We start from the raw sequence: 71,234 nt of genomic DNA, 5'->3' as shown, positions 1-71,234 counted from the left end.
AATGAAGGTCTTGCTGAAAAGCTGATATTTGAACAAAGACTTGAGGATAGGGAGGAAACCATGCTCTTCATGGGGAACATTACACATGTCAGGAACAGCAAGTGCAAAGTTCCTGTGGCAGGAATGTGCCCAGGTTTTTTGAAAGGCAGCAGGGAGGCCTGGGTGACCCTGAGTTTATTGGCCTATTTGTCCCAACAAGCTTAGATGTAGCTTGCTGCTTCTTGTGATGTCAGATTTGTTTTTTTTTTTTTTTTTTTTTTTTGGGTGGTAAGGGAGTTGGAGAGAAGGAAGGACAGGAAACTGTCACAGATAGCCCAGTGATCAAACTTAGTGTCACAAAATAGCACAAACCTACACAATGGGCCTCCTGATATGATATAATGGGAAATAGATAACAAAGCCTATGTAATATGGTTACCAAAAGCGACTTGCCTGAATATAACCATGAATAATAAACAGGACAAATTCCAATTGTGGGACCTCTTACAAGACAACTGCCTGGATTCTTTAAAAATGTCATGAAAGAAAAAATGATGTGAACATTGATTGGCTCTTGGATCACAAATAAAACCACAGCTACGCAGGATATAAATGAGACAACGGGACATTTGAGTATGTGTCGGTGAGGTAATAGCATTATATCAAGGTTGAGCTTTTTAAGTGTGATAATGGCATTGCGGTTGCCTACAGAGATACAGGCTGAAGTATTCAGGGATGAAGTGTCAGGATGTCTCCAAGTAACTCTCAAATGGTGCAGTCAAGAAAATAAAAATACAAATGAAATGCGTGGCAAAATGTGTTGACAATTGATGAATCCAAATGGGAGAAATAAGGGTGTTTGTTGATTGAGCGATTTTAAAGCATTTCTGTGGGTATGAAGTTTTTCAAAATAATTAGTTGCGAGGAAAAACTAACACTTTGCCCGTGGAGATGCTGGCTGCTCCTGCATCCCACCACGGGCCCCTTAGATGTGTGGATTTGCGGGTCTCCTGTTTCATGTATGTATTTATTTATTTAGAGATGGAGTTTCGCTCTTTCGGCCAGTCTGAAGTGAAGTGGCAATTCTTCTGCCTCAGCCTCCTGAGTAGCTGGGATTATACCCGCCTGCCACCACGCCCGGCTAATTTTTGTATTTTTGGTAAAGACAGGGTTTCGCCATGTTGGCCAGGCTGGTCTCGAACTCCTGACCTCAGGTGATCCACCCACCTCGGCCTCCCAAAGTGTTAGGATTACAGGCGCGAGCCAGCGCACCCGGCCAGGTCTCATTATTTCTGACACTCAACCTGATCCCTGCTGTCGCCGGGTGCCCCAAATCTCTTCATCTCGCGTACAGGACCTGTGACCTGTGGATGGACATCGCCGAGGGCAGGTATCTTATCAGAGAAGGAGAAATTCCAGCATCGTTTAAAGGAGGGAAGGGAGAAAAGAAGGAAGAAAAGGAGAGGAAGCCAGACAAGCTTGCCTCTTGCAGGCTCCGTGCGGCAGGGCGGCTACGGGCTCTGCAGTCCTGGGAGCCCTTCATGGTGCGTCACCGCCCCCCAGTGGCCACCAGGCAAGCACGCGGCGCCCGGCAGGGAGGTGGAAGGGGTCCTGTAACCCTCGCTCCTGGAGGCTCCCGGGAGAGCTCCTGGCAGGCCAGCGCCCCCACAATCCTAGCCTGTTCACCTTGGGTTAGCACATTATAAAAAGCAACTACTATGAGCTGAGCACGGTGCAGGTGCAGGTGCTCTGTAGCTATTAACTCACTTAATCCTCACATCAGCTTTAATAGGTGAGATTATGGTAGCCTCCATTTTACAGAAAAACTCAGGCTCAGAAAGGGAATGCAGATTGCCCAGGCTGGTCTTGAACTCCTGGCCTCAAGGGATCCTCCTGCCTTGGCCTCCCAAAGTCCTGGGATCCCAGGTGTGAGCCACCTCACCTGGCCTGGGGCCTGTGTTTTAACTGGCAAAGACTGCACAGCTAGAGTTGCAGCTTCTAACTCCAGGTCCAATGCATGGCCCACCACAGTACACCTGTTTTTTGTTTGTTTGTTTGTTTACTTTCCACGTGATGACGATAACAAAATAATAGCAAGACACATCTATAGTGCTGACCATGGGCCACACATAGTGCAACATATTAACCCATTTAATCTGCAACAGCCCTACAGGTTAGGTTCTATTAATATGGCCGTTTTACCATTGAGGAAACTTAAGTACAGAGAGCTTAAGAAATTTGCTGGACACGGTGGCTCACATCTATAGTCCTAGCTACTCAAGGGCTGAGGCAGAAGGATGGCTTGAGCTCAAGAGTTTGAGACCAGCCTGGGCAATATAGTGAGACCCTTGTCTCTATAAAAAATAAAACATTAGCCAGGAACGGTGGCAGTACCTGTAGTCCCAGCTACTTGGGAGTCAGAGCTAGGAGAATCACTTGAGCCTGGGGAGGTCGAGGCTGCAGTGAGCCGTGATTACGCCACTGCACCCCAGCCTGGGTGACAAGAGTGAGACCCTGTCTCTAAAAAAAGAAAGAAAGTTTTGTCCCAGGTCACTCAGAGAGCAAGGAGTATTGACTGGAAAGGTATTGAGCAATGCTGGGATTGTCTGTACTGAGCAATGCTGGGATTGTCTGTTTATTCCGTTTATAAATGTTTATTGAACACCTACTAAGTGCAAGACCCTGAACTAAGACCTCAGCGTGCAGGGAGGGAGAAAGACGACAAACAATGCTATTGAATTGAAAAATGAAAAATGCAACGAGCAAACCTAATGTAATTACAAAGGTGTTACTGGAAATAAGATCCTTAATGTGGAGAATGGAATGGTTTAAGATAATTTAGAAATAAAAGTAAACGTGAACAGCTGACTACTGGGGGCGAGGAGGAGTGACGGCTTAAGTGAATAAACACCCTTTCACTGCAATCCACCAGCAGAAGTAACACACCGGTAAGTCCTAATTTAAGGCTTGGCTGAATATTTATTTTGACGACAAAAGAATGAGCTGCCATTTTCCTGAGAAATTAAGAAAAGGGGTAGCTTTTAAAAACTGTATTGAAAGTCCTACTCTTAATAAACAGAATCTAGTGATTCAATCTGACTTTCAGAGAATGCCAGTTAGCTACCACTTGCAATCACCTACTCCCACTTCAAGCCTCTGGCCTCACGCAGAGCACCTTGTGGCAGCACCAGGTACTCAGTCCCCTCCTGGGTCGGAGGAAGTCCATCCACCTAGCTCTTGTCAGGCCACCCCCTCTCTTCTGTACCTCTCAGGCCCACTGCTGCACCATGTTTCTTTGGAAGGCCTCAGACTTGGGCCTGCTAACCGTCATCAGAGACTCACTCCTTCCTTACCTGGGTGGGCAAAACCCCAGGGAGAAGCGGCCTTCCCAGGGGGCTCCATCCACAGACTTACTGTGACTGCGCTCAGCACCAGCGGGGCACTGCCTCCGCCTCCCCGCAAACACACACTTTTATTTTATTTTTTTGCTTACATACCTTATGTAGTCATACAAGATACGTGCAGAAAAATGTGTAGGAAAATGAAAAGCACAAGGTTTTATCGTTTTCATCTTATCATCCTTGTTAATATTTTGATCCATGAAATACTGTCTGGACATATTCGAGGAAAGATATGGCTGGAAAAACTGGCTAAGAGTGAATAAACTGGAGGGCGTGTTAGATCCAAAACAACACAACAGTAAAACACAGCATCCTGCAAAAGTAGTTGTATGTTTTGTTTTTATTGAGACAGAGTCTCACTCTGTTGCCCAGGCTGGAGTGCAGTGGTGTGATCACAGTGCACTGCAGCCTCAACCTTTAAGGTGATCCTCCCACCTCAGCCTCCTGAGCAGCTGGGACTGCAGGGAAGTACCACCCCGCCCAGCTAATTTTTGTATTTTTTTGTAGAGATGGGGTTTCGCCATGTTGCCCAGGCCGGTCGTGAACTCCTGGCCTCAGTCCCGCCTTGGCCTCCCATAGTGCTGGGATTACAGGCGTGAGCCAGTGTGCCCAGCCAGTAGTTGCATTTTTTTATTATCTATGTCAGTGGTTCTCAAAATGTAGTCCCTGGGCCAGCATTATCAACATCATGTGGGAACTTTTCAGAATTGCATGCTCAGTAGCCAGCCCAGACATGCTGGATCAGAAAATAGCCTGGAGCCTGTGTTTTTTATTGTACTTATTTATTTTTTGTTGAGACCGGGGTCTTGCTTTGTCGTCCAGGCTGGTCTCGAACTCTTGGCTTCAAGTGATTCTCAAGCGTTGGCCTCCCAAAGGGCTGGGATCTCAGGCATGAGCCATCACACCTAGCCTGGTGTCTGTGTTTTAACCAGCTTTCCAACTGATTCTGATAAATGCTCAATTTCGAGAACCACTGTACTGCACAATGACCAAACCTCTTAGGAATTCGGTGATGTTTAAAAAATGAATTTATACTTCCCTAACCATAACAACATCGACTTATAATTTCAGAAATAACAGCAAGAGGGCCAGGCGCAGTGGCTCACACCTGTAATCTTGGCACTTTGGGAGGCTGAAGCAGGCGGATCACATGAGCCAGGAGTTCAAGACAGGCTTGGCCAACATGGTGAAATCCCATCTCTACTAAAAATACAAATTTGCCGGGCATGGCAGCGGGCGCCTGTACTGGGGAGACTGAGGCACAAGAATTGCTTGAACCGGGGAGGTGGAGGTTTCAGTGAGCCAAGATCACACCACTGCACTCCAGCCTGGGTGACAGAGTGACTATGTCTCAAAAAAACAAAACAAAACAAACAAACAAAAAACAGAGCATAAGAAGACTCTGGTTTGATGAGTGGAAAGAATGCCTGGCATGGGGATGGGGTTGTCCACCCAACATCTCTACTTGAGGTAACAAGTCCTAGGAGCCAGGTAGCAGGTAGTGTCCAGATGGGCTGGACAAAATTAGGGGTGGGTTTCTCCATCCCCCTTCCCTCCCCAAAAGTGTTTGTGTGGTGAAATTAGAAAATGAATAGAAAGTGGGAAAGAACCAAAAATGTTCCTCTCAACAGCTGCAGGATCCCCTTAACCAAGCACCCTTGGGCTCCCAGGAGGGGTCCCCTGGGGCATTTTTCTGCCCCTACATCGTCCCTTGTCCTCCTCTACCCATCCCCTCCCCCCTTGTTTTCTCTTCATCCCTTTCTGCCCCACCTCTTGGTTCCCCACTCTCTCTGTCCCCTTTTCTCCAACTCCAACTCCAGCTTTTTTTTTTTTTCTTTTTGAGACAGAGACTCATTCTGTTACCCAGGCTAGAGCGCAGTGGTGCAATTTCAGCTCACTGCAACCTCCAGCTTCCAGGTTCGAGCTATTCACGTGTCTCAGCCTTCCAAGTAGCTGAGACTACAGGCACGTGCCACCACGTCCAGCTAATTTTTTTATTTTTAGTAGAGATGGGGATTCACCAGATTGGCCAGGCTGGTCTCGAACTCCTGACCTCAAGTGATCTGCCCACCTCGGCCTCTCAAAGTGCTGGGCAACTCCGGCTTTTTACTTCTAACCCCTTTTTCTGTGTTCCTTGGTCTCCAGGTGTTGATGAGGGGATTAGGACACGGAGGTCACTGCCTGGTTTCCTGCTGGCCCCTGTGAGGATCTCAGTGGTGGAGGGTGGTTCAATGAGTACTGCAGGGCACCCCTTTTTGTGGCTCTTCAGGTTCCCCAACATGGAGGCCATTCTTGTCCCATGGAAAGGCCCCAGGGCTGCAGTCTTCTTGGGAAGCTCACCATTGTCCTGTTGGGTTGCTGGGTCCTTGGATCCGTGGAGTTGCCTCCATCCCCCAGCCCCACCCCAGAGTCGAATCCCTGGGCCAGGAAATGCCTGTGACCTGACCTCTGGACAGTAATGAAGGAGGGGACACCAGCGAGCACCTTTGGGGGCCAGGCACTCCCAGGAGTGGCAAATGGGCACCCCATTTCTCTCTCTGCCTTTGGTCCAGCTTCCTTGCTGGGCCGAGATTACGCCACTGCACTCCAGCCTGGGCAACAAAAGTGAAACTCCATCTCAAAAATAAGTAAATTAATTAAATAAAATAAAGATAAATAAATAAAATATACAATTCAGGCTGGGAGTGGTGGCTCACACCTGTAATCCCAGCACTTTGGGAGGCCAAAGCAGGCAAATCATTTGAGGTTAGGGGTTTGAGACCAGCCTGGCCAACATGGTGAAAAATACTTTTTTGTTTGTTTGTTTGTTTGCTTTTTTTTTTTTTTTTTGTCTTTCCAAAGCTACTTTTCTTTTAAGGTGGGGACAGTGAGACACCACAACAGAAAAATAACTGGTTGGTTAACATCAGGTGACTTCAGGCCACATTTTTTGTGTAAGGACTAAAGCAAAGGAACTTCATTATCATGCCTATTGAAGTTTTTTTTTTTTTTTTATGAAGTATTTATTGATGATTCTTGGGTGTTTCTCGGAGAGGGGATATGGGAGGGTCATAGGATAATAGTGGAGAGGTCAGGAGATAAACACATGAACAAAGGTCTCTGGTTTTCCTAGGCAGAGGTCCCTGCGGCCTTCTGCAGTGTTTGTGTCCCTGGGTACTTGAGATTAGGGAGTGGTGATGACTCTTAAAGAGCATGCTGCCTTCAAGCACCTGTTTAACAAAGCACATCTCGCACCGCCCTTAATCCATTTAACCCTGAGTTGACACAGCACATGTTTCAGAGAGCACGGGGCTGGGGGAAAGGCCATAGATCAACAGCATCCCAAGGCAGAAGAATTTCTCCTAGTCAGAACAAAATGGAGTCTCCTATGCCCACCTCTTTCTACACAGACACAGCAACAGTCTGATCTCTCCTTCCTTTCCCCACACCTCCCGCTTCTTTTCAACCAAACCGCCATCGTCCTCATGGCCCGCTCCCGATGGTCGCTGTCTCTTTGGAGCTGTTGGGTACACCTCCCAGACAGGGCGGCCGGGCAGAGGCGCTCCTCACATCCCAGACGGGGTGGCCGGGCAGAGGCGCTCCCCACATCCCAGACGGGGCGGCCAGGCAGAGGCGCTCCTCACATCCCAGACGATGGGCGGCCGGGCAGAGGTGCTCCTCACCTCTCAGACGGGGCGGCCGGGCAGAGGCGCTCCTCACTTCCTCCCAGACGGGGTGGCAGCCGGGCAGAGGCATTCCTCACCTCCCAGACGGGGCGGCCGGGCAGAGGCGCTCCTCACATCCCAGACGGGGCAGCCGGGCAGAGGTCCTCCTCACTTCCCAGACGGGGCGGTCGGGCAGAGGCACTCCTCACCTCCCAGACGATGGGCGGCCGGGCAGAGATGCTCCTCACTTCCCAGACAGGGTGGCTGGGCAGAGGCGCTCCTCACTTCCCAGAGGGGGGCAGCCGGGCGAGGTGCTCCTCACTTCCCAGACGGGGCGGCCGGGCAGAGGCGCTCCTCACCTCCCAGGCGGGGCGGCCGGCCAGAGACGCTCCTCACCTCCTCCCAGACGGGGTGGCCGGGCAGAGGCGCTCCTCACTTCCTCCCAGACGGGGTGGCGGCCGGGCAGAGGCGCTCCTCACCTCCCAGAGGGGGCGGCCGGGCAGAGGCGCTCCTCACTTCCCAGAGGGGGCGGCCGGGCAGAGGCGCTCCTCACTTCCCAGACGGGGTGGCCGGGCAGAGGCTCTCCTCAATTCCCAGACGGGGCGGCTGGGCAGAGGCGCTCCTCACTTCCAGACGGGGTGGCGGCTGGGCAGAGGCGCTCCTCACTTCCCAGAGGGGGCGGCCGGGCAGAGGCGCTCCTCACTTCCTCCCAGACGGGGTGGCCAGGCAGAGGCGCTCCTCACTTCCTCCCAGACGGGGTGGCGGCCGGGCAGAGGCGCTCCTCACCTCCCAGAGGGGGCGGCCGGGCAGAGGTACTCCTCACTTCCTCCCAGACGGGGTGGCCGGGCAGAGGCACTCCTCACCTCCCAGACGATGGGTGGCCGGGCAGAGATGCTCCTCACTTCCCAGACGGGGTGGCTGGGCAGAGGCTCTCCTCACTTCCCAGAGGGGGGCAGCCGGGCAGAGGTGCTCCTCACTTCCCAGACAGGGCGGCCGGGCAGAGGCACTCCTCACCTCCCAGACGGGGCGGCCGGGCAGAGAAGCTCCTCACCTCCTCCCAGACGGGGCGGCCGGGCAGAGGCGCTCCTCACTTCCTCCCAGACGGGGTGGCCGGGCAGAGGCGCTCCTCACTTCCTCCCAGACGGGGTGGCAGCCAGGCATAGGCGCTCCTCACCTCCCAGACGGGGCGGCCGGGCAGAGGCGCTCCTCACTTCCCAGAGGGGGCGGCCGGGCAGAGGCGCTCCTCACTTCCCAGACGGGGCGGCCGGGCAGAGGCTCTCCTCAATTCCCAGACGGGGCGGCCGGGCAGAGGCGCTCCTCACTTCCTCCCAGACGGGGTGGCCGGGCAGAGGCGCTCCTCACTTCCTCCCAGACGGGGTGGCGGCCGGGCAGAGGCGCTCCTCACCTCCCAGAGGGGGCGGCCGGGCAGAGGCGCTCCTCACTTCCTCCCAGACGGGGTGGCCGGGCAGAGGCGCTCCTCACTTCCTCCCAGACGGGGTGGCGGCCGGGCAGAGGCGCTCCTCACCTCCCAGAGGGGGCGGCCGGGCAGAGGTGCTCCTCACTTCCTCCCAGACGGGGTGGCCGGGCAGAGGCGCTCCTCACTTCCCAGGCGGGGCAGCCGGGCAGAGGCGCTCCTCACCTCCCAGACGGGGCGGCCAGGCAGAGGCGCTCCTCACTTCCCAGATGGGGAGGCCAGGCAGAGGCGCTCCTCACTTCCTCCCAGATGGGGTGGCAGCCGGGCAGAGGTGCTCCTCACTTCCCAGACGGGGTGGCCGGGCAGAGGTGCTCCTCATCTCCCAGACGGAGCGGCCGGGCAGAGGTGCTCCTCACTTCCTCCCAGACGGGGTGGAGGCCAGGCAGAGGAACTCCTCACCTCCCAGACGGGGCGGCCGGGCAGAGGCGCTCCTCACCTCCCAGACGGGGCGGCCGGGCAGAGGTGCTCCTCACCTCCCAGACGGGGTGGCCGGGCAGAGGCGCTCCTCACCTCCCAGACGGGGTGGCCGGGCAGAGGCACTCCTCACTTCTCAGATGGGGCGGCCGGGCAGAGGCGCTCCTCACATCCCAGACGATGGGCGGCCGGGCAGAGATGCTCCTCACTTCCTCCCAGACGGGGTGGCGGCCGGGCAGAGGCGCTCCTCACTTCCCAGACGGGGCGGCCGGGCAGAGGCGCTCCTCACTTCCCAGACAGGGCGGCCAGGCAGAGGCGCTCCTCACTTCCCTGACGGGGCGGCTGGGCAGAGGAGCTCCTCACATCCCAGACGATGGGCGGCCAGGCAGAGATGCTCCTCACTTCCTAGACGGGGTGGCAGCAGGGCAGAGGCTGTAATCTTAGCACTTTAGGAGGCCAAGGCAGGCGGCTGGGAGGTGGAGGTTGTAGTGAGCGGAGATCACGCCACTGCACTCCAGCCTGAGCAACATTGAGCACTGAGTGAGCGAGACTCCGTCTGCAATCCCAGCACCTCGGGAGGCCGAGGCGGGCAGATCACTCGAGGCCAGGAGCTGGAGACCAGCCCAGTCAACACGGTGAAACCCCATCTCCACCAAAAATACAAAAACCAGTCAGGCGTGGCAGCGCGCGCCTGCAATCCCAGGCACTCGGCAGGCCGAGGCAGGAGAATCACAGGAGCCCGAGGCAGGGAGGTTGCAGCGAGCCGAGATCATGGCAGTACAGTCCAGCTTCGGCAACAGAGGGAGACTGAAAAAAGGAGAGGGAGACCGGAGAAAGGGGAGAGGAAAAAAGAAGGAGAGGGAGACCGAAGAAGGGGAGAGGGAGAGGGAGGGAGAGGGGGAGGGGGAGGTGGAGGGGGAGGAGGAGGGGGAGGGGGAGGGGGAGGAGAGGTGCTTTTTTTGAAAAATACATTTTTACATTGTATTGTAAAAATACAAAAATTAGCCGAGTGTGGTGGTACGTACCTGTAATCCCAGCTACTGGAGAGGTTGAGGCACAAGAATCACTTGAACCCAGGAGGTGGAGGTTGCGGTGAGCAGAGATCGCACCACTGTACTCCAGCCTGGGCGACACAGCGCGACTCTGTCTCTGAAAAAAATAATATATGTATATATAATTCAGTGAGGTTAGACAGATGTGAATACTCATGAAGCAATCACCACAATCAAGTTATCAAGCATTTCTGTCACCCCTAGGAATTTTCTTGTGTCCCTCTGCAGCCAATCTCTCCTTCTGTTCCTGGCCCTAGGCAACTGCTGATTGGCTTTTTGTCAATAAAGGTACGTTTTCTCGAATTTTGTACAAATGAAATCATGTAGTATGTAACCTTTTGGGTCTTTCACTTAGCATAATTATTTTGAAATTCATGCATGTTGTATGTATTAACAGTTCATTCCTTCTTATTACTGTGTAGTATTCCATCGTGTGGATACACCATGATTTGTTTATCCATTCACCTGCTGATGCACCTTTCAGTTGTTTCCAGTTTTTGACTATTGCAAAAAAAAAGTTGCTAGAAACATTCATGTACAGGTCTGCATGGACATGTTTGTTTTCTCTTGTTTTTTAGAGATAGCATCTTGTGTTGCCTAGGCTGAAGTGCAGTGGTACAATCATAGCTCACTGCAACCTCGAATTCCTGGGCTCAGGCACTCTTCCCAACTCAGCCTCCTGAGTAGCTGGGACTACAGGCACATGCCACCACAAAGTAATAAAAAAAATTTTTTTAAGAGATGGGATCTCACTGTGTTGCCCAGGCTGGTCTGAACTCCTGACCTCAAGTGATCCTCCTGCCTTGGCCTCCCAAACTGTTGGGATTACAGGCAGGAGCCACCACACCCAGCCCAATTTTTCTCTTAAAGTCTCTTTTGTGCTGACACTGGTATAGGCACCACAGCTCTCTCTTGGTTTCTATTTGTGTGGTATAAATCTCTTCCCATCCTTTTACTTTCAACTTGTTTGTACCTTTGAATTTAATTTGTGTCTCTTGTAGGCAACATCTAGTTGAATTTTTTTTTTTTTTTTTTGAGGCAGAGTCTCACTCTGTTGCCCAAGCTGGAATGCAGTGGCACGATTTCGGTGCACTGCAACCTCTACCTCCTGGGTTCAAGCAATTATCCTGCCTCAGCCTCCTGAGTAGCTGGGACTACAGGCGCCTGCCACCACGCCTGGCTAATTTTTTGTATTTTTAGTAGAAATGGGGTTTCACCCTGTTAGCCAGGATGGTCTCGATCTCCCGACCTCATGATCCGCCCGCCTTGGCCTCCCAAAGTGCTGGGATTACAGGTGTGAGCCACCGCGCCTGGCTTTTTTTTTTTTTTTTTTTTTTGAGATGGAGTCTCACTCTGTTGCCCAGGCTGGTGCACAGTGGTGCAATATCAACTCACTGCAACATCCGCCTCCCAGGTTCAAGTGATTCTCCTGCCTCATCTTCCTGAGTAGCTGGGATTAGAGGCACCTGCCATCACACCCAGTGAGCTTTTGTATTTTTAATAGAGATGGGGTTTTGCTATGTTGGCCAGGCTGGTCTCAAACTCCTAAGCTTCAGTCTCCCAAAGTGCTGGGATTACAGGCATGAACCACTGCACCTGGCCCAATCTATTCCTTTTGATTGTGCTTCATCCATTTACACTTGATGTATTTACTTGTAAGGTAGAGTTTATATCTGCCATTTTGGTATTTGTATCTATAGGTCTTATGTCTTTTTGATATGTCCTGTTTTCTTTTGTGTTAAACAGTATTTTCCAGTGTATCATTTAATTTGATTATGATGTGTCTAGGTATGGACCTCTTAAGAGTTTATCCTCCTTGGAGTTTTTTTGAGGTTCTTAGATATATGTTTTTTGATCTGGGAAGTTTTGGCCATTATTTCTTCAATATTACTTCTGCTCCTTTCCCTCCCTTCTCTTCCTCTGGGACTTCTGTTACACATATGTTGGTATGCTTGATGGCGTCCTACAGGTCTCTGAGGCTCTGTTTACTTTTTTTCATTCCTTTTAAAATCCTGCTCCTCAGACTGAAACTCTCAATTGATGTAGCTTCAAGTTTGCTGAATATTTCTTTTGCTTGCTCAAATCTGCTGCTGAACCCCTCTAGTGAATTTTTCATTTCAGTTAATGTACTTTTGAATTCCCAAATTTCTATTTGGTCATTAAAAATAATTTCTACCTCTTTATTGACAGTTTCTATTTGGTAAAACATTGTTCTCATATTTTCCTTTAGTTCTCTAGACATGGTTTCATTTAGTTCTTCAAATATATTTTAAAATAGCTGAGGTAAAGCCTTGTTTAGGCTTTCTCAGGAAGTTTCTATTGATTGTTTTTTTCCCCCTGTGGGTGAGCCATATATATTCCTGTTGTGTTGCATGCCTCATAATTTTTTGTTGAATGTTGAACACTTAAAATATGAAGTGGCAACTCTGGAAATCAGATTCCCCTCTCCTTCCTAGAGTTTGTTGTTGCTGGCTGTTGTTGCTGCTGTTTATTTAGTAACTTTTCTGAACAAATTCTTAAACTCTGTGTTCTCTGTCATGTGGCCCCTGAAATCTCTGCTCAGTTAGCTAGTAGTCAGCTCATTAGACAGAGAGTTCCTTAAATGGCCAGAACAACCAAGTCTCCTGGTCTTTTCCAAAGAGCAAAGGGCTCTTGTGTCTTTAGGGGCACAATTTCCACACTCAGCTAGGCAGTTTACTACCCTGCCTTAGGCATTGCTTCCTGCTTGCATAGCGCCTCAAGGTCAGCTATAAGTGATAGCTTAGTGACTTTCTGGGTTTTTCCCTTGCACAGCCCTATGCATGTGCATTGCCTTCTAGATTTCTAGGAATATGCTGGAGCTTTTCAAAGCTCCTTACAGACATCTTATTACCCAGCTTTTCCTTTTAAGCTTTCTGGTTAGCCTATTGTTTACAGTTACCTACTGCTTCAGGTAGCAATGATGTTAAACAATTGCCGTGATAATTTTTAAGTGATACCCTTGGGGAAAAGGCTGTTTGCACTGAGTCAGGTCAAATAAAGATAAGTCTTGTGAGCGGAGTCTTACAGGAAACCACCATACAGGTCAAATAATGACAACTCTCTGGGAATGAGACTTGGAAGATGCTCCAAACCTATTCTGCTCCTTCTAGTGGTTGCCAGGCTGTTGGTTTTCAGGGATGCTGAGGAGCTGGGGAGAAGGAAATGGGAATACAGCATGTTAAAATGCCACAAAGATCATTCTTCTTAATAAAATGCATCCTTTTATTTATTTATTTATTTTTTTAATAAATGTTCCCTAGCTTGCTGCAGGGGAACATTTGCTGCTTGCTGGAATAAATGTTCCAGAATTTTGAACAATCTGATTCTCACAGTATTGTCAGTATTTTCATTGCTTGTATGGAGCAGAGAACTTCTGGAGGTCCTTACTTAGCCATTCTTGCTGACATCACTCAGGATTCTTTCTTGGAAGTTTCTGTGTTCTTTCGCTCTTACTCCCAGATGGTAGCAATAGCGGCAGGAGGCAGACAAATCCTAGGCAGACAGGAACAGGTCCCCATTGAAACCCAACCTTCAAGCTGAAGACAGTTTAATGCCTAGCTACAAATCCTTGGTAAATCCACAGACCGGATTGAGAACCTGTCTTCCCATCTAGCATGCTTTCCTCTGATTGATCCCTACCCTTCATCTATTTTACATATACCCACCCTTCCCTAATTGGTTTTCTACACTGTCGTACTCAAAGTACCACCTTTGAGTACTGCCTTTGTTTTAGCCTTTTTTTTTTTTTTTTTTTTTGCATACTCACAAACCAATCAGCACACACTCCCCATTCTGAGCCCATAAAAGCTCTGAACCCAGCCAACAGAGGGACGACCTGACTTTGGGTGGGGGACCACCCTCACATCCCCTCTCCACTGAGAGCTGTTCTGTTACTCAATACAATTCTTCTCTGCCCTCCTCACCCTTCAGTTGTCAGTGTAACCTCATTCTTCTTGGACGGGAGACAAGAACTTGGGAACTGTCAAATCCAGGTATGAACTGTAACACAGGCAGGCTGAGGCATGCCCGTCCCAGCCACAGGCTGAGTGCGGATCCCAGTGCACAAGCCAGGCATGGCATGGTGGGCTGAGTGGATGAGGCGCCTCCTGTGGCAGGCCCGGGGCCGAGGGAGGCCCACGTGGGGACACTGCTGGCCACAGAGGCCCCTATAGGCAAAGTGACTGAGAAAAATCCTGTGTCAGTAGTCCTAAGTTGTCTAAACCACAGCTTGTTTTCCACAGTTCAACATTTTCCTGAGGGTGTCTTCATCTGGAGTGTTAGTTCAAATATGGGGTAATTATTAAGTCCACAAATGTCACAGCTAGGTTTCACAGTGTCTCTTTTTTTTCCACTCTTTTTTTTTTTGAGACAGGGTCTCACTCTGTGGCCCAGGCTGGCATATGCCAGTGGCACAATCTCTGCTCACTGCAACCTCTGCTTCCCTGGCTCAAGCAATTCTCCAGGCTCAGCCTGACGAGTAGCTGGGACTACAGGTGTGAGACACCATGCCAGCTAATTTTTGTATTTTTTTTAGAGACAAGGTTTCACCATGTTGCCCAAGCTGGTCTCAAACTCCTGAGCTCAAAGGAATCTGCCTGACTTAGCCTCCCAAAATGCTGGGATTATAGGTGTGAGGCACCACACCCGGCCCACGTGTGTCTTTCATTAGCAAAATGCCTCCAGACAAAAGCAGATTTGAGTGCTGGGATCAGGAATTGTTTCTTGCTTCTCCTAAAGTTTGATCCCCAGTTCTTTACTCTCCTTAGCTCTTTGGTGCTTTTAGGAATAATTTTTTTTTTCAACATTTTCGCCAGCTTATTTTCTGTGGGAAATTCAGGACTAATTACCTCGACCACTGTTATTGGGAATATAACTCCCCACTCAAAGTTTCATTATTCTCCCTCTAGCCTGCCTGCACAAGGCCCTCCGGTCCAGAGGATGGGAAAAGGGGTTGGAAGGAGACAGGAAGATGAGATTGCATCTCTGTTCTTTATGACCTTGTTTCAGGGGGAGGAGAAACTTAAGGAAAATCCTTTTTTTCTTTTTTTTTTTTTTCAGAAAAAGGAGACACATTGACCTGGAGTTTCCCCGCTTAGACAATTTCATATGGTTCAACTTATCCGCACTTTGTCCAGTAGGTCACATGATAGGAGATGGCAGTCTCCTGCCATCTGGCAAAGGTCACAAGGCAGGAGGGGCCTGGTCCAGGATGTCCCAGCCATGGGACACAGATGGCTAGTGGCAGCCACAGGAGGAGAATGACTTGTCCCTGCATGCAGGAAACCTGGAGAAATGCACGCAGCCAAGCTTGTACCCACGCTGTGCCACTCAGAAGGAACCGAAAACTCAGCACTGCACATGGCCGAGCAGACCAAAAGCGACTGCGAGGGAAGACGTTCAGCCCAGAAGTGGAAGTGAGCTGCCGCTAAGGCTTTCGGGGAATGTAGTCCCCTAGCTGTGCCACATGTCCCTGCATTCAGGAGGTGCTCTCTTGACATGTGTGTGCAACACACCTGGCGGAACTACACATCCCAACCTCAGCTCATAAAATGTATAAGGATGCCAGTGAGCTTCCTTTGGACACCTCTTTAAAAGGCACACCCAGATCTTCCTATTATTATTTATAAACTGGTGGTGTAAACCTTTCTAATCTGTGTGATGTTACCCTTAAAATGCCTTCCCACTCCTCAACACTGTCAAATCCCATGTTAGGATCCCTTAACCTGAGCAAATACAATTTTCTGCTTACTTTCAGTTATTGAAACTTAGTCTGACCATTTATAGAGAGAGTTTTGTTTTGCTTTTAGAGACAGGTCTCGCTGTGTCACCCAGGCTGGGGTGCAATGGCATAATCATGGCTCACTGTAGCCTGGACCTGCTGGCCTCAAGCCTCCTGAAGTTCTGGGATTTTAAATGTGCCACTGCACCTGGCAATGAAGCCTGTGGCCTGCCCTGATGGCACCCCTGGGTTCAGCTTCATCCCAGCTCTCTGTGTTGATTCACAGCAGGGCAGCCTAGTTTCCCTTGGGCCTCACGCAATCCTCACCTCTAACCAGGCTCAAGGTGAGTTTGGCAGAGCAGCCATTGACACAGCCTTATGGCTCCTGCCCACTTGTCCTCCTTCCCAGGAGCTCCAGGTACAGGGTGAACATACATCTGGGTTTTAGAGCACAATCTGAGCTTCCTGTCTGATTAGCTTCCCCTTCATTCTCAGGGTCCCTGTTTGGACAATCAATTATAAGGACACCCTATCCAGGAACCACTGAAATCCTGACTTGTGATCTCTGATGTCAAGGAAAACAGATGGAGTGGTCCTGTCCTTTCCTTCCCAGGGATAACACAAATGCAGACCCTTAGAGATCTTCCACCCTGCTGCTAGGGGCTACTCCAGCAGCAGCCCCCTCCCTTCTGAAATCGCCAGACAGTTGTGGGCACCCCTCTCTGTTCGATCCTTTACCACCTTCCACCTCCACACTTCAGGAACACATTTTAAGGAACAAACATTAAGTTCTCCCAAGAACTCCAGGTGACAGCTGTGAAGTGGGCCTGTGGTTTTGCTGGAGATGGAGATGCCAAGCTCCCATGCTTTCAGATCCCCCAATATCTCATTCTTGGTGCCCAAGTCCCCCACCCCTGTAGGGGCGGGGTAGGGGCTTCATCCCAGGAGCATGAGGCCCGTCTCCTCTGGATCAGAACCTCCTTACATGGTTTTTATATCTATAGGTGCCAAGGATCAAGTGGCTCTGTGAATCTCACATCTAGTGAGTCCTTTGGGACTGTGTGTCCAGTCTCTGTGACACCCTTTAGAAAGCAGAGGAACGTGACATTTTGTTTTCACCTTAGGAGCTTTATCAGCAACTCCAAGCCAACAGAAAAGTCCCTGTCAAGATCCTGTGAGAACTCTAACTTTGGAATTGCAAATTGCCAGTTTTTTAATGCAGACAGTAAAATAAAAGCCCCATTAATTACTACAATAATACTTCCTGTTCACAGCTCAATAAAATACCATTATAATTCAGGTCCAGATTTCTTGACTCCTTTATCCATTAAAATGTGTTTGTCTTTTAGTGTGTCTGCTACCTTTCCAAATGGCAAAAAAAAAAAAAAAAGTGTCAGCTGGTCATGGTGGCATGCACCTGTAGTCCCAGCTGCTTGGGCGACTAAGGACAGAGGCTCACTTGAGCCCAGGAGTTTGAGGCTTCAGTGAGCTATGATCACACCACTGCATCAGAGACCCCACCTCAAAAAAAAAGTGTTAAAAAAGTATGTTTTTCCAAAATTACCAGGGTTTTACTAAAAGTTATTAGCAAAAATTACTAATATCCTTCCACCAACTCCTGCAAATAGTCACTTATGCTCATCTGCAGGAGGCTGTCTGCTCCTCTGCCCTCCCTTCTTTTTAATTGGTGCCTCAAAAGGCATTTTTGGGGAGTGGCAACGCTTTGACTGATTCTGACAGTGCCAAGACCTTCTTTTCTTTTTTGAAAATTTTTTTATTATTTTCTAAAAATTATTTTTGTTGAGATGAGGTCTGACTATGTTGCTCAGTCTGGTCTCGACTCCTGGCCTCAAGTGATCCTCCCACCTTGGCCTCCCAAAGTGCTGGGATTACAGGCGTGAGCCACCGTGCTGGGTCCCTCCCTTCTTTCTTGGGCTTGGATCAGCTTCTCACTCTGGGGAGCATCAGTGCTCATTATTCCTTCCCCCAAATCCTTCGGGTGCGCTGGTGTACAAGTTATCCAGGCTTATGCCCTGAGGGAAACCAAGCAGGTGGTTGTGTGGGAGGAGGAATCAGATAAGAAAAAGGAGGCCAACTTTAACTGTAAATGAGTTTAAACATTCACAGAGGCACATACAACAAATACCTATGCACCACTGTGGGGACAAGAGTTTTAAATTTTATTATTTACTATTATTATTATTTTTTTGCCTTTCAAATGAGTTTAATAAAGACTAGTTTGGAAAATAGCGATTTTAAATTTTAATCCACCATGTGACTTCTGACTAACCCTCAGTCTGGGAATGCCTCTAAAATGTCTAGTTGATGTACTACTCTTTATGTAGAAACACCTATTTCCTTTCCCTCAAAATAACCCTTGATGCTGTTGCAGAAATCATAGGCTGTGATACCCGGAGCATTCCCTCAGCACATTCCTTCAACAGCATGTATACTTTCCCCCAAGATACAAGCCCTGGTTCTGATGGGGTGTGGTGTGAAGATCTACGTTCCAGCCACCCAAGACCACACTTCTGTCTCTAAGTTTCCCCTAAAAAATCACCCAAACCGACAAAGTGGATTTGTCTGCCTCATTCTTTGGTTTCTCAGCTCCTTCAGCATCTGAGGGTTGCTTTGCATACATGGCCCTTTCACAGAACTGAGCCCTGGGGGAATTCCTATGTCTAGAGCAAGGAAAGATAACTTGGGAGAAGTAGCTGTCAATAAAGGATAAGAAAATCTAGTAAGTGTAACCTGGAAGCCAAGTGAAAAAAAAAACGGTCACTGTGAGGAATTGATCAACTAATGTATCAAATAATGTTGAAAAGACAAGTAAAAGTGAGATAGGAGACCAGCAGGACTTATTTTCCAGTCCCAACAGGATAAAGAGAAGAAACGGTGGGAACCAGCAGACAGTGCTGAAAGCAACCTCTAGCTTCCTTCATTGCTCATTAGCATAAGACCCTCCCACCAGCACCATGACATTTACAAACACCATGGCAATGGCCAAGTTACCACCCCTTTCCATGACAATAATCCAAAAATTACCACCTCTTTTCCAGAGATTTCTGCATAATTCTCCCCTTGATTTGCATGTAATTAAAAATGGGTATAAATATAGCCAGCCAACTGTCCACAAGTGCTCACTTGGGGTGCACTGCCTAGGAGTTGGATATGCTTCACAGGAGCAATTCCAGTTCAGTAAAACTTGCTACCACCACTGGCTTGCCTTTAAATTCTTTCCTGGGAGAAGCCAAGCACCTGTATGGGCTCATCTGCCTGCATCAATAGGACTGAAAAAGACCACTGGATTTAGCCACATGGAATCCATCAGGGATCTTTGACCAGAGCAGACACAAAGACCTGATTGGAGTGGGTGCAAGAGTGAATGGAAGAAGAGGAATTAGAGACGAGTATTCCACACCTCTACTGAGGAATCTTACTATTGAGTGATGCAAGAAATAGAGTGGTAGGTAGGTAGAGGGGGATATAGAACACACACACACACACACACACACACATATATATACACACATACATATATATATATATATTTGAGATGAGAAAAATACATGTTATTATGCTAACGGGAAAGATCCAGTAGACAAAAAAAAAAAATAAATGCAGGAAAGAGAACAACTGTAGGAATTATGCCCTAGTTTAAGGATGGGATCTAATACACTAGAGGAGGACTTGATCTTAGATAAGAGAACAAAGTGTCAACCACAGCAACAGAAAGAATGCAAGAATAAGATGCACAGAGAAGAGGAATTATCTTCTGATTACTTTTTTAAAAAAATTATTTTTTGAGACCAGGTTATGAGACTGGCTACTTTTTTTTTGCATTTTTGGTAGAAACAGTTTTGCCATGTTGCCCAGACTGGTCTCGAACTCCTGGGCTCAAGAAATTTGCCCACCGCGGCCTCCCAAAGTGTTGAGATTAAAAGTGTGAGCCACTGCACCTGGCCTCTTCTGATTCCTTTTCTTGTTCTCAGTTAACTAGGAAATAAGGTCACCAGCTGAGTGAGGAGTGGGCGAAGTGCTGCAGAGGTTAAAGAGACAAGTCATAAAATAGCAACTTAAAAGAGTGGGACAATGACTGGATAGGAAAACAAATGCTGGAGGTTAGCATACAAGAAATTAAAGAGGGACTAATCAGCTGGGTGCAGTGGCTCACGCCTGCAATCCCAGCACTTTGGGAGGCCGACACAGGCAGATCATGAGGTCAGGAGTTTGAGACTAGCCTGAGCAACATGGTGAAACCCCATCTCTACTAAAAATACAAAAAATGGCTGGGCATGGTGGTGCGTGCCTGTAGTCCCAGCTACTCAGGAGGCTGAGGCAGGAGAATTGCTTCAACCTGGTAGGCGGAGGTTGCAGTGAGTTGAGATCATGCCACTGCACTCCAGGCTGGGCGACAGAGCGAGACTCCATCTCAAAAAAAAAAAAAAAGTGGGACTAATCGTCATAGTTCTGTTTTTCTTCAGCCACATTTAGCTTGATGGATATAGGAGTGGAATAGACAGCTCTAGGCTCTTCTTTATTGTTTTGCCAGATGCTCTGGTTCCTTCATTTAAAAACTGTATGTTAAATTATAAGAATACGCCATGATTGACTGGGCACAGTGGCTCACACCTGTAATCCCAGCACTTTGGGAGGCCAATGAAATGGATCACTTGAGGCCAGGAGTTCGAGACCAGCCTGGCCAACATGGCGAAAACTCATCTCTACTAAAAATACAAAAATTAGTTGGGTGTGGTGGTACACAGCTGTGGTCCCAGCTACTCAGGATGCTGAAACATGAGAATCACTTGAACCTGGGAGGTGGAGGCTGCAGTGAGCCGAGATCGTACTGCTGCACTCCAGCCTGGCTGACAAGGCGAGACCCTGTCTCAAAAAGAATATGCCATGACTTATTGTTAACCTATTCACTTCCCAGTATTTCTGTTGTGTTCATATTTTTACTCTTTAAAACACTGCCTCAATAAACATCTTTGTGTGTGTCTCTTTTGCTCACATGGGAGAATTTCTAGTCTAGGGTATGTATCTCCAAGTGGTATTGCTGAGACATGAGATATGCTTAGCTTTGATTTTACTGGGTATTGCCAAATTACTCCCCAAAATAATTATACCAAGTTACCCTCTTGCCAGCAGTGTATAAAAGTTCTAATACCCCTCTGCCAGATTTCTCAATTTTTGCCAGCCTAATTGGTAGGAAACAGTACTACATTGTTTTATTTTGCAATATTCTGACTTCAAGATTGAGCATCTTTTCATTTACCAGTCTTCTTTGTCTAGCAATCAATCTCCACTCAGTTGCTCACTTAAAACACTATATCACTATATTAAGTATCTACCATATGCCTGGCATTAATTAGCAGGGTAATAAAAAGAGCTATCGAAACAGACATGGCCTCTTGCCTTCCTGGAACTCACCATCTAGTGTAGGAAAAAGAAAACCAAATAATCACAAATACAAACTGTGGTAACATGGAGGACATTAACAGTAATCCATGAAAATTTTTAAAAGGGAGACCAATGTAATTGAAATAGGAGAGTCAGCAAAACCTTTCCTGAAGCACCATTTGCATTTTAACAGATGAGTGGGAATTAACCACCTTAGTATTTTTAAGAAGTGCTCAATCTTGAAGTCAGAATACTGCAAAATGAAAAGCCTACTGCAGCTATAAAAAAAAAAACAAGCATCACCACCATCAATATGCCTAAAAGTGCAGAAGTCTTTTCTTATCTTCCATGGAGTTGCGCTAGATGCTCTGGCAGATACAAGTATATCATACATATTTTAGGTTTCTTTAATGCAAGCAACAGAAACATAAAAAATCGGCTTGAGCAAAAAGGAGAAATTGTTGTACTGATGGGGAGCTTCCTGAATCCAAAGGAGAGCTTCAGAAATTGAGCCAGGTCTAAGGACATCAGGAAATAGAAACAAGAACACCATCATGTCAACCTTGTCCTCTCCTACTTCCCATCTCTGGTAAGAAATCAGGTTCCAGGAAGCTCTAGGCCTTTATCTTTTGGCCTAGCAACACGAAAGACCAAAGTAGGGCTCCTTCCAGCTCTACTTGGAAAAAATTCTGGCAAAGGACTCTGATTAGCTGAAGTAGGTCTCGTGCCTGCCCCTAAAACTATCAGTGAGCCCCAGGGGCATCCTGATTTAGGTTCCTACAGTCAATACAATCAGATTGTTACAAGAGGAAAAGGGGGAAAATGCTGGGCAAAGAGCTACCACCACACCGCTAACCAGAAGTTATAAAGATTGAATGAAATGACAGATGTGAAACACTTAGCACGATGTCTTTAAAGTAGTAAGCATTCAATAAATGGTAGCTATTAACTCACCTGGCTGTGATGAGTTTAGCAGTTAATTCCTCCTTCTTGGTGCACCACTCTTTAATCTTAGCCAAGTTCTGAAAATTGAAAACGACAAACTGACTCCCATTCAACTCAGAAGGCTATTTATTGAAAGAATACAATGATGTTACAAGGATGCATTTCACGTAGCTCTAAAAGGCTGGGTATCCCTAAGTGCATGGTGCATGGCTGTTGGGACTAAGAAAGGCTTCTGGTCAATGAGCCACACATATGTCCTGGGCTCCCTCCCTGTCAATGAAGATGTGCTGAGGTTCAGAGAGTGGTGGTTGGATCTAGGCCAAGCTCCAAACACAAACCAGTAGTCTCCTTTGGGTCTTCCGGAACTAAGGTTTTATAAACTTCCATAACAGTGGGAGCAGCACTCAGTTGGTTACAATTCATGCCATTCCTGAAAGTAGTCCACTATGGGGATCCCCAAACAACCAGTAGCAAAATGAGTTCCTGACAGGCATCCTAGCCAATCAGTAGGGAAGGTCTGAGTAGAATTACCCATTGTCAAACTATGTATCAGACGATACAAGCATGGCCTTGGCATTGTGTGTGAGCTAATCATGGAGCACCATAAACAAGGTGTTTTGGATGGTCAGCATCTGAGAAGGGCAGATCTGCCATGGAATATTCCATTTTGCATCACAGAGGAGAGACTAATTGAGCTACACATACTATATTTCAGCCCCCATGCACAATTTTTTCCCTGCAAAGAATGAAGAATACTTGGGTGCTGCTGCATGCCATCCATGATGAGAGAAAGGCAATGGATCCTGCTATCTGGCATGCAAAGAATCCAGGAGGAAAGGTTCACCATCAATATCATCTTGCCCCACGATTCATATTTAGGGCTGGGAAAATTTATCTATCTTTGGGAGGCAGCTCCTGTGTAAAAGGAATCAATGTCCAGTTGTGCCCAAATTGGTCTGCGTGGTCAATGTCAACACACCAACAAAGGTTCTGGAAATTCCTTTAGGATAGCCCATGGGAGTCATTAGGGGATGGAGCAGGCCACTGCAGCTTAGCTGACGCTTTACTAATGGAAAAGCCTTATAGAACTAAAATAAATTGACGTGTGTGTGTGTGTCTTGCTCTGTTGCTCAGGCTGGAATGCAGTAGTGTGATCTCAGCTCACTGCAGTCTCTGCTCCCGGGTTCCAGTGATCCTCCCACCTCAGCCTCCTGAGTAGCTGGGACTATAGCTGCATGCCACCATGCCCAGCTAATTTTTGGATTTTTTTTTTTTTTTAAAGAGATGGGGTTTCACCATGTTGTCCAGGCTGGTCTTGAACTCCTAGGCTTAAGCAGTCTATCTGCCTTAGCCACCCAAAGTGCTGGGATTACAGGTGTGAGACACCATATCTAGCCAAGTTAATTTTTTTAATGGTGAAATATTTTCTTTGCACATAAAATGAGCCAGTGCATGTTGTTTCTCTGAGTAAAAGACAAAATTTATGGCAATGGGCAATTAGACTTACACTTTTCTGCAATAAAATTAACAGGGGAAACTTCTCCTCTTAGTTTTCTGTTGTTTTCCCATTGATCTGATACTGTAGGCTTAAGACAGTGCTTTTTCATGGACATGCCATAAAAAGTACAATAAAGGGACCTAATAGTTCTGTGAAACTGGCATATGTTAGCTGAAAGTATAATTGTAACTGGGAAAAGGGGAAAAAAGTCACTAGTAGTTCAACTATCTACAGTTTCTGTTAAATTGTGGTTTGTAAGCCTCCAAGAAGTTGCTTTAAATAGTTTGTGATAAATTTGCATACATTTTGCTGCCACTTTTAAGAATTCTCAAAGTGTCCAACCCATAGGTGCCCATTAAATGTTTGCATATCTGATGTATCTTAAAATTTATTTTAAAGCCCTCTGAGTCAGAAAATAACCTTTTCACTGGCAAGGCCATGGGGCCCCAAATCCAGGAAACCTACATTTTTAACCCAGCTTTACCCTTATAGGCTGTATCATACTGTGGAAACCACTTCACATCTTTGGCTTTCAGTCTCTTCATCTGTACAATGAAGTGGTTGGGCTAGTTGATCTAATTCTTTGAATGGTGACTTCCTGGAGTTGGAACTGGTTTCCACGGTGAAGTTAATGTAAGAGCTGCAGTTGAGTGCAGTTGTCAAGCAATTTTTAAAATGAGTTTTGGTTATTACTGCAGGAATTTATTTTTTAAAAAAGCTGTTGACATTTGGGGTCACAAGTCAAGATGTTGAAACTTGATGATATCCTGCATACATATATTCAAAAGCAAAGTCCAACATATAGGTATATCATCCCCAACCAGCTACATATATGTAGTTGTTTTTACACTAGTCTGTAATCAGATCAGAGAATGTGTATTTATGTTAAAAAAAATCTGTCTACTGGCAGTTTTCTCCACACACAATGTATAAACACACACATAATTCATTACATTCCCAAGCTCGCTCTCTCTAAGAATCCTCTGATCCTGAATCAGAACAACATTTTAGCTAAAGCATTCTGCAAATTCCTTAATTTCACGGTTCCTAGAGTTTATTTCGAGTATGAATTCTCTGGTGTTTAGTAAGAGCTGAACTTCGGCTGAAGTTTTTCCCACATTCCTTACAAGAATAGGGTTTTTCTCCAGTATGAATTCTCTGATGATCATGCAGGTTGGTTTTTTTTCGGAAGGCTCTCCCACATTCATTACATTCATAGGGCTTCTCTCCAGTATGAGTTCTCTCATGCTGAATGAGAGATGAACTTTGACTAAAGGCTTTCCCACAGTCAATACATTCATAGGGTTTCTCTCCAGTGTGGGTTCTCTCATGTTGAGTAAGTGATGAGCGTCGACTAAAGGCTTCTCCACACTCATTACATTCATAGGGTTTCTCTCCAGTATGAATTCTGTGATGCTCTATGAAACTTGTACTCCTTTTGAAAGCTTTCCCACATACATTACATTGATAGGGTTTCTCTCCAGGATGAGAAATAGCTTGCTGACTAAAAGCCTGCTCACAATCATAGGGGTTCTCTCCAGTATGGATCCTCTGATGGTCAGTAAAGTCTGTAATGTGACTAAAGTCTTCCCCACAGTCATTACAATGGTAGGATTTCACTTCGGTAAGAGTGCTTTCATCTTGAGTGAGAGATGAGCTGTGCTTGAAGTCTATGCTGTAGTTACTGCTTTGGTAAGGTTTGCCTCTCTTATGAATCCTCATATGTTTATAAAGGGATGGGCTCTGACCAAAAGCCCTCCCACATATGCTACATTCAAAAGGTTTCTCTCCAGTATGAGTCCTCTCATGTTGGACAAGGGAAGAACATCGACTAAAGGCCTTCCCACATTCCTTACACTGGAAGGGCTTCTCTCCACTATGTGTGACCTCATGTTGAGTGAGGGATGTGCCATGCCTAAAGGACCTCCCACATAGATTACATCGATATGGTTTCTCTCCAGTGTGAATTCGCTGGTGTTGAACAAGGGAGGAGCTGCGCTGGAAGGCTTTCCCACAGAGACTACACTGATAGGGTTTCTCTCCGGTATGAGCATTCTCATGCTGACCAAGAGATGAGCTATGCCTGAAGGCCTTTCCACACACATTGCATTCAAAGGGTTTCTCCCCAGTGTGAATTCTCTGATGCTCAGTAAGTTGTGTCTTCCAGAGAAAGGTTTTCCCACAGTCACTACATTCATGGTGTTTCTTTCCAGGATAAATTCCTTGATCTGTTCCATTAGGGAAAGCTCCCTCTCCTTTATGAGTTTTCTCATGTTTAGTAAGCGATGATCTATGAATAAAGGCTTTTCTACATTTATCACACTTATAGGGTTTCTTTTTTGCAAGAATATTATTCTGATTAAGTAAGTCCGCATTATGTCCCAAATTGCTTCCAAGGGTCTCACATTCACTAGGCCTTATTCTTGCAGGAATGTTCAGTTGTGTAACCAAATTGGTGTTCAATCTAGAGTTTTCACCAAATTTATTTTGCTCAAAACTTTCTTGTGGTGTAATTATTTTCTTCTGGGTGGATGCCTCTGATCCCAGATGTCTCTTCCAGTTTTCCTGCTGCCTGTCTAACTGGCTGCTAACATCCCAGGAGTCTTCTAATGTAGCATGTGAGAGACCATGTGTGCAGTGGGATACTTCTGATACATCCTGCTGCAAATGTGATGATTTGACTTCAGGCCTGGTCTTCCAGTCTGAAAGAAATCCAAAGTACAAAAGTCCCCTATTCCTTCCTGTTGAAATAAACTGCTAGAGTAGGAATGAAGAAAGAGATATAAGTTACATATGACTGTGTTTTGAAATTAGTCCTGTATCCTGAGAAGAAGACCCAAAATGGAGAAAAGGAAAAGTGAATAAATGATAGTGAAGACTGCAGATCCAGAGTATGTGGTTAAGTCCAGAGAATAAGGAAAGCCCATCTAGGAGGGCTGGTTAGAAAATAAGGAAATAAGTGAGCAGGACTGTATTAGGCACAGATACAAATGGAACAGGATCATAGTCCATCTTAGGATCCTATATGCTCTCCATGCCTCCTATCCTTTTATAAACCACCACAAAATCTGTCTTTCTAATATATCCATTTCATAATTTCTTTACTGTCAACTCTGAGGTTCTAGGTCTCCAAATGCTGCAGAGAAAATCTGTACCCAGCAATATAACTGAAAAGATTATTTGAAATACTGCATTTTCTCAGTTTGTAAAGTATAACCCTTGGAGATCGAGGAGGTCCTTGATCAGGAGGCAAATCATCTTTGTCTTTACAACTGGTACTGTGGTTTTCATCTATTTGAGCTCTGGTTGTACACTAATTACCTCCCTTGACCAAAAAATTTATTTCAATCTGGCTAATAAATTGATCTTTAAGTCCCTGTTTTTACTTCAGAACACTGATACAAGCAAATTGATTAATTTTTAGCGTTTAAGAATGATAACCTTTAAAAACTAAGGGCAGAGAGCTTTTTGGAGTGATGGAAATGTTCTATGTCAATAGGAATTTGGGCTAGGCAAGTGAATGCATTTGTCAAAACCAACTGGATGGTACATATAAGACTTGTACATTTCACTGTATATAACATTTTCTTTTAAAAACTAAAAAAAATTGAATTCTAGTTAACGACATACATACTAAAAGTGTAGGGGTGAAATGTAATTATGCCTGCAACTTACTTGGAAATGCATCAAAAAGTAAGATGGATTGATAGATGGCTAAAGAAATACATGATAAAGCAAATAAAACACATGTTAACAAAGCAAATAAAATAACATGTTAACAACAACAAATGTGATAATCTTGGTGGTAGGTATGTGGTACTGACTGTAAAATTTTTTTCAACTTTCCTATTTGAAAATGTTCATAATAAAATGTTGAGAGAGGAAATCACAATAAGGCCCTAAACCCCCAAACTCCTTATCCTGCAATAAGAATCCACTCAACTCCTGAGGACAGAGAATGCCTTGTAATTTTTTTAAGAATTGTTCTCAGTGGGACATGCAAAAAATGCTTGTGGAAATGAATAAATGAGAAAAGTTTTCTTGCTAACCAGATTTCTTACTGATCAATCAAGTATGTTCTGATTGCTTTCTATATGTTCTGCCACACAGATAAAATATATAGAAATACCATAATAAACAGAGCTTGAATAGAAACAAGACAATCTTTTGGCAACTAAAAAAGGGTAAAACCATCAGATGGTATACTATTAAATCTGAGTTTTTATAGTGTAGATGATATAAACGATATTTGTTGTCAGGAAAGGAAGAAATAAATAAATATATTAGTATATATCAGGTCTCATGGATTAGATAGATCTTGAACTCAAAGAACAAATGGCTTTGGGTAGGCAGAATATATTGCCCAATGAGGGAAAAGATACACTGCATACAGAGAATATTAAGAGAAGTTCAACCTAAGGGGATCTGTTTTAGCAGGAATAGAAGGATAATACTGGAAGTATTATAGGGAAGTTTTAAATCAGGGAGTTTCTATTTTCCATAGTAAAGTACAGAGAGTAATAGCAACGGTTTGTCAGAAATTTTAAGAAGATCAAGCATTAGGCTGGGCGCAGTGGCTCATGCCTGTAATCCCAGCACTTTGGGAGGCTTAGGTGGGCAGATTGCCCTGTCTCTATTAAAATACAAAAAATTAGCCAGGCATGGCGGCATGCACCTCTACTCCCAGCTACTCAGGAGGCTGAGGCAGGAGCACTGCTTGAACCTGGCAGGTGGAGATTGTAGTGAGCTGAGATCATGCCACTGCATCATGCCACTGCATTCCAGCCTGGGTGACAGAGTGAGACTCCATCTCAAAAAAAAAAAAAGAAGATAGAGCATTAAAATCCAGGGGCTGGGCATGGTGGCTCAGGCCTGTAACCCCAGCACTTTGGGAGGCTGAGGCAGGAGGATCATATTAGGCCAGGAGTTTGAGACCAGGCTGGCCAATACGGTTTTAATAGAAACCCCATCTCTACTAAAAATACATAAACTAGCCAGGCGTGTTGGTGTGTGCCTGTAGTCCCAGCTACTTGGGAGGCTGAGGCATGAGAATTGCTTGAGCCCAGGAGGTGGAGCTTATAGTGACCTCAGATCACAGCCACTGCATTCCAACCTGGGTGACAGAGTCAGATTCTGTCTCAAAATAAATTAAATAAATAAATAAATAAATAAATAAAATCAATCCAGTGTGGTTCAGCAACTGATGAATAATTAAACAAAATGTGATATATCCATACAATGGAATATTACTCAATGGTAAAAAAGAATGATGTACTGATACATGCTAGAACATGACTGAACCTTGAAAACATCATGCGAAGTGAAAGAAGCCAGTGCCATATTATATGATTCCATTTATACAAACTATCCAGGATATACAAATCCATAGAAATAGAAATTAGATTAATGGTTACCAGGTAGTGAGAGGAGTGGGGAATGAGAGTAACTGTTAATGGGTATGAGGTTTCTTGCTGGTGTGAGGAAAATGTTCTGAAATTAGATAGTGTTGCTGTTTGTACAACTATCTGAATATATGAAAAAACCACCGACCTCTATGCTCTAAAGGGGTGAATCTCATGGTATGTGAATTATACCTCAATAAAGCTATAATTTTAAAAATCCATTTGATTTATAAAAAGAAAAAACAGAGTGAGCTATTCCAACTGGAAATTATAGCAATCTAAATCTGGGACCTCAGCAGTGGTTCACACCTGTAATCTCAACACTTTGGGAAGCAAAGGGAAGAGGGTTGCTTGAGCCCAGGAGGTCAAAACTGCAGTGAGCTGTGATAGAGACACTGCACTCCACCCTGGGTGACAGAGCAAGACCCTGTCTCAAAATAAAAAATTAGGCTGGTGTGGTCGCTCACGTTTGTAATCCCAGAACTTTGGGAGGCTAAGGTGGGTGGATTGCTTGAGCTCAGGAGTTCAAGACCACCTGGGCAACATGGTGAAACCTCGTTTCTTCTCCACCAAAAACACAAAAAATTAGCTGGGTGTGGTGGCACATATCTATAGTCCTAGCTACTTGGGAGGCTGAGGTGGGAGGATTGCTTGAGCCCGGGAGGCAGAGACTGCAGTGAGCTGAGATCACGCCACTGCACTCCAGCCTGGGTGACAGAGTGAGATCCTGTCTCAATAAAATAAATAAATAAATAAATAATTTAAAAATCTGGGCCCTGGTTTATAGTGCCACAAGTAGAAGTTAAAAGGCAAGAAAATCTAAGCTACTTCTCATAGAAAGAAAACAACCTGGGTTGAAATAAAAGACTAAACTAATTAGGGTATCAAGCCTGAGCAATTAAAAATCCATTGGACTCTAATAGGCAAGGGAAGAAATGAGAAATAGGCAAGGTAGCAAAACATACCGGTGGGGGATGAAAGGTGATGAATTTAGATTTTATGTATTTAATATGAACTATGTGACTTCTGAGAAGGATAAAAGTAACCATGGTACAAATAAGGAAGACTTCTGAGTCTACAGCATAGAATAAAGAGCTGCAACTACCAGGAGGCAGGTACTCTGTTAAGGAGGTAATCAAGAAAGGAGGCTAGAAGGCAGGTTCCTTAAGGCAGGGTCACTTAGGGGGAAAAGCAAGAAAAGCTAAAGACCTAAAGCTAAGCAGCACTTAACAAGTGAGGAACTGGGAGGGGAGGATACTACAGGAACTGTGGAGGGAGGTAATGAGTCAAAGCAGCACGAACATGAGATGGAAGGAAGGTGGTGGCAAGGCACGGAGTCTGAAGGCAGGTTATGAAGGGAGAGAGAATCAAGGAAGGTTGTGGGTGTTTCCTACAAGTCTGGGGCATCTGACAGTGAAAGCAGCAAGACTAAACAAGGAAAAGATGGGGGAGTTCAATCCAAGAAAGAGATATGGGAGTTCAATTCAGGGAAGAAATATGGGAGTTCAATTCTGAATGAGTAAGAGAAGGGATCTCTAATTAATGGAGGGAACCAGAGGCCACCAGAGGAAAAATAATCCAGCAGGAGCAGGAGCACCCTTTTGAAGAGAGACCTACAAGGTGTCAGCCAGGCGCTGGCTTCAGCCTCCTATGCAGATCTAGGAGATCCCAAGCCAGCCGCTGTAGGGTATCTCCCCCTCCCTAAATTGTGCCATTATCTGCATTCATTCCTAATGCCTGTCACTCATTTACCTGGATAGAAAGGTCGTTGGATTTCTCCCTCTGATATCCATGGCTCTTCTCCTTTCTCCAATTTGAAGATCACCTCTGGCTTGGAAACTTGATATCCTGCTCATGGGTAAATACACAAGATTTGGTTGTTTGTGCAAGTGGACAAAGAACCCTCCTAAGGACAAGTCAGTACTAGTCCTTGATCCTCAGGAACTCTGAAGGAAAAAAAAGGTGCAACTTAAGGAGTCATGCAATCAAATTGCCTATTTCCAGTTTTGCAAAATAAAGACCTTTTACCTAAAGAGCAGGCTCAAAACCCCATAAAGCTGGGTCCCAATGAGATTAACAAGCTCTGACCCCTGAGCACCCTGGTCAGTTACCTAAGCTCTGGGCACCACCACTATAGCAACGAAGGAAGGAAAGACCCATCAGCAGGAAAGACACTCAGAGAAGTGGTCCTTACCAAGAGAAACCAGGTGGCTATAGTTCTCCAGCATCACATCCCTGTATAAGCTCCTCTGAGCAGGGTCGACATGGTACCATTCTTCCTGGGTGAAGTCCACAGACACATCTTTGAATGTCACTGATTCCTGTAAGATCACATTCCTGCTCAACTGGGGATCAACCCCACAAATGTTCTAAGGCAATGCTGGGAACATGCTGTAGGATCTATCAGAAGTGGTGATCACACATTTGTTAGACTGAGGAGACAATGTTGGGTTACATAAACTCGTTGTTTACATAATTTTGTAAAGGATCTAGTATGTCAGGCAGGAAAGTTATGAGGGGCAATTTGTCCTGCAGACCTGTATCCCTACCTAGCTATCTTCTTGGTTTCTTTCAAAGCCAAGCCTTTTTATACAATCACCAATTCATTGCTGCTTATTCACTTTGTTACAAAATCCAAATACGGTGGGTAGTAAAAAGTGACGACCTTCCTTCACCGCCATAACCAATCCCACTTTACCTTCAGAAATAACCACTCTTAATAGTTTGGTGTATACACAAAGTCCCTTGTTCATGTTTTTTAACACCCCACCCACCCACTTAACCATACTCACACCCCAACACAGAATCTTGTTTTATGAAATACCATACATATTGTTCTACAACTTGCTTTTTGATTTAGCTATGTATCCTGGAGATGTTTGCATAGTGGAATAATTGCACCTTATTGAACTGCTTCATAGTACTTCACAGTACACCTGTATCACAGGTACCCACTGATTAAAACCAACAACACCTTGCTGTATTAAGAATAAAATGCGACAGGGCACGGGTGGTTCACACCTGTAATCCCAACACTTTGAGAGGTCAAGGCCGGCAGATCGCTTGAGCCCATTCACTTCCTTTGTTACACAAGCTCAAGAGTTTGAGACTATCCTGGGCAACAGAGCAAAACCCCATCTCTACAAAAGATCAAAAAATTAGCCTGGCATGGTGGTGTGTGCCTACAGTCCCAGTTACTCAGGAGGCTGAGGATCACTTGAGCCCAGGAGGCGGAGGTTGCAGTGAGCCATGATCATGTCATTGTACTCCAGCCTGGATGATGGAGTGAGACTCTGTCTCAAAAAAAGAGAGTAAAATGCAATTCCCTCATGGCTCACCAGGCTGTCGCATGCTGATCTTGATATTCCTTGACTACATCAAACTTCTTCCCAGCCCTTTTGTTTGTTATTACCTAGCCTCCTGCATCTCCACATGGTTGACAACTAGTTAACTAGTTATTCAGGCATCACCTCAAGCATCGCCTCCTCGGGAAAGCTGTCTTAGCACCTCCACTGTCCATCGCATTACATGTTTAATTTTCCTGCTAGTCCAGCTATCTCTCACTGCCCAGTTCTTTTCACCTGAACTCAAGAACATAACAGATTCCGATAGAAAGGACACTTGTGCTTCTAGCAATGATTGGAGATATTAGCTTGTTACCCTATTGTCTGTCTCTCCACTGTAAGCTCCATGGGAACAGGGACTTTATCTTGATCAATTACATGCCTGGTGCCCAGAACAACGCCCGGCACCTAGTGGGCGCTTAAAAAATACTTGCTGAATCAATGAACCAGTCCCTGTCAGCAGGTACTGTGATTATTTCCAGTGTTCTGCTATTATAAACATTACTGTAATAAATATTCTTTGGGCAAACATGCTAAGATTTCTCCTGGCTCGCTAGCTAAAATTAACGGCTAGGTCAAAGGTCTTTCACTGCTTCATACCCTACTCTAATCACTTCTTCCTCCACCATCCCATGGACACATGGCTGGCTGGCTGAGGTGCCCCATGTCTCCCAGTTGTCAGTTCTGATGCTACAGAGCTGATTGTCTAGAATCACTTGGCCTTGTTAAACCATGAGTCACCTGTGACCATGGCCTCCTTGAGCTATGTACTTTCGGTTAGGCTTTTTTTTTTTTTTTTTTTTTTTTTGAGACAGACTCACTCTGTCTCACCCAGCTTGGAGTCCAGCGGCTCAATCATGACTCACTGCAGCCTCAACTGCCTGAGCTCAAGTAATCCTCCCACCTTAGCCTCCAGAGTAGCTGGGACTACACGCATATGCCACTATATCTAGCTAATTCCTGGTTAGACTTCTGTCTCAGAAAGTATATAATAAAGTATGGCAAAGACAATTAGTGCAAAAAGACATTGAAAGCAGAGCTGAGTTAGCTGGAGCAGTGAGGGAAGGTTTCACAGAGGCTTCAGCTTATTCTGTACCCTTCTCTTGTTTGCTTAGGTATAGCTGAACCGATTCACTCAAATTCCTCAAAGGTATCATTCTGTCCTCCCATTTCCCTTAGCTAATTCCATTTCATACTTCAGGTGCTGGTTAGCAGATCTCCAGTGAAGTCTTCTGATCCCCCACTGGAGAGTCAACCTCCCTATCATGTGCTTTATACCACTCCTGCACACCTACCATTATTCAAACAAACCTACTCATCTATTTAATGCTTGTTTTCCTAGTTAAACGGTACACATTATGAGGGCAGGGATAATACTTTTGGTTGTTTTTTAAATTCTACAACACCATTGCCCAGCAAGTGCCTGACTCACACTATACCTCTGTTTCCTGAATGAGTTGAGCCTTAAGGAGATGGATGAGATTTGAATATTAAAGAAGGCAGGAGTGGCCCCTTCTACTGAGTGAGGTGCGTGACCACATCCACATACCATACTGGCTCCTCTGCCCCATATTTCTGTTCAACACTTGGCTGTGTCCCTGCAGGAGCGGGGCGGGATGAAACTGGGGCCATTTTTCTGATCAAGGTTAGAGATCTGACCGACTAGATATTTACAAGGTGCCTGGATTTACTATATACACTGTGGCAGACTAAAAATGCAAAAGAAAAACACTGCAGTCCTTGAATACGGTTCAGTTTATTTTAAAAGCGTTATTTATTAGAGCACAATATGAGACAATACACAGTAAGATGAGGTGCTGCAGGCACTCAAAGCACGAAAGACTGGGAGAGGGAGAGAACACTTCAAGGTAGGCTCTGTACCAGGTCCTAAGAGGTAAGTGCCATCTGCATGGAAGAAGAAAATGTGGGTATCCAATCCAGGGATTGGGAAGTTTGAGAAGGGAGGCTGGTCTTGGGAGAGGCATGGCCAGCAAGGATAAAGGGGTTGGACCAGCCATTTTGAGATAAGTGGTGAGAAGTAAAACCTTCTCCCCATTGCCTCCTCTACCCTGTAGACATATTGTCTCTTCGGTTTAGTAATAGTCATCGCCCAACCAGGACTCCTTTGCTTAACTGGTTCCTCATATTTAACATATGGCCTCCTGGTGTCTTTTGTTTTATTTTGTTTAATAGAGATGGGGTCTCACTATGTTGCCCAGGCTGGTCTCAAACTCTTGGGCTCAAGTGATCCTCCCACCTCGGCCTCCTAAAGTGCTGAGATTACAAGTGTGAGCCTCTGAGCCTGGCCGGCCTCCTGGTTTCATTCTGCTTTCCCAAAGAGTCTGCACTCAAGGTGAAGAATGTGCTAACCAGCAAGCAAACGTCTGCTCCAAGCCACTCATCATTTCTTGCCTTGACAGGGCAACCACTGGCCTCTGTTCTTTACCTCTTGATCCCAACCCCCTTTTTTTTCCCTGGGCACTATCAGAGTTACTTCAAAACACAAATTTGATCATGTTCACAAACACTTCACTGCGGCCAGGCTGAGTGGTCCATGCCTATAATCCCAGCACTTTAGGGGGCTGAGGCGGGTGGATCACCTGAGGTCAGGAGTTCAAGATCAGCATGGCCAACGTGGCAAACTCTTTGGGAAAGCAGAATGAACCCGTCTCTACTAAAAATACAAAAATTAGCCAGGCGTGGTGACGGGCGCCTGTAATCCCAGCTACTCGGGAGGATGAGGCAGGAGAATCACTTGAACCCGGGAGGTGGAGAATGCAATGAGCCGAGACTACACCACTGCACTCTAGCCTGGGCAACAGAGCGAGACTCCATCTCAAAAAAAAAAAAAAAAAAAAAACCCACAACCCACAAACCCTTCACTGCCTCCCACTTTTCCCTATTCCTATCACCCTCACCCTAGTTCATGTCACCATCTCTTACCTGGACTACTGCTACAAGCTCCTAGTTCATCTCTCCTATCACTCTTGCCCCACCACCCAAGTCCATTTTCCACATTACAACCAGAGAGATCTTGTTAAAACCTGCCAGACTGCTGGGCATGGTGGCTCACACCTGTGATCCTAGCACTTTGGGAGGCTGAGGTGGGAAGATCACTAGAGGCCATGAGTTCCAGACCAGCCTGGGCAACATAGTAAGACCCCATCTCTAACACAAACACATTTTTTTAAATTAGCTGGGCATGGTGGCTTGCATCTATGGTCCTAGCTACTTGGAGGGCTGAGGCAGGAGGACTGCTTGAGCCTGGGAGTTTGAGGCTACAGTGAGCCACGATGACACCACTTCATTCTAGCCTGGGTGACAGTGCAAGACCCTGTCTCAAAGAAAAACAAAACAAAAAAAGAATCTGCCAGATCAAGTCACCTCTGTTTCAAGGCCTCCAATGGCACCCTGATTCATTTCAAGTAAAGTCAAAGTCTTTATGGCCGCCTATAGGCCCTTCACAATCTGGGTGCCAGCTACCCGCCTGACTTCACCTCAAGCCTCCTCCGCTGCCTGCAGCTCTCGCCTGCACCCACCCCACCCTCCTTCTGATTCCTGGAAGACATTAAACCTACTTCCTCCCTGGTGCCTGTGTTCCGCCTGTTCCCTTGACTTGAAAGCCTCTTCCTGCATGTACGCCCATGGCTCCCCACTCACTGGCTTCAGCTCTTTGATCAAATGTCACCTTATCAGAGCAACCTTCCCTCACCATCCTACACAAAATAGCACCCCATTCTACATTCACTGTCTTCTTTTTCACAGCCTTTGCCACCTGACATATCATGTTTGTTTACAGTCTATATCCCAAAGCAGAATGTAAACCCCGAGAGCAGGAATACTATTTATTTTCTTTACTGTTGAATCTCCATTGCCTAGAACAGACCTGACATGTAGTAGGTGCTCCACAAATATTTAATACATTTTTCTTTTGAGACAAGGTCTTGCTCTGTTGCCCAGGCTGGAGTGCAGTGGTGCAATCATAGATCACTGCAGCCTTGACCTGCTAGGCCTAGGCAATTTTCCCATTTCAACCTCCTAAGCAGCTGGGACCACAGGTGTGTGCCACCATACTTATTTTATTTTATTTTTTTTATTTTTGTAGAGATAGGATTTCTCTATGTTGCCCAGGCTGGTCTTGAACTTATGGGCTCAAGCAATTCTCCTGTCAGCCTCTCGAAGTGCTGGGATGACAGGTATTAGCCACCATGCCTCATCCACAAATGTTTAATAAATATTTGTCTTGAGATTAAAACTTAGATTCCTCAGTGTGAGCTTCAGAGCCCTTCATGGCCTAGTCCCCTGGGGACCTCCACAGCCCGCACTCTGGCTTCTCCTCCTCTCAGACACTAACATTTGGCCATGCAGAAGAGTTACAGCTCCTTGTAACCAGAACACTCTTTCACCTCGGCAAGCGTTGCTTCAAGTGCTCAGGCTTTCTTTCTCGGCCTGGCTAAGGCTCACTCTTCACTCTTCACCAAGACTTGGTCAAGTTCTCTCCTCTGGGGCCCCATTTGTAGCCCAGGTCTGGGCTGTGTGCCCCTCCCATCCCAGCAGCTCTCCTCCCTGGGCCTCTCTCTAGCACAGCTCATAAGACACTACTACATTCAGGTGTCTGTTATCCAGTGGTCACTCCTACCAAATTGTGCTCCTAGACGGTCAAGACCTTGGCTCAGGCACCTTCAAATTTCCAGAGGCCAGAACCAGTTTGGTACATACCAGATAATCAAAAGTTTGCCAGAGTAAATAGGTAAAATGCACTTTGGTGGAAGTTAGTCACTCTGAGTCAGATCAACTTCAGGGCATTCTCATGCTACAGGTCACACCTTGAACCCTAACAAATGATCCAGTAACACCTTGCAGATAGCTGCTCATCCTTCTTCCAGATATAACAAGACTTCATCATCAACCCCTTTTAAAAACTAACAAAGTGGCTGGACGCAGTGGCTCATGCCTGTAATCCCAGCACTTTGGGAGGCCAAGGCGGGTGGATCACGAGGTCAGGAGATCGAGACCATCCTGGCTAATACGGTGAAACTCCCTCTCTAACAAAAATTTTAAAAAAATTAGCCGGGCACGGTGGCAGGCGCCTGTAGTCCCAGCTACTCAGGAGGCTAAGGCAGGAGAATGGTGTGAACCTGGGAGGCGGAGCTTGCAGTGAGCCGAGATCACGCCACTACACTCCAGCCTGGGCGACAGAGCCAGACTCCGCCTAAATAAAAAAACAAAAACAAAAACAAAAGCCAAAAAGCAACGAACAAAGTTATTAAGAAGTATCACATGTTCCAGACAGGTGCAGTGGCTCATGCCTGTAATCCTAGCACTTTGGGAGGCCGAGGCGGGTGGATCACCTGAGATCAGGAGTTCGAGACCAGCCTGGCCAACATGGCAAAACCCTGTCTCTACTAAAAATACAATTAGCTGGGTGTGGTGGTGGGCGCCTGTAATCCCAGCTACTTGCGAGGCTGAGGCAGGGAGAATTGCTTGAACCCAGGAGACGAAGTTTGCAGTAAGCCGAGACCGTGCCACTGCACTCCAGCCTGGGCAACAGAGCGAGATTCTGTCTCAAAAAAAAAAAAAAAAAAAAAAAAAAGAAGTATCACATGTTCCCTTTCCTTACGCTGACATACAAGAATCTTGGCCAAATGGTTGAGCCCAAAGCAAGGAACTAGGAACAGCATATACTAAGTTAAGAAGACTCAATTTCATGGGCTCCTAAAAAGCTCCATAATGAATAAATGCATAATATCCTTGAGTAGATCTCACACCTCTTGGAGATCCAATTACCTCATCAATAACATGAGTTCCCTGAACTACAGAAATAAAGAGTTTTATGAGCAGATGGGGTGAAAGGGCACTTCCAGAAAGGACATGTACAAATACAGTTTGCCCAATTAGAAAACATCACATTTACGGCAATACAGTGTGGTGTCTCCACTTAAGCACTCAGTGGCCTCTGATACCAGATCGATCATAGTTTAATAAGCCGATAGTTGACAGTGTAACTAACAACGGTGTACAGAGAGAAGAACATCACTGTCAACCTTTGCACACACACAGATTCCTACTGCATCACCATCTGCAGTACTGAAGACTGGAAACCTGGACCTCCTCCTTGACTCTTCATTTTTCCTTTATGCCTTGCAATCACCAAAAGCCTCAGAAATGTCTCCTGAATTCAGTCCCTCGCCTTCATCCTTCAAATCCAGCTGAAATCCTCCCTTGCCAATAACAGCATTAATCCAGGGAATGGCAATCTACAGCCACACAGTCTAATATGGCAGCCACTGGCCACATGTGGCTATTCATTATGTTTTTAAATTAAGGATTTAGATGTTCACCCAATTACAAACTGGTTTTAAATACTAGGAGGAAAAGAAAAAGAGAAAACAAACTTACAAGTCACACTTGCAATGTAGCTAGTCCAAATGGGCATGTGTGATTAAGCAAAATACACACTGGGCCAGGCGCAGTGGCTCACACCTATAATCCCAGCACTTTGGGAGGCGGAGGTGGGTAGATCACCTGAGGTCAGGAGACCACAGGCTGGTTTGAGACCAGCCTGGCCAACATGGAGAAACCCAGTCTCTACAAAAATACAAAAATTAGCTAGGTGTGGTGGCACACACCTGTAATCCCAGGAGGCTGAGGCAGGAGAATGGCTTGAACCCAGGAGGCGGAGGTTACAGTGAGCCAAGATTGCACCACTGCACTCCAGCCTGGGCGACAGAGTGAGATTCTGTTTCAAATAAATAAAATAAAATAAAATACACACTGAATTTCAAAGATTTACTATCAAGGAAAGAATGTAAAATACCTCATTAGTAATTTTAAAATATTTATCACATGTAGAAATGATAATATTCTGGATATATTGTTTTAAACAATATTACTAAAATTAATTTCACCTGTTTCTTTTTATATTGTAGCCACTAGAAAACTTAAAATTACACATAGAATGTGTATTTCTTTGGCACACCACTGTTCTACATTGTTCTAGGTCTCCACCTCAGGCCATCTTTCTCTCAAACGCTGCCTCCTGTCATACACCCCAAGCTTCTGCCACATGGACTCTTTGGCCCAGTAACAACATTTTCTTTTGCGTTTCTTTGCCTTTATACATCCTATTCTGACCATAATGTACTTTCTTCCCTCAGTTCCACAGGAAAAATTCCTAGTCATCCTTGTAGAACCAGTTCACTGTTGCGTTCCCTCCTGAAGCTTCCCCACATCCTCCGTGCTCTCCATCCCCCTTCAGCATTTGGTCCCCATCTCCATTTCAGAACCGTAGCCATCTACTTACATTTTTCTCCCTCAAGATTTTTTTTTTTTTTTTTTTTTTTTTTGAGACGGAGTCCTGCTCAGTTGCCCAGGCTGGAATGCAGTGGTGCGATCTCGGCTCACTGCAAGCTCCGCCTCCCGGGTTCACGCCATTCTCCTGCCTCAGCCTCCCGAGTAGCTGGGACTACAGGCGCCTGCCACCACGCCTGGCTAATTTTTTTTTGTATTTTTAGTACAGACAGGATTTCACCATGTTAGCCAGGATGGTCTCCATCTCCTGACCTCGTGATCCACCTGCCTCGGCCTCCCAAAGTGCTGGGATTACAGGCATGAGCTATCGCGCTCGGCCAAGAGTTTCTTAAACTCCTTTTCATTTCAGTATCTCCAACGCTGCAAGCGGAGAGTGTCCAGAATCACCTGGGCAGCTTTTCTAAATTGTCCATGCATGGAGGGTCCTGCCCAGCATCTTTTAAAAGCTCCTCAGGTGGTTCATTATCAAAGAGCAACAGCTCAGATTTCTTGAACACTCGCTGCTAGACAAGCACTGAACTTGGTCATTTATGTGCACTCTCACCACATTTCCTCACTGAAGCCTTGTCACCACCCCACAGGAAGCAGGCACCACTTCCTGACCGGTTCTGAAGCATGACCCTGGTTAAGAACCACTGCCTGGCACAGAGCAAGCATTCCAAACACGTCTGCTGAGTGAATGGATACAGAATCTGGGTAATTCTCACTGGAGGAAAATGAGGAGTTGTTTCGAGGATTAAAAAAAAATGTGGGTTAGTGAATTAAATTCTTGGATTATAAAAAGCAGAGGCAAACAGAAAAATGAGGGCATTAACTGCCAAATCGAAGGCTGGTTCCTCTTAAGCATCAGCCAAATAGAAAAACCTCTGATAAATCTAGTAAGAAGAAATTTTTAAAATATGAACTTAAAGATAGGAGGATAAGGCCGGGCACGGTGGCTCATGCCTGTAATCCCAGCACTTTGGGAGGCCGAGGCGGGCGAATCACCTGAGGTCGGGAGTTTGAGCCCAGCCTGACTAACATGGAGAAACCCCATCTCTCACTAAAAATACAAAATCAGCTGGGTGTGGAGGCGCATGCCTGTAATCCCAGCTACTCAGGAGGCTGAGGCAGGAGAATTGCTTGAACCTGGGATGCGGAGGTTGCGGTGAGCCGAGATTGTGCCACTGCACTCCAGCCTGGGCAATAAGAGCAAAACTCCATCTCAAAAAAAAAAAAAAAAAAAAAAAAAGATAAACAAAACAGTGAAATACACAATAGTGTGTTAAGAAATGCAAAAAATCTTAACAAAAAAATTTTAAATTCTAAACTACTGATGTTTACACAAAAAAGCAGAAAACTTTATAATTGAGGAGGAAATAGAGAAAATTGTTGCCAGACCATCTTGTCTATAATTGAGGAGGAAATAGAGAAAATTGTTGCCAGACCATCTTGTCTATAAAAATCCTGAGTCTAAATGTTTTACAGGTAAATTCTTTCAAAAGACAGAAAAAGGTGAAAAGCAATCTGAATGTTTCTACAAATGAAGGATAAGCATGACACCAAAACCTGTCCAAGAGAGTGCTTTCTCTCTCGTGTCTATTTCCCTTAGTAATACAGATGTTAAAAAATGATCAACTGGGCCAGACGCGGTGGCTCACACCTGTAATCCCAGCACTTTGGGAGGCTGAGGCAGGTGGATCACTTGAGGTCAGAAGTTTGAGACCAGCCTGACTGACATGGTGAAATCCCATCTCTACTAAAAAATCAAAACTAGCCAGACATGGTGGTACACGCCTGTAATCCCAGCTACTTGGAAGACTGAGGCAGGAGAATCGCTTGAACCCAGGAGGTGGAGGTTGCAGTGAGCTGAGATTGCACTCCAGCCTGGGCAACAAGAGCAAAACTCTATCTCAAAAAAAAAAAAAAAAAAAAAAAAGATCAACTGTATTTTGAAAAACTTATGTATTGTAACCAAGTGGAATTTTACCCCAGCATTATGTATAATAGTAAAAATTTCAGAAACAACCTAAATGTTCTCTGAGAAATGGCTAACTTTTGGTGCATTCATACAAAGCAATATAATATAGTCATTAAAACTGATTTTAAACAACAACAACAAAAAGAATCCTCATAAAACTTATATGAAATTTAAAATATGTTAAAATTAAAAATGCTTAAGGGGAAAAACATGCATAAGGAGAAAAGGAAATTCATCAAAACAAATACAGAGGTCCTAAGGAAGAGGGATCATAAATGACTTTTTCTATCAAAAAGTCCAGATTATTAAGCAATTAATACCCAGAATATATAGAGAACTCCTAAAAATCCAACAAAAAAACAATTCAAAAATGGGCCAGGAACTTGAATAAACATTTCTCCAAAGAAGACATACAAAGATGTTCAAAAACACTAATTAGTAGAGAAATGCAAATCAAAACTACAATGAGATATCACCTCACACAGGTTAGGATGGCTACTATCAAGACAAAACAGAAAATAACAAGTGTTGGGGGGATGTGGAGAAATTGGAACCATTTGTGCACTGTCGTTAAGAATGTAAAAAGGTACAGCTGCTATGGAAATCGTATGGTGGTTCCGGAAAAAAATTACCGTCTTATGACCCCGCAATTTCTCTCTGGGTATACAACCAAAAGAATTCAAAGTCGGGTCTCAAAGAGATATCTGTACCCCCACGTTCAATAGTTCAGTGCCTCATGTTCACGTTCAGTGCCATAGAAGCATTATTCACAATAGCTAAACATGTAAACAACCCAAGTGTCTATCAACGGATGAATGGATAAGCAAAATGGAATTGTATTTAGCCTTAGAAAGGCTTTTATTTTAAAGCACTGTATTCAGACTTTAAAAGAAAGAAAATTCTGATATATGCTACGACTTAGATAAATCTTGAAGACATTACAATAAGTGAAATAAGTCAGCCACAAAAAGATACATACTGTATGATTTTGGCTAGATGTGGTGACTCAGGCCTGTAATCCCAGCATTTTGGGAGGCTGAGGTGGGCAGATCACTTGAGGTCAGGAGTTCGAGACCAGCCTGGCCAACATGATGAATCCCCGGCTCTACTAAAAACACAAAAAATTAGCTGGGCATGGTGGCGCAATGCCTGTAGTCCCACCTCTCAGGAGGCTGAGGCAGAACTGCTTGAACCCAGGAGGCTAAGGCAGAACTGCTTGAACCCAGGAGGCTGAGAATGCAGTGAGCCGAGATTGTGCCACTCACTCCAGCCTGGGTGACAGAGCAAGACTCCGTCTTAATAAAAAACAAAACAAAACAAAACATACTGTTTTATTCCACTTATATGAGATAGAGTAGTCAAAATCATAGAGATAGAAAGCAGAATGGTAGTTGCAAGGGCTGGAAGAAGAAAGAATGAAGAGTTATTGTTTAATGGATTACAGCGTTTTCAGTTTTACAAGATGAAGAGTTTTGAAGATGGATAGTGGTGATGGTTGCATTACATATGAATGTATTTAATACCACTGAACTGTACACTTAAAATTAGTTAAGATTGTCTGCATATTTTATCACAATTTTTAAAAATTGAAAAAGATTATATCAAAGGTAAAAAGTCTCTAATATTATATATGCTCACATACTTTAATAAAATACACTTTGTTTTGAGTCAGAGTCTTGCTGTGTCGCCCAGGCTGGAGTGCAGTGGTGCAATCTCGGCTCACTGCAACCTCCACCTCCTGGGCTCAAGCGATTCTCATGTCTCAGCCTCCCAAGTAGCTGGAATTACAGGCGTGTGCCGCCACACCTGGCTAATTTTTGTATTTTTAGTAGAGATGGGGTTTTACTATGTGGCCCAGGCTGGTCTCAAACTCAGGCAATTCGCCCGTCTCGGCCTCCCAAAGTGCTGGGATTACAGGTGTGAGCCACTGTACCCGGCCGTAAGATATATTTTAATAAAAGTAATACAACACGGAAAAGTAAGGAAAATCATCTTATTTTTGAAAGTTTTTTTTTTGAGATGGAGTCTTGCTCAGTCACCTAGGTTGGAGTGCAGTGGCATGATCTCTGCACAAATTATATTTTCCAGTCACAATTAGCCCATTTTATTTTCTGATAAAATGATTACATGAAACAATGTGATCTGCACTGAACAGTTTTAAAAAAATTTGTCTTTGGGATGTTAGGATGTCAAAACCTGTTCCTCTGAGAACTGTTTCAGGCCAGGCGCAGTGGCTCACGCCTGTAATCCCAGCACTTTGGGAGGCTGAGGTGGGCGGATCATGAGGTCAGGAGATCAAGACCATCCTGGCTAACATGGTGAAACCCCGTCTCTACTAAAAATACAAAAAATTAGCTGGGCGTGGTGGCACGCGCCTGTAGTCCCAGCTACTCTGGAGGCTGAGGCAGGAGAATCGCTTGAACCCAGGAGGTGGAGGTTGTAGTGAGCCGAAATCACACCACCGCACTCCAGCGCAACAGAGTGAGACTCCATCTCAAAAAAAAAAGGAAAAAAAAAGGTGTTCACAGGTGCTATGGGCACACACAGGAGCGGTACCTAACCTTACACAGGGGAAGGTGCAATCTGATCTGAGGCTTAGAGACTACCTCCTGTCAGCTCAGGGCGAAGCTGAGAAGGGGAACCTCTGGACAGAGGGAGCTCAGACATCCTTGACCACAAACATCCTGACCTGATTCAGCAAGTGGTCTGGTTTCCCCTGGTGGCCCCAGGAGCATCTTGTCTGAGTTTGGGTGACCTAAGCCAGGTTTTGCTGGGTCTGTTCACACTGATGATCTAACCAGAGCTTTTGTAATCCAGAGTCAACAGAGACCAGGCCCTGACCCCTCCTCCCAATTTCCCCTCTATCAAGGAAATCTCTTCTCTAACATGAAGAGATCTGGTCTCCATATGCAGCATTTTTCTTATACAACTTCCCTCATTTCTCTTTTCTATTTTTTTTTTTGAGATGGGATCTCTCTCTGCTGCCCAGGCTGGAGTGCAGTAGTGCAATCATGGCTCACTGTAGCCTCAAACTCCTGAGCTTAAGTGATCCTCTCACCTCAGCCTCCCAAGTGGCTAGGACTATAGGTGTGTGTGCCACCACACCTAGCTTAAAACTTCTCTCATTTCTTACTGTTCTGGTGGCTTCAACTTGAAGAATGGCAAATGCCTTTTTTGTTTCCTAACTAAAAATGTAGTACACACGTGATGAAAAAGAGGCCAGCCAGTGTGGTGGCTCACACCTGTAATCCCAGCATTTTGGGAGGCCAAGGCGGGTGGATCACTTGAGGTCAGGAGTTCAAGACCAGTCTGGCCAACATAGTGAAACCCCATCTCTAGTAAAAATACAAAAAATTAGCCGGGCATGGTGGTGCACACCTGTAATCCCAGCTACTTGGGAGGCTGAGGCAGGAGAATTGCTTGAACCTGGGAGGCAGAGGTTGCAGTGAGACGAGATTGCGCCACTGCACTCCAGCCTGGGTGACAGAGCAAGACTCCACCTCAAAAAAAAAAAAAAAAAAAAAAGGCAGGCCAGACACAGTGGCTCACGCGTATAATCCCAGCACTTTGGGAGGCTGAGGCAGGCAGATCATGAGGTCAGGAGATCGAGACCATCCATCCTGGTCAACATAGTGAAACCCTGTCTCTACTAAAAATACAAAAATTAGCGGGGCATGGTGGCGCATGCCTGTAATCCCAGCTACTCGGGAGACTGAGGCAGGAAAATCGCTTGAATCAGGGAGTCGGAGGTTGCGGTGAGCCAAGATCATGCCACTGCACTCTAGCCTGGCAACAGAGCAAGACTCCGTCTCAAAAAAAAAAAAAAAAAAGAAAGAAAAGGCAAATAAGGATGCATAATGTTTACATAGACATTGCTACTAACAATCCTATAGATACATAGCTACATCTATGTAAACATTCTAAATGGGTATCCCGGCTCCTCCATCTCTGCTCCCAGTCCCATCCTGCTTCAGGTGGAGCCAGTCCAGGAATTTGTTAACTATGTTCAGGGGAAAGGTCCCACTCATCAAAACACCTCTCCAAAGGAACTATTATCAAATATAATATCAAACTCTTTCTCCTAGGATTCATCATTCATGGCAATCTTTTAAAAAATCTAAGAAGTTGTATTAGTTCCCTGCCCCAAATCATCAGCTCAAGCTACACTGGCCTCTTTGCTGCTCCTTGAATACACCAGACACACATCTTGCCGCTAGGCTGTTCCCTCTGCCCAGAGCACTCTTCCCCTAGACATCAACTCCCTCATCGCCTTCAAGTCTGCTCAGGTGTCACCATCTTAATAAGGATAAGGCTTACCCTGACCACATCATTTTAAATTGCACCCCGACTACAAACCCCCCACCTCCCCACTCAGTCCCCCTTACCTTTCTCTACCTTTTTTCCCTCTTGAGATACTACTGCCTTCTAGGATACCATACAATTTATTTATTTACTGAATTCTTCTGTCTGCCCTCTCTAGAATATAAGCTCCTTGAGAGCAGAGTCCTTTCTAATTTTGTTCACTGAAGTATCCCAACTGCCTAGAAAAGTGCCTGACACATCATAGGGCTCAATGACTACCTGGTGAATGAGTAGATGAATGAATAATCAATGAATGAATTACAAGGCCAAAAAGAACAAGTCCAAACTCCTTCTATTCTCCTCCACCCACTGCCAGCAGCCCACAGCTGATGTTACAAAGAAAATGCTTTAATGAACATGCACCACCATCTTCTTGCCTCCCAACTCCCTCGATTCACCAAGTCAATCAGCTCTACCCTCTCCCTTTTGTTTTTTGGGGTTTTTTGTTTTGTTTTTTTGAGATGGAGTCTCACTCTGTCACCTAGGCTAGAGTGCAGTGGCGGGATCTTGGTTCACTGCAACCTCCACCTCCCAGATTCAAGCGATTCTCCTGCCTCAGCCTCCCTAGTAGCTGAGACTACAGACGCCCATCACCATGCCTGGCTTTGTATTTTTAGTGGAGACACAGGGTTTCACCATATTGGCCAGGCTGGTCTCGAACTCCTGACCTCAAGTGATCCGCCTGCCTCGGCCTCCCAAAGTGCTGGGATTACAGTCCCCTTTTGTTTTCACCTGCTTAGACTCTGCTCCTATTCAAAGGTGAAAACTCCACTGGCTTCTTCCCACCAGCAGAATATCCTGGCCCCTCTTAACTCCAAGCAGCCTCTGGACCTCTGCAACACTTGCACCAGCTCTCTTGTGCTCTACTTCTGCAGGAGACTGTCTGCTCCCACTAAATTAACTTTATAGTTAAGCAGTCACAGGACTCATTACTAATCTTTGCATTCCCCTGAGGGTCATGCTCAGAGAAGGGGAACCACCGCTAAAGGGAAATTTCTGCCTGAAAAACCCCGTTTAGGACCAGTGTTCTGTTTTGTCCTTCATCCCTGGTTATCATCTGCAGCCTGAGTTAGATAACCCACGTGGACATCATCAGGCCATCCAATGAGAATGCAACTGAGCCAGGGTGTTCAGGGAACGTAGCTTGAAAAGTCAAGTTTACAGTGGTCCTTAAAATTCACTGCTCAGAACATGAATCCACTTTCACCACTAAAAAGGTATCCTCCCACTATGGAAAAGACCAGAGTCCCTGATGAGGTGTTAAGTCATCTAATTCTCACAAGCCTATGGAGGACACTTTGCATGTAAAGGGGATAACGATCATGATGTGCTCTGGCTCTCCTCAAACCAAGTAACTGTCTTGTTTTAGTACTGTCAGGTGTCTTACTCCTTAAGGCTCATCCCTGTAAAACAGAAACATATAATAAGAAGTAAATATATATATATCTATTAGAAAAGGCAGGCCAGGCCCGGTGGCTCACGCCTGTAATCCCAGAACTTTGGGAGGTCAGGAGATCCAGACCATCCTGGCCAAAATGGTGAAACCCTGTCTTTACTAAAAATACAAAAATTAGCTGGGCATGGTGGCACACGTCCAGCTGTGGTGGCTCACACCTGTAATCCCAACACTTTGGGAGGCTGAAGCGAGCAGATCACTTGAGCTTAGGAGTTCAAGTCCAGCCTGTTGAAACCCCATCTTTACAAAAAATACAAAAATTAGGCCAGGCATGGTGGCTCACATCTGTAATCCCAGCACCTTGGGAGGCCAACATGGGTGGATCAATTGAGGTCAGGAGTTCGAGACCAGCCTGGCCAACATGGTAAAACCCTGACTCTACTAAAATACAAAAAAATTAGCCGGGTGTGGGGGTGTACTGTAATCCCAGCTACTAGGAAGGCAGAGGCAGGAGAATCACTTGAACCCAGGTGGTGGAGGTTACAGTGAGCCGAGATCATGCCACTGCACTTCAGCCTGGGTGACAGAATGAGACTCTGTCTCAAAAAATAAAATAAACAAAAAAATACAAAAATTAGCCGGGCAGGGTGGCGTGCACCATGGCAGAGGTTGCAGTGAGCCAAGATTATGTCACTGTACTCCAGACTGGGTGACAGAGAGAGACCCTGTCTCAAAAAAAAAAAAAAAAAAAAAAAGCATGGTGTATTGTATGCTTAATTCACTGTAAACTGCTCTTTTGAAGGACATTATTAAGTTGGTGTTTTTATCTTTTAAACTTTTTTTTTTTTTTTTTGCAGAGTCAGAGTCTCACTATGTTGCCCAGGCTGGTCTCAAACTCCTGGGGCTTAAACGATCCTATTGCCTCAGCTTCCCAAAGTGCTGGAATTACAGGTGTGACCCACTGTACCTGGCAACTTGGTATTTTTATTTGAATTGATCTTGATGTCTCACACACCTAGCAACTACAATCTGTCATTTTTCCTTAATTCTAAAGAGAGTGTAGATTCAAAGATACAGATACCATCTGGATCTTGATGTATTTTCACCAATATGTAAATCAATGGATAACCTTAGAGTTGTGACGCTTCTAGAAAATGCCCCCTCTGCCACAAGAATAAATGAGTTCACGAATCAGCCTCACATTAATTAAGGTGAAGGCTGGACTTCTGGCGGTGGGGAGTGGTGTGCTCTATTACATTTTTGTTAAAGCAGAAAAGGACACAAAAAGCTCTGGGAGAATCAGCCCTGGTTTTGTTTTTGGTTGTTTTTTATTTTGTTTTGTTTTTGCCTCCTTGCCCAAGAAAGCCCATCTCCAGCCTCTTCCTAGACATGTTCTAACCAGGCTTCTACGGCCCCTTACGGACTCTCTATTGGCCCTGGGTCAGAAGCTGGGGCTCCTCTCTTCCTCACTTGCCGACAGTCACTTCCTCCTCTACAGTGTTCCATCCTGTCACCCCACTCTCTCCATTTCTTACTGACGAGAGTTCAAAAAACTGGCGTGGCATTCAGGACTCTCAAAACTGACACTTCCCAAAGCATCCAATCTCAACTCCTCCCACAAGATCGCACCACACTGGCCCTCTCTATCCCACAGAGCAGCCTCCCCTTTGGGAATCCAGCTCCCCAAAGCCTGGGGTTTTGCAAGGCTAGGAGGCTCCGATCGAGCCAAGCAAGCAAGGGAGTCGCCAGGCCGAGAACAATGACTGCTCCAAACACCTTGGGAAATGGGACGGATGGATGAGATGCCCAGGAGGTTAGGAACGCGTTGCTCACCTGGGGCGCGGCCGTCGGAGGCCTCGGGGCCATTCCTGCCTCGCCAGGGCCCGGCTCCGGGGCAGGAGCTGGGGAGAAAGGACAGGGCCCACTCACCCCGCTGCAACACCGACCCCACCCCACCCCGCCCCACCTCCGCCCCAAACCACATCTCCAGCGGAGATGGTGGCGAGGACCGCGGAACCAGCCCGGGCCTGCCGCTCTCCATCCCCGAAATGAAAGGCTCGGCGGCCTCCCGGACACCCCCTCCGGCCACGCCCAGTCCCCTTCGCAAGGTGGTGGGCGAGGCCCGGCTGACACCCGCCAAACCCAGGAGGGGTGCCGCCCAGACCCGCGCACTCAGAATCACCGCCTCTGGGGGACTCCAGATTTCGCGACCTCCGGCCCACCCAGAGCCTCGGGCAGCTCCTCCCGCCCCCGCCGCAGGCTCGGTTATCTCCAATCCTGATCTGCGGAGGGGCCGCCCAAAGGGGCCTCAGCCGCACCGGGGTCGGACAATGGCCGCAGCGGCGGGGCAGAGCCGGAAGTGCGCCTGCGCACGCGGCGCCTTGCTCCCGCAACCCCGGGTCCGCGCCGGGCGCGCGAACTACACTTCCCAGAGGCCCGCGCGCGCGCGAGCCCCGCCTAGGCGGCCTCCGAAGGCGCGTTAGGGACCCCTGCGAGGGCCGAGGGAGGCGGCCAGTGTGGCTCGAGTGTGCGTGTCCCAGTATTCCACAGTCACTGTCCGCCTCCTCTGTGCAAGGGGCTTGTTGCCAGCTGAGGGATCGGCCGGGAAAGACCCTGGTTTCGGGGAGCAAGCGTACGCCCCTTTGGACGAGGCTGACGATAAAAACGCAAACATGTCAACAAGATAATGTCAGGTCCTGACTTCAGCTGTAACAGTGACACAGGAAGGGAGTGACACAGCGTCAGAGGGTGGGGCATTTGCATCTTCATCAAAAGGCAATTTTCCATTTCTCGTTTCAGAGAAAAGAGAAACTTCGGATAAATCTGTGGCCTCCTGAGCAATGTGCAAAGGCAGACCTACTGCCGTGTTATTTCATTACTTCGTAGACCCTTACGCAGGATTTTGTGTTTGGGACAGGCCAACAGTGATGGAAGTTTTTTCTTTCTTTCTTTCTTTTTTTTTCTGAGACGGAGTTTCGCTCTTGTTGCCCAGGCTGGAGTGCAATGGTACGATTTTGGCTCACCGCAGCCTCCGCCTCCCGGGTTCCAGCGATTCTCCCGCCTCAGCCTCCCGAGTAGCTGGGATTACAGGCATGCGATGCGTCACCACGCCCGTCTAATTTTGTATATTTAGTAGAGACGGGTTTTCTCCATGTTGGTCATGCTGGTCTCGAACTCCCAACCTAAGGTGATCTGCCCGCCTCGGCCTCCCAAAGTGCTGGGATTACAGGCATGGGCAACCACGCCCGGCCCGATGGAAATTTTCAACACAAAGATAGGTCAACTTTTAGATACAGCTATGAGGTTTATGTAATTATGTCTTATGTATCACAGACATTCAGGCTACATTTCCTAGATTTCAGCTTGATTTCTTAGCATTAGAGCATCGCATACCAACATGGTAGAAAATGACTGCAACAAAATGTTCCTGATGTCACACTGCTTTATCAAAAATATGAACATTCAAAAATAAATGCTTTATGCCTGGTGCAGTGGCTCAAGCCTGTGATCCCAGCACTTTGGGAGGATGAGGCTGGCGGATCACCTGAGGTCAGGAGTTCGAGACCAGCCTGACCAACATGGAGATAACTCGTCTCTACTAAAAATACAAAATTAGCCAGGTGTGGTGGCGCATGCCTGTAATCCCAGCTACTCAGGAGGCTGAGGCAGGAGAATCGCTTGAATCCGGGAGGCGGAGGTTGTGGTGAGCCGAGATTGCACCACTGGACTCCAACCTGGGCAACAAGAGCAAAACTCCATCTCAAACAAAACAAAACAAAAAAGGGAGAAAATTTCCATCACTGTTGGCTTGTCCCAAACACAAAATCCTGTGCAAGGGGCTAACAAGTAATGAAATAACACGTCAATAGCACAGGAAGGCTGAGGATGGAGGAGCCCAGGAATTAAAAGACCAGCTTGGGCAACATGGCAAAACCCCGTCTCTACAAAAAATACAAACATTAACTGGTTGCAATAGTGTGTGCCTGTGGTCCCAGCTACTTGGGAGGCTGAGGTGGGAAGATCGTTTGAACCCGGGAAGCAGAGGTTGTGGTGGGCTATGATTTCACCACAGCACTCCGGCCTGGGCGACAAAGCAAGACTCTGTCTAAAAAAATATATAAAAATTAATGAATGCTTTCTATCACTGCTTTGTGAATATAGTGCTCTGGAATTAGCAGAACGCATAATTCACAAGTATGAATTAGAGTGGACTGGGAGGCCTCTCTGAGGCAAGTGACTTAGTAGCTGCAACTTAAGGCAACTGCAGGCTGGGCATGGTGGCTCACACCTGTAATCCTAGCACTTTGGGAGGCTGAGGGGGGGCGGATCACTTGAGGTCAGGAGTTCGAGACCAGCCTGGCCAACATGGTGAAACCCCATCTCTACTAAAAATACAAAAATTAGCAGGGTGTGGTGGTGTGTGCCTGTAGTCACAGCTACTTGGGAGGCTGTAGCAGGGGAATCGCTTGAACCCTGGAGGTGGGGGTTGCAGTGAGCCAAGATTGCACCACTGCACTCCAACCTGGGTGAGAGATGGAGACTCTGTCTCAAAAAAAAAAAAAAAAAAACCCAACAACAACAACAAAACAACTGCAGGTGCATAAGGGGAAAAGAATTCCAGGCTGAAGAAACTGAAGGTGCAAAAGCTCTCAGATGGGAACAAGCTTTGTGTGCTTAGGAACAGATAGATGCCTAATGTACCTTAGCAGAGTGAGGGGTAAGAGAGTGAGCAGAGCAGAGGTAGGGCAGGTAGACTGGGGCTTGATGGAACAAGGCTTTGGAGGTTGTGATGAGGGGTATGGATTTTATTTTGAGAGTGATGAGAGCCATTGGCTTAGTAACAGCAGTGGAGTCACTTATTACTATGAGAGAATAAGAGGAATTTTTCCTACTGTCCCAGAATTGGTAACCAGGACTCAGAGTTGAGGATTAAGTTCTGCATTCTAAGGAAAGATGAAAACATTTGGGGTGAGAACCTCTCAGGTCTTATCAAAGGAAGCTGGGTGCTGAATTCTGAATTTGCTGTTACTATTAACCATTGACACAATGCCACCCCTCTTTTCCCAGGCTATATAAGAGTATGATGGGAAAGAAAAGGAAAAACCCGTATCCAGGCACAGTGGCCTGTAATTCCCAAACTTTGGGAGGCTGAGGAGGGAGGACCGCTTGAGCCTAGGCGTTCCAGACCATCCTGGGCAACATAGTGAGACCTTGTTTCTACAATAGTAATAATAATAATGCCAGGTGTGGTGGCATGCCGGTAGTCCCCAACTACTGGGGAGGCTGAGGTGGGAGAATCAGCTTGAGATAGGGGAGGTTGAGGATGCAGTGAGCTGAGATCGTGCCACTGTACTCCAGCTTGGGTGACAGAGCAAGACCCTCTCTCAAAAGAAAGAAAAAGAATTCCTCAGATGAGCAAGCCTTCCACCTAGTGTGGAAGGCAGTGTTCACCCCCACTCCCACTTGCAAGATGAATGTGAGAAAGAGCACTCAAACACTGAGCCTACCCAGGAGCGCGGAGGTTTTAAAAACTGCACTGCTACCTCCCAGAGAAAAGGGAAAGAGAACAACGCTGTTTGTAACGAGAACAACCTGAATTTCTGCTGCTTGTGTAGAAAGTGCATGTACTGGAAAATAATTGGGCTTTTAGCCCCCGGGGAAAGGTGTGCAGTTCACAATAGTAAGAGGCTGTGGAATTAACTGGGTGTGAGAAGAAGCTCACACCCATTTGGAGACTGAAGGAAGCTGAAGCAGAGCCGGGTGTTCCAAGTCAGGTATCTATTGATTTCCTCTAAGGAACTCACAGATGCACTTCTGCTTCTGGGAGTGTGGCTCAGCAACTTTAATGCTGGATAAAATAACTTAAAGATCTTTTAAAATGTATCGATGAGCTAGAAAATTGGTAAGGAATACAGAGAAACCCAAACCCAAACAAAATGAATAACTTAGAGAGTAGTAGGCAGAACGTGGAACGCTAGCTTTCACCTGGGAATCATTTGCCAAATGAGGCAAACTTGAGCTTTGTTTTTCTTTCTTTTTTTTTTCTTCAGTCTCCATAGAGACTATCAAAAATTAAATTGCCAATGCCTAGTATAGTTCAAGTCATTATGGCAGTGTGTTGGGAAAAGTTTTCAATTAGCAATAATTGTGCCTCGGATAAACCTCATTGGTTACGATACTGCCACTGCACAAAGGTAAGAGCTTTGTGTTTCATAGTCCTGTAGGCACAAGAGCCAAGTGACAAAACCCAGACCCCATCCAAAGTAGGGTATCTAATAGGAGACACTCCCCACCACCCAATAAAAATTGGGCCTCCATAGATGAATACTCACTCCCATGGTAGAGACTGCAAGGTAAATTACCTGTTTCAAACTTTGACAATGAGTAGGGGGGTTGGTGGAGGTGGTTGGTGGATATCTTTCCTGAGAATTTGTAACCAAAGCTGGTTCCTATGTGGAATTACAGCCTGTATACACAGTCCCTGGGTGGTCCAAAAAACTGCAAGCTGAGAATGTAGTTTAAATTGGTTCTCGGCTAACAGTGCTTCCAGGCATCTGGCAGAATGAAACATAAATCCAGTCTGGGAGAACTTGCCTTCAGTCCAGGCTTCAAAGAACTTCCCCAGATATAATCCCAAGAAATATGAGCTCACAGCCATGAATCACAAACACAAGGCACATACATAAAACATGGAATCATGAATGACAGACAGAAAAAATAGTATAATAATATTCATAACAACCTCAAATATAGGGAGTTGTCAGACACAAAATTTATAATAATGTCTAATATGTTTCAGAAATTTATTTTATTTTTATTTATTTATTTTTTGAGACAGTCTCGCTCTGTCACCCAAGCTAGAGTGCAGTGGTGTGATCTCAGCTCACTGCAAGCTCCGCCTCCCAGGTGCATGCCATTCTTCTGCCTTAGCCTCTCAAGTAGCTGGGACTACAGTCACCTGCCACCAAGCCAGGCTAATGTTTTGTATTTTTAGTAAAGACAGGGTTTCACTGTGTTAGCCAGGATGGTCTCGATCTCCTGACCTCGTGATCCACCCGCCTCGGCCTCCCAAAGTGCTGGGATTACAGGCGTGAGCCACCACACCCGGCTGTCAAAAATTTATTTTAAATAAACTAAAGTAGGGGTTGGACATATGAATAAAGAACAAGAGTCCAAAATCTTAAGAACCAAATAGAATTTAAAAAAATGGCTGGGCGCGGTGGCTCACACCTGTAATCCTAGCACTTTGAGAGGCTGAGGCGGGTGGATCACGAGGTCAGGAGATCGAGACCATCCTGGCTAACACAGTGAAACCCCGTCTCTACTAAAAATACAAAACATTGGCCAGGCGTGGTGGCACGCGCCTGTAGTCCCAGCTACTTGGGAGGCTGAGGAAGGAGAATCACTTGAACCCAGGAGGGGGAGGCTGCAGTGAGCTGAGATCACGCCATTGCCCTCCAGCCTGAGCTACACAGTGAGATGCTGTCTCAAAAAAAAAAAAAAAAAAGTAAGAAAATCTTTTAAGTTAAAATGTAATGCACATGGTTAACAATAGATTAGACACAGCCGAAGATAAAATTAGTGAATAGAAGGTCAGTCTGAGGAAATTATCCACAAATGGACAAAGAGATGAAAAAAAGTTTAAAAAAGGGAGAGAGCTATAACACATCTAATCTGGGTTCTAGAAAAAGAAAAAAAGAGAATTGAGGCAATATTTGAAAAGATAAAGGCTGAAAATTTCCAGAACTGATGAAAGATATAAAGATTCTGGAATCCTGATGCTCCAAGCCAGATAAATAAAAATAAATTTACACTGAAACACATCATAGTGAAACTGTAAAACACCAAAGAAGATCTTTAAAATCCTAGAGAGAAAAAAGAGATTACCTTTGAAGGAATGAAAATTAGAAGATGGCTAGCTGGGTGTGATGGCTCCCAGCTACTCGGGAGGCTGAGGCAGGAGGATGGCTTGAACCTGGGAGGTGGAGGTTGCAGTAGGCTGAGATTGCACCATTGCACTCCAGCCTGGGCAACAGAGCAAGACTCTGTCTCAAAACACAACAAAAAAGGAGAATTAGAAGATGGCAACAATGGAAGACAGCTGGAATTATATCTTCATGAATGAGGATTAAATAGAGGGATTTTTGGAAAAACAAAAAAAGTCATCAACAGAGACTCATTAAAGTTGGGTGTCTTTCAAATGGAAGGAAAATGATTCCACATGGAAAGTCATATATAGACAAGGAAACAGTGAACAAAGAAAGTGGTAACTACCTGCCGGGCACGGTGGCTCACGCTTGTAATCCCAGCACTTTCGGAGGCCAAGGTGGGCAGATCACAAGGTCAGGATATCGAGACCACAGTGAAACCCCATCACTACTAAAAATACAAAAAATTAGCCTGGGCGTGGTGGTGGGCGCCTGTAGTCCCAGCTACTTGGAGAGGCTGAAGCAGGAGAATGGCATGGACCCAGGAGGCAGAGCTTGCAGTGAGCCGAGATCGTGCCACTGCACTCCAGCCTGGGCGACAGAGTGAGATTCCGTCTCAAAAAAAAAAAAAAAAAAAAAAAGTGGTAAATCTATGTGTAAATCTAAATTAAAATTGACTATGTAAAACTATTGATTATGTCTTGTGCGTTTAAAAAAAGATGAAACTAAAATCCAGGTCAACAGAAAAAAATCAAGGTTCTCCTGATGAGAGATTAAAGGTTCTAAGATTATTATATTGTTTTGGAGGATAAAGAGGGACTTCAGTGGGTTGACTATATGTCAAAGGTCCCTATGGCCTCTCGGTCTCTCACTTTCTCTGAATGTCAGCATTTGTTTCTTTCTCCTTTATGAAGACCTCACAGCCAGTCAACTGAACTTTTTTCCTACCAGGGCTCTTGATTCTTCTATCCCCACTTGTGCTGAAACTGACCTACAAAATCCAGTATCATGCCAGCTGAAAATTGCTGGGAAAATGAGCCTGTTGACAATTTTTATACCCACTTTTCAAACCCACTTCTCCACTTCACCTCCAGTCTTAATGACAGATGTTCCTTTGCTGATTTGGATAAAAGTGCTCTCTCTCGGGGTCCTTGGTCCCCAATCCCTTCTAATCTATCATCCGTATTTCTTCTACATCTTACATTTTTTTTCTTTTGGCTTTTTCCATTGGACTTATAACCATGCTTAAATCTCTCCCTTCTGAAAGAGAGACAGACAGACACACACACACACACACACACACACACACACACACACAGATTTCTTGTCCCCAGATGTCTCTCAGCTGCCATTCTTCTTTACCCCATGCATTTCATCTGAACTTCCAGAAAAAGTATACCATCTTGTGAAGACCAAGTCCTCACTTCCCATTCATGCCTTGTTTGACTGTTGTTTGGCTTCTACCTTCACCTTACTCTGATACTGATTTTGCCAACATGACTAGTGATTTAGCTAGCTGATGACCTGACTGGACATCAGGCAGATTTTATCTAATGCTATCTGGCACTTATTTCCCTGAAACTCTTTCCTCCACTGGCTACTAATACTGCCTTTTCTGGAGCTCCTAGAATTTCTCCTCTACATCCCACCTTTCTCCCCACTCCACCCATTTCCTCTTTTTTTTTGAGGCAGAGTTTCGCTGTTGTTGCCCAGTCTGGAGTGCAATGGCACAATCTTAGCTCACTGCCACCTCCGCCTCCTGGGTTCAAGCGATTCTCCTGCCTCAGCCTCCCGAGTAGCTGGTATTACAGGCACCAGCCACCACGCCCAGCTAATTTTTGTATTTTTAGTAGAGACGGGGTTTCACCATGTTAGCCAGGCTGGTCTCGAACTCCTGACCTCAGGCGATCCACCCACCTCAGCCTCCCAAAGTGCTGGGATTACAGGTGTGAGACACCACACCAGGCCCTTTCTTCTTCTAACAGCTTTATTGAGATATAAATCATATACTATAGCACTCACAGTTTAAAGTGTACAATTCCGTAGTTTTTACTGGATGTAGAGAGTTATATAACCATCACTATAATCGAATTCTAGAATATTTTCATCATCCCCAAAAGAAAACTTATGCCCATTAGTAGCCATTCCCTAATCCTACCCTGCCACCTTGCAGTCCTAGGCAACCACTGTTCTTTTTCTCTATGTAGTTTGCCTATTCTGGACATTTCACATAAATGGGGTCATGCAGTATATATTTGTTTGTATGTGTGTGATTGGCTTCTTTCACTTATCGTCGTGTCAGAGGCATGTGACCCAGAGCAACTCCATCTTAAATAGGAGCTAGGTAAAATGAGGCTGAGACCTACTGGGCTACATTCCCAGACAGTTAAGCCATTCTAAGTCATAGGATGAGATAGGAGGTCGGCAGAAGATACAGGTCATAAAGACCTTGCTGATAAAACAAGTTGCAGTAAAGAAGCTGGCTAAAACCCACCAAAACCAAGACGGCGACAAGAGTGACCTCTGGTCATCCTCACTGCTATACTCTCAAAAGCGCCATAACAGTTTACAAATGCCATGACATCAGGAAGTTACCCCAAATGATCTAAAAAGGGGAGACATAAATAATCCACCCCTTGTTTAGCATATCATCAAGAAATAACCATTAACATGGGCAACCAGCAGCCCTCTGTTTATGGCGTAGCCATTCTTTTATTCCTTTACTTTCTTAATAAACTTGCTTTTGCTTTGCACTGTGGACCTCACCCTAAATTCTTGCTAGAGCGCCAAGAGCCCTCTCTTGGGGTCTGGATAGGGACCGCTTTCCTATAACAGTAGTGCTTCTGAGGTTCATCCATGTTGTAGCCCATATCAGCAACGCATTCCTTTGTATTTGCTGAATAATATATGATTATATGGATATATCACATTCTGTTTAGTCATTCATCAGTTGGTGGGCATTTGGGTTGTTTACACTTTTGGCTTTATTATGCTCCAACTCGGGCTCAAGTGACCCGCCCGCCTCTCCTCCCAGGGTGCTGGGATTACAGGCGTGAGCCATCGCACCCAGTCTCAAAGATTATTATTCATAAAACCTGGAGTTGCTATGGGAGAGGGGACCAACTGGATATTTTGGAGAGTGAAGCTCTCCCCATTCACAGAGCTCTAGTGGTTGGCTCGGATTTCTGCACAGACGGAGACACACACGAAAACACACACTCGGGGGAATTCATCGGCTCCCGCTCACAGTTCCAAAATGCCACCCCAACCAGAACCACCCCTAAGCCCTTAACCCAGCGCACCAAGGTCCCAGGTGCACCAGAAGTGGAGTCTGACTCGTGCAGGTCCTCTGACCGCTGCTGGGGAGGGGGCCCCGCCCAGGCTCTACGTCCTGAGCCTTGGGGAAGGGAACGAGCCCCTGAGGAATGGGGGTTGGTTGGCAGTGAGTCCCAGAGCAACGACGCGCGCCTCTCGACTGCCGCCCCGAGTTGGAGGCACCGACCTCTCCTCTCCGTTTCAGGTCCGCGCTCGGGACTGGGGGTGGGGGCGCCCGGAGTGAAGAGGCAGACTAGTTGCAGGGAAGGCGCCTCGCCCAGCACCTGCTGCAGGGGGTCGAGCAGCCAGACTCCGTCCCGGCAGTTGTCGTCGGGTTGCAAGACCCCCCAGGTACTAAAAGCCAGCAGCCATTTTTTCCCGCGGGTCCTCATCTCCCTGTAAGCCGCCGAGCCACGGGCTGGAAGGGGAGGGCGGGGGCGTGCCTCCCTGCCAATCACAAGCCACGTAGTTCGGCGCGCTCTCTCCATGACAACGGCCTGGGGTTGACAGCTCCTCCGGGTTCTACTAGCTACTCAGATTTCGAAGGCTGAAAAGACCGACTCACATGTCTCCTGGAAACCGGGAACGCAGGGGCGGACGAGAGAGACTGGCAGAGGTCTCCACGTGCCCAAGTGGTGCCTCAAAGCCTCTTCAAACCCCGCGCCCCGGTGGGCAAGAGGGCACTCCTGGGCTTGGAGGAGGGAGGATGAGGCATTCAGCAGGACCTAGTCCTAACCCAGCCCGGGAGAGCGTCAGGGACCCGTCGTTAACGTCAACTGCCTTCCTTATTGCCTGCTCTATCTTTCATATCCACAAGGACCCCATTCTCCATGATGTGCTTATTTCACGTTGCATGTCTGTATCAAAACATCTCATAGACCCCATAAATATGTACACCTACTGTGTACCCATACAAATTAAAAAACAAAAACAAAAACATCTACGAGGGACCGGGCTTGGTGGCTCACACCTGTAATCCCAACACTGAGAGGCCGAGGCGTGGGGATCGCTTGAGCCCATGAGTTTGAGACCAGCCTGGGGAACACAGTGAGACCACCCCCCCTTCTCTACAACAACAACAACAACAACAAAAACCATAAGCAAACAAAAATTAGCCAGGCTTGGTGGCCCAGCTACTTGTGAGGCTGAGGCAGGAGTATCGCTTGAATCCAGGAGATCGAGGTTGCAGTGAGCTATGGTCGTGCCACAGCATTCCAGCCTGGGTGACCCAGAGAGACTCTGTCTCAAAAAACAAAAAACAAAAAACGTGGATTGGACCTCCAGTTCCTCACTCGGCCCGGCGTGGGTCTAGCCTTCTGGATATCCAACTTCCAGTAACTTAAAACGTTCATTAAAGTGCCCCAACCTCTGGTTTCCACGAAAACGGTGAGAAGAGATGGGACTCAGCGAATGTAGCCAGATCCGCTTCTGTTAAGCCGGAGAACCTGCGAGTCCCAGAGCAACAGGGAACCCGGGTGCCCTGACGGGAAAACAAGGCTGAACCGCTAAGTTGGACCTGGGTAGCTTCTGACCCCCCTCTGCAGCGTTTGAGGCCGAAATGCGCGCCCACCCGCTTTTCGACCTCGCGAAAGCGTGTCCCAGCACCCCAGCTACCTTTCCTCTACTGACACCAGACGCCTGCTTTGCCTCGACCTTCCCGGGCGTGCATCTCAAAATTGCTGGGCTCCAGCGCCACCTGCCGTCCTCTGCGACGCACTACTGCTGTAAAGCCAACCAAGCAGCAACACCGGCAGGGGACCGGGCGAGGCACTTCACATTATCTCAACTGAATTTAACAACCTGTGAGGTACATATTCTCATCCCCATTTGACACCTGGGGTAACAGGTTCAGAGAATTTAAGAAACTTGCCAAGCCCACTCTGACACGAAGTGTCATCCAGGATCCAAGAAACCACTGTCCCCAGAGCTGTATACCCTCCCATGTCACAGTTGAGCCTCTGGCGATTTTGTCTTCAAGGGCCCTACAGGGTCCCTTCTCGCCTGCCTCTGACCCTGTAGGCTCAGCATCTTTCTTCTCCAGGGCTTATCATGCCCCTCTGTGGTTGAGAGACTGGCTGGCGCTGGTCTGATGACCAACACTGTGTGTACAAGCCACCACACCCAAACCTGAACTGCATTAGAAAATTGTTTTCTTATACGCAATAGATTTAGGAACTAATTTTATATTAATATGTACATTTCTGTTAAGCAATATGTACATTTACCTATTTTATATGTTGTAATGGGGATCTCCCCCCCTACTGTGTCCAGAATACATGGATTCTTGGTCTCACTGACTTCAAGAATAAAGCTGCAGACCCTCACGGTGAGTGTTATAGTTCTTAAAGGCGGCATGTCTGGAGTTTGTTTCTTCTGATGTTGGGATGTGTTCAGAGTTTCTTCCTTCTGGTGGGTTCACTGTCTCACTGGCTTAGGAGTAAAGCTGCAGACCTTTGCGGTGAGTGTTACAGGTCTTAAGGCCGCGCGTCTGGAGTTGTTTGTTCTGAGTTGTTTGTTCCTCCGGGTGGGTTCGTGATCTCGCTGGCTTCACGAGGGAAGCTGCAGACCCTGGTGATGAGTGTTACACCTCACAAAGGCAGTATAGGGCCAAAGAATGAGCAGTAGCAAGAGTTATTGCAAAGAGCAAAAGAGCAAAGCAACCACAGCGTGAAACAGGACGGGAACGGGTTACTACTAGTGCCTCGGACAGCCTGCTTTTATTCTCTTATCTGGCCCCACCCACATCCTGCTGATTGGTCCATTTTACAGAGAGCCAATTGGTCTGTTTTACAGAGAGTTGATTGGTCCGTTTTGACAGGGTGCTGATTAGTGCGTTTACAATCCCTGAGCTAGACAGAAAAGTTCTCCAGATTCCCACTAGATTAGCTAGATACAGAGCGTTAATTGGTGTATTTACAAACCCTGAGCTAGACACAGAGTGCAGATTGGTGCATTCACAATCCCTTGGCTAGACATAAAGGTTCTCCAAGTCCCCACCAGAGTAACTAGATACAGAGTGCCGATTGGTGCATTCACAAACCCTGAGCTAGACACAGGGTGCTGATTGGTGTGTTTACAAACCTTGAGCTAGATAGCGTGCTGATTGGTGTATTTACAATCCTTTAGCTAGACATAAAGGTTCTCCAAGTACCCTCAGATTAACTAGACACAGAGCGCCGATTGGTGCATTCACAAACCCTGAGCTAGACACAGGGTGCTGATTGGTGTATTTACTAAACCTTGAGCTAGATACAGAGTGCTGATTGGTGTATTTACAATCCCTTAGCTAGACACAAAGATTCTCCAAATCCCCACCAGACTCAGGAGCCCAGCTGGCTTCACCCAGTGGATCCCGCAGTGGGGCTGCCCTTGGAGCTGTCTGCCAGTTCCGCGCCGTGCGCCCGCACTCCTGAGCCCTTGAGCGGTCGATGGGACTGGGTGCCCTGGAGCAGGGAGAGGCGCTCGTCGGGGAAGCTCGGGCCGCGCAGGAGCCCATGGCAGGGGGTGGGGGGAGGCTCAGGCATGGCCGGCTGCAGGTCCCAAGCCTGCCCTGTGGGGAGATAGCTAAGGCCGGGCGAGAAATTGAGCACAGCAGCTGTTGGCCCAGGTGCTAAGCCCCTCACTGCCTGGGGCCCGCCGAGCCCACGCCCACCCGGAACTCGCGCTGGCCCACAAGCGCAGCCCCGGTTCCTGCCTGCGCCTCTCCCTGCACACCTCCCCGCAAGCTGAGGGAGCTGGCTCTGGCCTTGGCCAGCCCAGAAAGGGGCTCCCACAGTGCAGCGGTGGGCTGAAGGGCTCCTCAAGCTGGGCCAGAGTGGGCGCCAAGGCCGAGGAGGCACGGAGAGCGAGCGAGGGCTGCGAGGGCTGCCAGCACGCTGTCACCTCTCACTACCCCACCCACCCACCCAGCATCCCTTCCCTAATCTCTCAGTAAGAGCACCCTCTTCCTTTAGGGGCAGTTCTTCTTCCTCCTGTATGAAGTTCGGGTGACGGGGTCAATCACAGACTCCATGTGACCCAAAGCAGGCCAATCAGATGCTTCCCTCTGGATGTTTTATGTAGATACTCTATAGAAGGAAGCCTTTCCCCCTAGATTGTTAGCAGGGCTGTGAGAATTGGAAGCCAACACACAGAGAGGAGTCCAGAGTGCAGGTTGAGAAAGAGAGCAGGGAGGAAGAGATGAGGGATGGGAGAGGAGGAGATGGGAGAGGGGGAAGGGAGGAGGGAAGGGAGAGGAGGCGGCAGAGAGAGAGAGAGAGAGAGAGAGTTCTTTATGTGCCAGTCACAAGTTAGCTGGTCCTGCGTGCAGCTCTAGCCCTGCTAGTTTCACAGTTTAATTATATGCACCAATAATTTCTTCCTGTTTTGTCCTATGCCAGTTTAAAATGGGTTCTCTGCCTGGGCGTGGTGGCTCACATCTGTAATCCCAGCACTTTGGGAGGCCGAGGCAGGTGGATCACCTGAGGTCAGGAGTTAGAGACCAGCCTGGTCAACATGGTGAAACCCGGACTCTACTAAAAATACAAAAAATTAGCCTGACGTGGTGGTGTGCACCTGTAATCCCAGCTACTCAGGAGGCTGAGGCAGGGGAATCGCTTTGAGAGGCAGAGGCTGCAGTGAGCCGAGATCGTGCCACTGCACTCCAGCCTGGGCAACAGAGGGAGACTCTGTCTCAACTACAAATAAATAAATAAAGTCAACAAATAAATAAATAAATAAAATGGGTTCTATGACTGCTGCAACCAGAGTCCTGGATAATATTCCATGACACTAGCCACCCCCGAACTGAAAATACTCAAAACAGAATAAAGCTAGTACAGATTTTGTTACACTTTTGATTTTGAGTTAATGACAGACTCACAAGAAGTGCAAAAGTAGAATGAAGAGGTCCCGTGTACCCATCACCCAGTTTCCCTCGATGGTGGCACCTTACATAACTCTAGTACATTCTCAAAATCGGGAAACTGATATTGGCACAATATACTTATCTAAAGACCTTACTTGGATTTTTATCTGCTTTGCATATATTTTTTATGTCTTTGTTTATAATTATATGGCATCTTATCATATGTATATATTAATGGAACCATTGTAAATTTAAGATACAAAACTCCTATTACCACAGAGAAACTCCCTTTGGGCTATTCTCTCTCTTTTTTTTTTTTTTTTTTGAGATGGGGTCTTGCCCTGTCGCCCAAGCTGGAGTGCAATGGCACGATCTCAGCTCACTGCAACCTCCACCTCCCGGGTTCAAGCGATTCCCCTGCCTCAGCCTCTTGAATAGCTGGGACTACAGGTGCACCCCACCATGACCGGCTAATTTTTTGTATTTTAGTAGAGATGGGGTTTTACCATGTTGGTCAAAATGGTCTCGATCTCCTGACCTTGTGATCCGGCCACCTCGGCCTCCCAAAGTGCTGGGATTACAGGTGTGAGCCACTGCGCCCAGCCTGGGCTACTCTCTTATGGTGATACCCTTTCTAGCTCCTTCTCTAATCCATGACATCTTTACTCTCCATCTCTATACTTTTAAAATCTCTATTACTTTTAAATGTTATATAAATAAAATCATGCAGTATATGAGCATTTAAGATTGTATTTACTTTTTACTCAGAATAACACCCTTGAAGTCCATCTAAGTCATCATGTGTATTAATTGATTCCCTTTTATTGCTGAAGACTATGCTATTGTATGGAATACAATTGCATTGTATGGAAAACTGTACCACAGTTTGTCATTAGTTCAGTCTAATTAAAGTTTCTTATTCAGATATATGTCGGGGAGGACAGATAACAAAAAACAAACAAACCGGGCACTCAGTCCCCCAGACCCACACAGTGAGCTGTGAGCATCTGGTGCCTTATCACAGACACCCTATGGTGACGTCTGATAGGTCTGATCTTAGGTTACTGACACCACCATAAGCCCCAGAAGATGACTTTCAGTTCAACAAAAGTTCACTGAGCACCTAGTAGCCCCAGCTGTCTGAGTTCCTCTGGTGTTCTGCCACCCTGGGCCAATCTGAAGGGCTCTACAAACCCTTTATTTTTTATATATTTTCATTTATATAGAAATGGGGTCTCGTTATATTGCCCAGGCTGGTCTTGAACTCCTGGGCTCAAGTGATCCTCCTGCCTCTGCCTCCCAAAGTGCTGGGATTACAGGCATCAGCTGCTGTACCCAACCTTCCACACACACTTGATTCATCTCAACTGGGGTGACTCAGGCCAGAGCCAACTGGTGTCACCTCAAGGAGATGTAGTCCCTGTGGGTAACAAGGGTAAGCAGTCAGGAGACCTCACACTGGGCTCCAGTTCAGCCACCTGGCTATCCCAGAGAGGTCCTGCTCAGGCCAGTCACTTGTCCCTTTGTCAGTTGATGGATGGGCCCCAGGAGTACCTGAGTGAGAGGTGAAGCCAGCTGGACTTCCTGGATCGAGTGGGGACTTGGAGAACTTTTCTTACAAGAGGATTGTAAAATGCACCAATCAGCACTCTGTAGCTAGCAAGTGGATGGTAAAATACACCAATCAGTGCTCTGTAAAAACGCACCAATCAGTGCTCTGTAGCTAGCAAGAGGATTGTAAAATGCACCAATCAGTGCTCTGTAAAATGCACCAATCAGCACTCTGTAAAACGCACCAATCAGCAGGATCCTAAAAGTAGCCAATCACAGGGAGGATTAAGAAAAGGGCACTCTGATAGGACAAAAACGGAACATGGGAGAAGACAAATAAGGGAATAAAAGCCGGCCACCCCCTACAGCCAGCAGCGGTGGTCCCCTTCAACACCATGAAAGCTTTGTCCTTTTGCTCTTAACAATAAACCTTGGTACTGCTCACTCTTTGAGTCCATGCTATCTTTAAGAGTTGTAACACTCACTGCGAAGGTCTACAGCTCCATTCTTGAAGTCAGTGAGACCACGAACCCACCAGTGGGAACCAACTCCGGACACCCTAGCATCCCATGTTTGCCCTCACCCTGTGGCCTGGTCTCTTTTATCCCAGGCTTTTCTCATGGGCTTGAAGTCATGAATGTCCACCCAGGTAAGGCTTTCCCCAGATACCTCTGTGCCCCCGAGACGAGGATATTCAATGACCCTGGGATGTGGCTGGTTGTGGGAAGGGGACTGATCCCACACAGCCATTCAAGACACAGATGGCATCTGAGGGTTTTTTGCAGCCAAGCAGAGGACTGTGCTTAGAGACAAAAAAGTGGACAAGGCCGGGCATGGTGGCTCATGTCTGTAATCCCAGCACTTTGAGAAGCCGAGGCGGGCAGATCACTTGAGGCCAGGAGTTCAAGACAAGCCTGGCCAACATGGCAAAACCCCATCTCTACTAAAAATATAAAAAAATAGCCTGGCCCGGTGGCTGTTTGAAGTCATGCCACTGCACTCCAGCCTGGGCAACAGAGCAAGACTCCATCTCAAAAAAAGAAAGAAAGAAAGTGGACAAAATGAGCCAAGGACAGGATAGAGAAAGAGGACAGAGAAAGAGCGAGGGACTCGAAATTAAACAAAACTGGGCCAGGTGCGGTGGCTCATGCCTGTAATCCCAGCACTTTGGGAGGCTGAGGCGGACAGATTGCTTGAGCCCAGGAGTTTGAGACCAGCCTGGCCAACATGGCGAAACCCTATCTCTACTAAAACTACAAAAATTAACCGGGCCTTGTGGTATACACCTGTAGTCCCAGCTACTTGGGAGGCTGAGGCACAAGAATCACTTGAACCCAGGAGGCAGAGGTTGCAGTGAGCCGAGATCGCACCAGTGCACTCCAGCCTGAGCCACAGAGTGAGACCTTGTCTCCAAAAAAAAATAAATAATTAAAAATTAAACAAGATTATTCTCATGCTATATTTATTGAATTATGTTTGTATCTGAATTTATTTATTTATTGGAGATGGAGTCTTGCTCTGTCACCAGGCTGGAGTGCAGTGGCACGATCTGAGCTCACTGCCACCTCTGCCTCCTGGGTTCAATCGATTCCTCTGTCTCAGCCTCCCGAGTAGCTGGGATTACAGGTGCCCACCACCACACCTGGCTAATTTTTGTATTTTTAGTAGAGGTGGGGTTTCACCATGTCGGCCAGGTTGGTCTCAAACTCCTGAACTCAAGTCATCCGCTCACCTTGGCCTCCCAAAGTGCTGGGATTACAGGCATGAGCCACGGCACCCGGCCTTGTATCTGAATTTTTAAATAAACTTGCAAATTAATTAACTTGTAAATACTATAGCCGAGATAGTTTTTGTTCATGGCTGATGTCCTCCAACATTGCAACCAGACACATGGATCCAAGAACCTGGTCTAGATTGTCCTGAGGCTGGGCCTGCCAGGGGCCCAGTTACAGAGACATTTGACAGCCAAGCAGGTTCTGTCTGTAAGAGGAACTTACCCACTTGTGTGCCCACGAAATGTGTGCTGAGTTAACTGAGCTAAGCTTATGACATAACGCCTTGGCTTTATTTATTTATTTATTTATTTATTTATTTATTTATTTTGAGATGAAGTTTCACTCTTTCACCCAGGTTGGAGTGCAGTGGCGCAATCTCGGCTCACTCACTGCAACCTCCGCCTTCTGGTTTCAAGTGATTTTCCTGCCTCAGCCTCCCAAGTAGCTGGGATTACAGGTGCCCACCACCACGCCCAGCTAATTTTGTATTTTTAGTAGAGATGGGGGTTTCACCATGTTGGCCAGGCTGATCTCAAACTCCTGACCTCGTAATCCACCCGCCTCGGCCTCCCAAAGTGTAGGACCACAGAAGGCTTTGCTTTATTATAAAGAGTAATGGGTTTTGAGAAGAGCTAAGACAGCTCCTTCATTGTATAGATGAAACTAAAGCCCAGAGAGAGAAAGACACTAGTTGGAGGAGGAAGAATGTGGTATAGGAAGGAAAAAATGCCTGTCATCTGCTGGAGGGATTCTTAAGTTACATTGTAGCATTATGTCTTCTTAAATTCACCAGGTAAAAGCTTATGCTTAAAACTATTTAAGTTCAAAAGTGGTAATTTAAAAAATAGAATGCTGAGTGAAGTGGCTCGAACCTTTAATCCCAGCACTTTGGGAAGCTGAGTCCGGAGGATCACATGAAGTCAGGAGTTCGAGACCAGCCTGGGCAACAAAGTGAGAGCCTGTCTCTACAAAAAATACAAAAATTAGCTGGGCATGGTAGCATGAGCCTGTGGTCTCAGCTACAGGAGGAAGGCTAAGGTGAAAGGACAGCTTGAGCCCAGGAGTTCGAGGTTTGAGGCTGCAGTGAGCTATGATTGCACCACAGCACTCTAGCCTGGGCGACAGAGTGAGACCCTGTCTCAAAATAATAATAATAATAATAATAAAGTGAACACATTGCTTGACTGGGCTTTGCTCATTTGCTTTGCTTTCTTCCATTCTCTTCCATTTTCTCTTCGCTCTGTTTCCAGGTCTGCTGTTGTGTGATCTCCAAGTGCCTTTCCCTCTCTGGGTTGCTATTTCATCTGTAAAATGCAGGAGCTGTTTTGGCTGATCTGAAACACCATTTTAATTTTTTCTACCACAACTGCTAAGTCCGGTTCAACCAGTGACGGTGTGACCTGAGTAGAGGTGAGAAAACACGAAGGGGAAAGTCAGCTGGGTCCTTCATCTCTGCCTGGACCTTGGCCTGGGCTCACGGCCACAGACCCCCGCCCCCCCCCTCCCCCGCCCCAGCGTCTGATACGCCGCGCCTAGGGCGTTCTTGGTACCTCTCCGACACCGCGTGGGGACAACACAGCGGCAGCTCCGCTGTTACCATGGCGACCCAGCTGGTGTAGCCTCGGTAGCTCCCTAGCGGACACTTATGGAACCTGCAGTTCTTTCCTTTCCCTCGGGCGGCGTATTTCACCCGCAGCCCTGTCCAGAGACCGGGCGGCTCTCTTACCTGGCCTCTGTGTTGCTTCTCACTATCCTGAGCCTGGCCACCTGCCCCACCTCTCCAGCCATTTCGGTTTCTCCGCCAGGGACCAGGCTTCTCTGGCTTTGTCACCCAGGCACAACAGCTCTAATTACCCATCCCTTCTAGCCAGGGTCCTGGGGACTTCAGAAGGGCTGTCACCCACAGCACTTCCAAAGTCCCTCTCGAGAGTGTAAAAGTCTGGCCGGGTGCGGTGGCTCACGCCTGTAATCCCAGCACTTTGGGAGGCCTAGGTGGGTGGATTATCCAGCCTGGCCAACATGGTGAAACCCAGTCTCTACTAAAAATACAAAAATTAGCCGGGCGTAGTGGTGGGCGCTGTAATACCAGTTACTTGAGAGGCTGAGGCAGGAGAATCGCTTGAACCCGGGAGGCGGAGGCTGCAGTGAGCCGAGATCATGCCACTGCACTCCAGCCTGGGCGACAGAGAGACTGTCTCAAAACAAAAAACAAAACAAAACAAAACAAAGAAGAGAGAGTGCAATTGATTATTATTTTTTTCTGAGACAGAGTCTCGCTCTGTCGCCCAGGTTGGAGTGCAGTGGCACTATCTTGGCTCACTGCAACTTCTGCCTCCTGGGTTCAAGCGATTCTCCTGCCTCAGCCTCCAGAGTAGCTGGGCTACAGGGGTGCACCACCAGGCCTGGCTAATTTTTGTATTTTTAATAGAGCTGGAATTTCACCATATTGGCCAGGCTGATCTCGAACTCCTGACCTCAAGTGATCCACCCACCTCGGCCTCCCAAAGTGCTGGGATTACAGGCGTGAGCCATTGCGCCTGGCAATGAGTGTAAAAATCTTATGTGATGTGGAGTAAAATACCCTTCCCTCGGCCAACCCCCCCTCCACACCCCACCCCCAGCAACCCTTGACTCAGACTCTAGCTTTGGGATCCACTGTTCCTTATAGGCCTTGTGCGTCTGCGTGATGGAATCCCATAGGCAGCACAGCCCAGCCGGAATCCAGGGAGCCACTAGTGCATGGGGTGTGGCAGCATCACCAGAACTGGGCATACAGCCTCAGTTGGGAGACAGGCAAGCATGCAGACAAGCCAACCCAATACAGGACTGGAGGTGGGCGGTCACGAGGTTGGTGGTGCAGTGTGCTGGGAGCACCACATGGAAGGGGGAGGACCACAGCCTGAGCTGGGCAGACAGGCTTCCTGGAGGAAGTGATGCTTGAGCCTTGAAGGATGAGTAAGTGCTGGGCTGGGGTAGAGATCTCAGTGATGGCTTGAGGGGTGGGGGAGGACTTCTCTTCAGAGTCTGCCTTCCTGAGTGTCACTCCTCATCAGGGCCCCTCCTTGCCCTTTGCCTCTTCTCACCCGGTCCCCATTCCCTGGGCAACCTTCCCCAGACCAACAAATGTAACCAGCATCCCCTTGTTACATGTGATCCTTTTCCCCTTGTCACAGGCAGTCCCTGGATGTGCCCTGGACTTACTTGTCTTCCTGGTGAGTTTATTCATCCTTCAAGACCCAGCTAGAAGGCTGGGCGCAGTGGCTTATGCCTGTAATCCCAGCACTTTGGGAGGCTGAGGCAGGCGAATCACTTGAGGTCAGGAGTTTGAGACCAGCCTGGCCAACATGGTGAAACCCCATCTCTACCAAAAATACAAAAATTAGCCAGGTGTGGTGGCGGGTGCTCATAATCCCAGCTACTTGGGAGGCAGAGGCAGGAGAATCGCTTGAACCCAGCCAGGAGCCAAGGTTGCAGTGAGCAAGATTGCACCACTGCACTCCAGCCTGGGCGACACAGCGAGGCTCTCTCTCAAAAAGAAAAAGACCCAGCTAGATGTTCACTCTTTCTGGCACCTTCCCAAAACCACCGTTTCAATCCTGTATTTATTCCACAAACTTCTACTGAACACCAGGTATTAGGCCCAGGATGTGGCCTTACATTGCAACTTTTTTTTTTTTTTTTTTTTTTTTTGAGACAGGGCCTCACTCTGTTGCTCAGGCTGTGGCGCAGTGGTGAAATCATAACTCACTGCAGCCTTGAATTCCTGGGCTCAACCAATCCTCCTGCCTCAGCCTCCCATGTAGCTAGGACAACAGGCGTGTCCCACTGTGCCCGGTTAATTTTTGTATTTTTTGTAGAGATGGGATCTTGCTTGTTTCCCAGGCTGGTCTTTAACTGGCCTCATGTTATCCTCTCACACTGGCCTCCCAAAATGTTGGGATTACAGATATAAGCCACCGCACCCGGCCCCTATATTGCAACTTTCTGTTCATTTGTTGGTCTTCCTAGCTGGCCAGGATCTCCTATGAGCCGGGGGAAGCTGAGTTGTATATTTTATTAATCCTCAGCCTTTAATATTCATGCCCTGAATGAATGGGTTAATGAATGAATGAATATAAGTACAGCTTCTCCTTGCAAAAAACAAATAAGAAACACCTCAGTTCACAGGGCTGGCACTCTCTGATTTCCAGTTCTGTCCCCTGCCACTGTCTCAAAGGTATTTGGTCATATGTTATTAAATTAAAGTGAATTAAAATTTGCTTGAAATAACTGCAGACTCCCCCGCTCTCCTGGGCCTGCAATGACCAGATTACATCTCCTCCAGGCACAGAAGTTTGACATTTCATTGCAAAGTCATTTTCTTCTCATTTCCTTATGTTGCTAAAATATTCTATTTCTCTTCACTTCCCCTTTGTGTCCCCATTACTCACGTTTAGTTAAATTTATCTGCTGCCATTTAATCATCTGAGATAAGCTTGCTGGTGTGGCTGTTCC

The 71,234-nt window shown here is 46.6% G+C and overlaps 1 protein-coding gene, 1 long non-coding RNA gene and 1 other non-coding gene across 12 annotated transcripts; all 3 read right to left on the bottom strand.

Moving 5' to 3' along the window:
- Positions 1–6,339: 6,339 nt before the first annotated feature.
- LOC129050832 (uncharacterized) lies at positions 6,340–9,770 on the bottom strand. Its single transcript, XR_010137789.1, has 3 exons — positions 8,076–9,770; positions 7,043–7,420; positions 6,340–6,589 (listed from the first exon to the last, which is right to left on the bottom strand). It is a non-coding gene; the product is annotated as an uncharacterized LOC129050832 (long non-coding RNA).
- A 3,344-nt stretch (positions 9,771–13,114) lies between these two features.
- ZFP90 (ZFP90 zinc finger protein) lies at positions 13,115–49,740 on the bottom strand. Of its 10 annotated transcripts, XM_054534038.2 has the most exons (6): positions 49,508–49,740; positions 49,159–49,226; positions 31,147–31,273; positions 30,705–30,800; positions 13,373–13,477; positions 13,115–13,133 (listed from the first exon to the last, which is right to left on the bottom strand). In XM_054534038.2, the coding sequence occupies exons 2-5, from the start codon at positions 49,189–49,191 to the stop codon at positions 13,392–13,394; spliced, it is 342 nt and encodes a 113-aa protein (XP_054390013.1). In that variant the 5' UTR covers positions 49,192–49,226; positions 49,508–49,740; the 3' UTR covers positions 13,115–13,133; positions 13,373–13,391. The 10 variants fall into 10 exon arrangements, with proteins under 10 accessions (XP_054390013.1, XP_024089215.1, XP_024089216.1 ...); XM_024233447.3 differs by lacking the exon at positions 13,115–13,133 and having other exon boundaries at positions 13,184–13,477; XM_024233448.3 differs by lacking the exons at positions 13,115–13,133; positions 13,373–13,477 and adding an exon at positions 22,161–26,307.
- A 3,635-nt stretch (positions 49,741–53,375) lies between these two features.
- Positions 53,376–53,521, bottom strand: LOC112129506 (U4 spliceosomal RNA). The gene has a single exon (XR_002911898.2). It is a non-coding gene; the product is annotated as a U4 spliceosomal RNA (small nuclear RNA).
- Between the last annotated feature and the right edge of the window lie 17,713 nt (positions 53,522–71,234).

The sequence above is a fragment of the Pongo abelii genome, chromosome 18 (genome assembly GCF_028885655.2).
Source record: "Pongo abelii isolate AG06213 chromosome 18, NHGRI_mPonAbe1-v2.0_pri, whole genome shotgun sequence".
Classification (NCBI taxonomy): Eukaryota; Metazoa; Chordata; class Mammalia; order Primates; family Hominidae; genus Pongo; species Pongo abelii.
The sequence above is the reverse complement of the archived record's forward strand: the minus strand, read 5'-3'. Positions and strand labels throughout refer to the sequence as shown.

Excerpts from the sequence above, each read along its gene's own strand:
- ZFP90 (XM_002826576.5), bottom strand. The coding sequence starts at position 49,191 with ATGGCCCCGAGGCCTCCGACGGCCGCGCCCCAG. Across the intron at positions 31,274-49,158 it reads CTCCGACGGCCGCGCCCCAG|GAATCAGTGACATTCAAAGA; the intron begins GTGAGCAACGCG and ends GTGATCTTACAG. Across the intron at positions 26,253-30,704 it reads CCAACGACCTTTCTATCCAG|ACTGGAAGACCAGGCCTGAA; the intron begins GTAAATGAGTGA and ends GATTTCTTTCAG.